A 72,089-nucleotide genomic window follows, 5' to 3' on the forward strand; every position below is an offset into this window, starting at 1 on the left:
ATGCAATACATCTTGAAGATCAAATTAGTGACATCGCATGTGCTACTAAGAAACCATTTCTTAAATCACATCAAGTACTCTGGCCAGAGATTTGTCACAGTAATATCTCCTCAGATCGCATAGGATATCCACACTCGCAAGTATGTGGTGAATCCTTGACAACAATGCATTGACTCCTATATGTGTCGTAACTGTACCCAATCTCGACACCTGATGACCCCCATAGAGTCGGTAAACGAGTCAAAGCACAGCACTAGCATATAGAGTCTCCATGATGTTTCAAGTCGTAAGGACTAATGGTGTACAACCAAAACCGCGGACTTTATCCACTCGATAAGTGATAACCACTTGGAAAGTCCGGATAGGGTAGTTCGATTATTCATCCTATGAATATCCATTTGCATGCTTCGAACATCTCCATGTTCCCTACCAATGAAACGTGGTACTCCGCATCGCAAATGCTAGTCTCAAACTCGAGCGATCCTTATCCTTATTATCGGACGGCTCAATCGACTAGGAACGGTTTTTAGAATATACAGTGACTATAAGATGTATTTCATGATAGACATCTCCATGTTCTACCACATCTTACATACACTATAGTATATTCAAGGTCTTTATCAAAACAACAATAGTATATCACAATATAACAATATGAAGTAATATAAAGTCATTGCCATAAAAGTGTAAATAATATTAAACAAAAGATTGTTTATACAAAGAGTCATCAAAGCCCATAGCCACACAGTTGGCTCACTGGGCACCCACTCTTACAATCTCCCACTTGCCCTATAGCCAACTAGTCATATTACGTAGACCCATTGCTTCGCGATGTTTGTCAAACAATGGTCCTGGCAAGGGCTTAGTAAGCGGATCAGCGATATTGTCTGCAGAGGCCACTCGTTCGACAATGATGTCTCCTCTTTCCACAATCTCCCGGATTATGTGGTATTTCCTCAGTACGTGTTTGGATCTTTGATGAGACCTTGGTTCCTTTGCTTGAGCAACGGCACCCGTGTTGTCACAGTACACCGGGACTGGACCAACAAATTCAGGAATGACGCCCAACTCTTGGACGAACTTCCTCATCCAAACGGCCTCTTTAGCAGCAGCTGATGCTGCAATGTATTCAGCCTCAGTGGTGGAATCCGCTGTGGTGTCCTGCTTGGAACTCTTCCAAGAGACAGCACCGCCATTGAGCATGAACACAAATCCAGAGGTTGACTTCGAGTCATCCACATCACTTTGGAAGCTAGAGTCGGTATAGCCTTCCAATTTGAGTTCTCGTCCTCCATAAACCATGAACATATTCTTAGTCCTTCGCAAGTACTTAAGAATGTCCTTCACGGCTTTCCAATGCATTTGACCAGGATTAGACTGATATCTGCTCGTGACACTCAGAGCAAATGCTACATCCGGTCTGGTAGATATCATCCCATACATGATACTACCTATAGCTGACGCATATGGTACATGTGTCATATTCTCTATCTCTTCATCAGTCTTGGGACACATAGACTTGGATAGAGAAACTCCATGACACATGGGTAGATGTCCTCTTTTGGACCCATCCATTGAAAACCGTTTCAATATGGTATCGATGTAGGTTGATTGAGTGAGTTCTATCATTCTCTTAGACCTATCTCTATAGATCTGTATCCCAAGAATGTAGGATGCCTCTCCCAAATCCTTCATCGAAAATCTACCTGATAACCATATCTTTGTTGACTGCAACATCCCTACATCATTCCCAATGAGTAGGATGTCATCAACATAAAGTACTAAGAATGTCACCGCATCCTTAACTACTTTCTTGTACACGCAAGGTTCCTCCGGGTTCTTGATGAAACCAAAATCTTTTATTGTTTCATCAAATTTCTGGTTCCAACTTCTTGATGTTTGTTTTAGACCATAAATTGATCTCTGAAGCTTGCATACCTTATGCTCGCTTCCCATGGATGTGTACCCCTCAGGCTGCTTCATATAGATTTCCTCCTTAATGTCTCCATTAAGAAAAGCAGTCTTCACATCCATTTGCCATATCTCATAGTCATACCATGCAGCTATGGCAATTAGGATTCTTATGGACTTGAACATTGCAACTGGTGAAAAGGTTTCGTCATAGTCAACTCCTTGCCTTTGAGTATAACCTTTAGCCACCAATCGCGCCTTGTAGGTCAATACCTTACCATCAGGCCCAAGCTTTCTTTTGTAGATCCATTTACACCCTATCGGAACAATTCCATCGGGAGGATCTACTAAAGACCAAACTTGGTTTGTATGCATCGAATCCAATTCTGACTGCATAGCTTCAAGCCATAAATTCGAATCCGCATCAGAAATTGCTTCCTTGAAGTTTCTTGGATCACATCCAATGTCGGGTTCATCTTGATCCCCTTCAAGAAGAAGACCATATCGAATAGGAGGTCTAGAAGTCCTCTCGGATCTTCTAGGTTCAGGCGTGTCCAGTAATGGTTCCTGAGGTGTAGGATCGTTATTTTGTATTTCGGGTTCTTCTCGAACTTCTTCGAGTTCCATCATCTCGCCTTTCTTATCCAATAAGAATTCCTTCTCCAAGAAGGTGGCATTCCTAGAAACAAACACCTTTGTTTCAGCAGGATAATAGAAATAATATCCGATTGAATTCTTCGGATACCCTACAAAATAACATAAGCTGGATCGACTATCCAACTTATCTCCCACTGTCCGCTTCACGTAAGCAGGACATCCCCAAATCCTCAAGTACGAATACTTAGGAGCTTTGCCATTCCATAACTCGTATGGTGTTTTGTCCACTGCTTTAGTGTGGACGTTGTTCAACAACAATACCGCCGTTTCAAGCGCATAGCCCCAAAACGAAGGTGGAAGCTCAGTGAAGCTCATCATAGATCGAACCATGTCCAACAAAGTTCGATTACGACGCTCCGATACACCATTAAGCTGTGGTGTCATAGGAGGAGTCCACTGAGAGAGAATCCCATTCTCTTTCAGATAGTCCAAAAACTCGGTACTCAAGTATTCTCCACCTCGATCCGATCGAAGTGCTTTAATACTTTTACCTAGCTTGTTTTCTACTTCAGCCTTGAATTCTTTGAACTTTTCAAATGCTTCAGACTTATATTTCATTAAATATAAATACCCATACCTTGAATAATCATCAGTAAAGGTAATGAAGTAGGTGTGGCCATGTTGAGTCCCTACTCTAAATGGACCATAAACATCTGTATGGATCAAATCCAACAGATTCTGACTACGCTCAGGTTTCCCCTTAAAAGGAGATTTAGTCATTTTTCCTTTTAGGCAGGATTCACAAGTAGGTAGAGAGTTAATATCAGACATATCAAACATGCCCTCTCCCACTAGCTTGTTCATCCTCCTTGAGGAAATATGACCCAGTCTAGCGTGCCAAAGGTTTGCCGGGTTTTGACTATCGATTTTCCTTTTGTTCGTTGTCGCCGGTTTATCAATATAATTTATTGGAACGTCTTTTAGTTTTAAGTTGTATAGATCGTTTTCAAGTTGTCCATTTCCAATCAAACATTCATTCTTGTAAATATTGCAAATCCCATTCACAAAATTGCAAGAATAACCATCTCTATCAAGCATAGAAATAGAAATAATATTTTTAATTAAATCTGGAACAAATAAAACATCTCTTAAAAGTAACTTAAAACCGTTCTGCAAAATTTAAATAAATATTTCCCATAGCTATGGATTTAACTCTGGAACCATTCCCGAGCCTTGACTGGGTCTCACCCATCCTTAGCCTATTACTTCTTATCATCATTTGCAACTCATTGCAAATATGAGATCTACATCTGGTATCCAATACCCAAGAAGTAGTATTAAAAATATTTATTTCAATGTATAACATACCCTTTGCAGTTCGCAACTGCTCGAGGTATTCCTTGCAGTTACGTTTCCAATAACCGGGTTTCTTGCAGTGATGGCAAACTTGTTTAGACTTGTCCAATTTTGTATGTAACATTTTGCCTTGAGATCATGGTCCAACCATTTCTCTAGTTACATCAGCCGGGGCTGTTTTCGGAGAAGCCTTTTCTAACACTTAGAAAATCTTTTCCGAACTTAGGACAATCTTAACTTATGGAATCATTCTGTATTTGTTTGCGCCAATAAGTTTGTTTTGTTGGAGAACAGAAATATGTGGATTACTGAGATGAAACAGACAAATATCAATGATTGTTTAAGCAATTTACTAAGACATAAAATAGGCGAAATTTAATTTTATGAATCTCACTCCCACTATTTTAACGATTTCACTACCCTCTAGTGAAAACGGGAAACTTTTTCCTTAGTGAGAACATGGAGTCCAATTGACAAACTTATGGTCCCGAATAATATCAGCCAACCATAATTCTCAAAAGGTAGAGCCCAATTGCTTCCAAAGCAACCCCCATGTGTTTACCTCATGTCCAATAAGGGCCCAATAATATGACGCCGTTTAAAGTGACATGTCAAGATGACCCATCAATATTAAGTTGTGATGGACGGTCGCCATGTGGATCCCCCAATAATATGAGCCGATCCCATGGGAGTTCCACCCAACTTACAACATTTGTCGATCCAATGTACAGCTTTCCGACGGACGGGCCCCCCCAATAATATGAGCCGGACCGTATCCGCGGGTAGCGTCACATACATTGACCGTTGATGGAAGGTGGGAACATTTAAACAAATTTAAATTTCCTTTATTTATCTTGATATAAATTTTAAATCATATTTAAAATGAGGGATTTTTAATTATAAAAATATTTGTCTCATCATATTCATTTTATTGCATGCTTGCCGGATTCACGCAATTTATGTCTAAACATGCATACAATCATAATATCAAATATTATATAGGATGATCGATTCCATTTCTAATTGACCCGTGGTTGCCAATCACGGGTCTTAGTCCAATCCTAGGTAATATGCAGTATGCAATGCAATCCTATTACATGTGCTTCCAATTTACATTTCTTCAGTCTTTATTGTCTGCTGGGCCCACCGTCTTCAAATCTTGATCTCCCACTAAATCTAATGTATTTACAATAAATAACAATGACAAGTAGGGATACATTTTTAGGGGTGGGAACGGGCTATAAACCAAGCCCACTTTTATTACATATGACATTCATATCGGGCCATAAACCAGGCCCATTAATAAAACCAACAACAATAAAAACAAAATGTAAATTCCTAACATACACCTACAAAATTGGTCATGGCAATCGATCATCCTTATCCAATAACATTTAATTCAAAATTAATTTATTGGATAACATGCAGTGGCAATTCAAATTTAAACAAGATAAAATCATATTTTATATATAAAATCTCATTTCACATATAAAATCATATTTTATCTCTATATCAAATAAAATCATATTTTATCTATAAAATCCAATTTTACAAATAAAATCATATTTTACTCAATATATCATAAGATCATATCTTATCATCAATTGTACCAAAATAATTGATTTCAAAATTCAATTTACGGATAAAACATTAAAATTTTCCAAAAATTCAAATTTATCCAAAATCAATTTTAAAATTTACGGACTCGAACAATTCGATCCGAAATCTCGTGAACCAATAAAAAACAATTTTTGACCGGACCAAAAATAAAATTTTAACATATTAAAATTAATTTTTAATAAAAATATAATTTTTCCCGCGGGCCGCCCGTGACACTCCCGGGCCGGCCCGCACCCGGGGCGCGGGCCGGGGGCAGCCCGGCTGCCCCCTTAGGGCAGCAACAATTGCTGCCCTGGCGGCGCCTAGCGCCGCCCCTGGGCGGCGCCGTGCGCCGTCCTGGGCGGCGCCGAACGCCGCCCCTGGGCGGCGCTGTGCGCCGCCCTGGGCAACGCCGAGCGCTGCCCTGCGCAGCGCCCAGCGCTGCGCTGGGCAGCGCACGGCGCTGCCCTGGGCGGCGCCGTGCGCCGCCCTGGGCGGCGACGGTCGCCGTCCTGGGCGGCGCCGTGCGCCCCCTTTGGGCGGCGCCGTGCGCCGCCCGGGGCAGCAACAATTGCTGCCCCACCGGGCAGCGATCCAATCGCTGCCCGGGTTTTGCCCCGAAAAAATATTTTTTTTTTTTTTATTTAAAAATATTTATTTTGTTTTCCAAAAACCGAGATTCAAAAATTTTGTACAATCGATTAATTTAATCGTTTGATCTGAGCAACCTGGCTCTGATACCACTGTTGGAAAAACTGGCGGTCAGATCAATCACGATTGATACCCGGTGCAGCGGAAGTTTAAAATTTTTATCATGGAACAATTCCATGGTGTGGGTATCAACCATTCAACGATTAAATTATTGTGTGTGTAAAATTCAAATAACAATTAATTAAATTTTACCTTCAATCTCGAAGCGAGATTAATGGACACCACACAGATTTCTCTGCGCTTCTTGTATCTCCCAGGAACTGATGAACTCCTTCAATCAGGTCCACGAATGAGGTTTTAAATCCCTCTGATAGATTGCACTAGAAAATCTATCAGAAGTTTTCTGCGAAGAGATTAAACGAATCTGATTCGTTATTCCTGACTGCGATTCAAAATCACAGACCGAAATTTCTCGGGCAGAGGTAGGGAGGGGTCGGCCGATTGCTTTTTGAGAGAGAGGAGGGTTCGAAATTTCTGTCTCAAAAATAATGACCTGTTGTGTGTAATTTCTGTACTGAAATAACTTATTTATAATGCAGGCCACTAACACCTTAGGGCCCATTAGTCATAAGCTAGGGCCCGACAAGCAAAGCCCGCACGTTCAGAAATTAATATAAAATTCATCGTGACTCCGATCGATGAACCAATTTCACCAATGTGCACAGAAACCATTTCTGCACATTTTAAAGTCAAAATAAATTTTCCTGAATCCGAATTCAGTGGTTTCCAAAAATGTCCATCCCTATGTCATTTTAGGAAATCCTACTCCCTTACTCTTATTTAAGAAGTCCAACTCCTTAGTTCATTAAATTTAACTCTTTAAATTTAACTATCTCAACGGGGATTAAAACTCCATTACACTGTGTGACCCTCAATGGTTCAGGGATACAGCTAGCCGTGGGCTCACAACTCCTTGTGACTCGGAACAACACTTTCCGACTTGCCCAACGAATCATGGTAAAGCGCCTAGCAACATCGCCCCATGATTCCCTAGGTATCACTGATAGTGCCTACAAGAACCAGTAGATTTTGGTTAGCGTACAGTACGGTCCCTTCATCCATATATCCCGATCGAATCAACAACCATTGGTATATCGAGAGTCGCTCAAGATTCGATAACTATGCAATACATCTTGAAGATCAAATTAGTGACATCGCATGTGCTACTAAGAAACCATTTCTTAAATCACATCAAGTACTCTGGCCAGAGATTTGTCACACTAATATCTCCTCAGATCGCATAGGATATCCACACTCGCAAGTATGTGGTGAATCCTTGACAACAATGCATTGACTCCTATATGTGTCGTAACTGTACCCAATCTCGACACCTGATGACCCCCATAGAGTCGGTAAACGAGTCAAAGCACAGCACTAGCATATAGAGTCTCCATGATGTTTCAAGTCGTAAGGACTAATGGTGTACAACCAAAACCGCGGACTTTATCCACTCGATAAGTGATAACCACTTGGAAAGTCCGGATAGGGTAGTTCGATTATTCATCCTATGAATATCCATTTGCATGCTTCGAACATCTCCATGTTCCCTACCAATGAAACGTGGTACTCCGCATCGCAAATGCTAGTCTCAAACTCGAGCGATCCTTATCCTTATTATCGGACGGCTCAATCGACTAGGAACGGTTTTTAGAATATACAGTGACTATAAGATGTATTTCATGATAGACATCTCCATGTTCTACCACATCTTACATACACTATAGTATATTCAAGGTCTTTATCAAAACAACAATAGTATATCACAATATAACAATATGAAGTAATATAAAGTCATTGCCATAAAAGTGTAAATAATATTAAACAAAAGATTGTTTATACAAAGAGTCATCAAAGCCCATAGCCACACAGTTGGCTCACTGGGCACCCACTCTTACAAGAACCCATCTTTGCACTGTTTGATTTGTAATCCGAGGAAATAGTTAAGTTTCCCCATCATGCTCATCTCAAAGTGTTCCTGCATAAGCTTGGAGAAATCTTGACAAAGAGTTTCGTCAGTAGAACCAAAAATTATATCATCAACATACATTTGCACGATCAAAAGATCATTTTTGACATTTTTGGTAAATAAGGTAATGTCGATCTTTCCTCTTGAAAAACCATTTGAAAGCAAGAAAGTAGACAGTTTATTATACCAAGCTCGAGGAGCTTGTTTCAAACCATACAATGCTTTGTTTAGTCTAAACACATGATCAGGCAAAGAAAGTTCAACAAAGCCATCAGGTTGCTCAATATAAACCTCTTCTTTCAATTCACCATTAAGAAAGGCACTTTTGACATCCATTTGAAATAACTTAAAATTTCTAGAGCAAGCAAAAGCAAGTAGCATGCGAATGGATTCTAGTCTAGCAACAGGCGCATAAGTTTCATCATAATCTATGCCTTCTTCTTGACTATATCCTTTAGCAACAAGCCTAGCTTTATTTCTAGTGATAGTGCCATGCTCATCAAGTTTATTTCTAAACACCCATTTAGTGCCAATGATAGATCTATCATGCGGCCTAGGAACAAGAATCCAAACATTATTGCGTTTAAACTCATTCAACTCATCTTGCATCGCAATTATCCATGCATCATCTAACAAAGCATCATCTATGCATTTAGGTTCAACATGCGAGACAAAGGCAAGATGATTACAAATATTATTAAGAGAAGAACGAGTGGCTACTCCCTTTGAAGGACTTCCGATGATAAGATCCATTGGGTGATCTTTGTGAAGCGTCCAATCCTTCGAAAGTGGTGTTTCCTCAACGGAAACATCTATATCATTTAGGCTTGAGGAAGCCAACTCTTCTTCGAGTAATTCTACATCATCAATGTTAGTGCGAACAATAGTAGACATAGATTCATCAAAAATAACATGCATAGATTCTTCAACAAGTAAAGTGCATTTATTAAAAACTCTAAAGGCCTTACTTGAGGTAGAATATCCGAGAAAGATACCTTTGTCGGATTTGGCATCAAATTTGCCAAGGTTGTCCTTACCATTGTTATGGATGTAGCATTTGGAACCGAAAGCTCGAAAGTAAGAAATGTTAGGCTTTCTCCCTCTCCATAATTCATATGGAGTTTTCTTGAGAATTGGCCTTATTGATACACGATTAATGATGTAACAGGCAGTGTTCATTGCTTTAGCCCAAAAATATTTTGGTAGAGAATGCTCACATATCATGGTCCTCGCAATCTCCACAAGTGTCTTATTTTTCCTCTCAACGACCCCGTTTTGTTGAGGAGTCCTAGGACAAGAAAAATTATGACCGATGCCTTTCTCTTCACAAAAGTTTGAAAAACTCTCATTTTGAAATTCAGTTCCGTGGTCACTACGGATCTGCTTTATTAAAAGATTTTTCTCATTCTCAACTCGTTTGACAAAAGTTTTAAAATAATCAAAGGCATCATTTTTGTGGGCTAAAAACAATGTCCAAGTGTAACGTGAAAAATAATCTACAATGACAAATACATAAAGCTTCCCTCCTAGGCTAGCGTTCCTCGAGGGACCACATAGATCTAGGTGAAGAAGTTCAAGGGGCATAGAAGTAGATATAAAATTTTTGCTTTTAAAAGATTCCCTTATATGTTTGCCAAGTTGACATGCATCACAAATAGAATCTAATTTTAAATTGAGTTTTGGCATACCAACAACTAAATCAAGTTTAAAAAGTTTTTCTATGGTACTAGGACCAACATGACCTAGTCGTCTATGCCAAAGAATGTTGTCATCAACATTCAAGGATACAAGGCTTTTAATATTTGATAAAGATAAATTGTTTAAAGAAATCTTGTAAACATTTTCACTTCTATATCCTTTGAAATTTATGGATTTGTCACTAATAAATGATACAGTGCAGTGTTGGGGAGTGAATTTGACTTCATAACCTCTATCGCACAATTGACTTATGCTTAGTAGATTATGCTTAAGTTCTTTCACTAGGAGTACATCATCAATTAGGCAAGAATTAGATATACCTATTGAGCCGATACCTTCAATGACTCCTTTGTTGTTGTCTCCAAAGGTGACTGTTCCCTTCTCCTTAGGTTTGACTGATTGGAGTAGATCCTTGTTCCCCGTCATATGTCTAGAACATCCACTGTCTAGATACCATATGCTAGGGAGAACAGTTTTCCTAGTTCCCTGAAAAGAATTGTTTTGGTACCCTTTAGTTCTTTTGGGTCCACAATGTTAGAAAAGAGAGATACAAAATAGACTTCTAAGAGTACAGTCTCTCATAGCAACATCATCGCCACTTTCTAAGAGTGCTCCCAGTAGTAGGTAGGGCATATGGCCACTTTAAAAACCTATTTCCTTGGACAGAGCAACGTTCAACAGGGAGACCAGCCGCAAGTCAAGGCATTTTTAAGCCGGTCTATATTGAACTCCCTTAGATTGTGATCTCATAATGCCGACTAATGAGTTGTTAAGTACTCTTAGGCCTCCATTTCATATAGCTCTTTTGAACATATTGATATTTCAATGATCTGCATTTATGTCTAACATGACCAGATTTGCAACAATAAGAACAAGTAGGGGGTGATCTCATCTTAGACTTAGCTATTAGACTAGCAAAGTCTATAGACTTCTTACCATAGCCTATTTCTCCCTTATCAAAGCTACATTTCTGCATGCTAAGTAGGTTGTTCAATTTATTGCTACTCACATTGAATTTATCGAATGATTTTTCTAGGTGATCTAGGTCATCCTTAAGTCTAAGGTTATCATGCTCCTTAGTTTCTAATTCCTTTTTAAGATTTCTATTCTCTTTTCTAAGAACCTTAGCCATATCAAACATATCTTTATAAGCATGTAAGAGTTCATTTTAAGTAGGTACCTCGTCATCGTCGTCAGAGATGATGTCATCACTCTTAGCCATGAAGCAGAGGTTTGCTTCCTCGTCGTCGTCGTCGCTATCACTCCAGGTAGCTAGTAGGTCTTTCTTCTTTCCTTTTTCCACTTTCTTCTTGAGTGGGCATTCATTGGCGTAGTGACCTTGTTGTTGACAGTTGTAGCAGGTCACTTCTCTTTCAGGTTTCTTGTCTTTCTTGAATTTGTTTCCTCGCATGAATTTCTTGAATTTTCTTGCGAGGAGAGCCATGTCATCATCGTCATCTTCTTCGACTTGTGTAGTCAAAGCTATCCCTTTGTGCTTGACATCTTCTTTCTTTGATTCTTTTCTTGTGGACACTTCTAACTCATGGGTTTTTAGGGTCCCATGTAGTTGATCAAGATCATAGGCGGCAGTGTCCCCTTTGTTGGATTCGATGATGGCGGTTCTCTTTGCATCCCATTCTTTTGGTAGGGCACGAAGAGCTCTCCTCCAAACTTGCTTGGTAGGATATTGTTCTCCCAATTGTGCTAACTCATTGATGATTTGAGTAAGCCTTCGGAACATGGTGTCAACATCTTCATTGGATTCCATCTCAAATGTTTCGTATTTGAGTTGGAGTAAGTCGTGTAAGAGTGGGTGCCCAGTGAGCCAACTGTGTGGCTATGGGCTTTGTTGACTCTTTGTATAAACAATCTTTTGTTTAATATTATTTACACTTTTATGGCAATGACTTTATATTACTTCATATTGTTATATTGTGATATACTATTGTTGTTTTGATAAAGACCTTGAATATACTATAGTGTATGTAAGATGTGGTAGAACATGGAGATGTCTATCATGAAATACATCTTATAGTCACTGTATATTCTAAAACCGTTCCTAGTCGATTGAGCCGTCCGATAATAAGGATAAGGATCGCTCGAGTTTGAGACTAGCATTTGCGATGCGGAGTACCACGTTTCATTGGTAGGAAACATGGAGATGTTCGAAGCATGCAAATGGATATTCATAGGATGAATAGTCGAACTACCCTATCCGGACTTTCCAAGTGGTTATCACTTATCGAGTGGATAAAGTCCGCGGTTTTGGTTGTACACCATTAGTCCTTACGACTTGAAACATCATGGAGACTCTATATGCTAGTACTGTGCTTTGACTCGTTTACCGACTCTGAGGGGGTCATCAGGTGTCGAGATTGGGTACAGTTACGACACATATAGGAGTCAATGCATTGTTGTCAAGGATTCACCACATACTTGCGAGTGTGGATATCCTATGCGATCTGAGGAGATATTAGTGTGATAAATCTCTGGCCAGAGTAATTGATGTGATTTAAGAAATGGTTTCTTAGTAGCACATGCGATGTCACTAATTTGATCTTCAAGATGCATTGCATAGTTATCGAATCTTGAGCGACTCTCGATATACCAATGGTTGTTGATTCGATCGGGATATATGGATGAAGGGACCGTACTGTACGCTAACCAAAATCTACTGGTTCTTGTAGGCACTATCAGTGATACCTAGGGAATCATGGGGCGATGTTGCTAGGCGCTTTACCATGATTCGTTGGGCAAGTCGGAAAGTGTTGTTCCGAGTCACAAGGAGTTGTGAGCCCACGGCTAGCTGTATCCCTGAACCATTGAGGGTCACACAGTGTAATGGAGTTTTAATCCCCGTTGAGATAGTTAAATTTAAAGAGTTAAATTTAATGAACTAAGGAGTTGGACTTCTTAAATAAGAGTAAGGGAGTAGGATTTCCTAAAATGACATAGGGATGGACATTTTTGGAAACCACTGAATTCGGATTCAGGAAAATTTATTTTGACTTTAAAACGTGCAGAAATGGTTTCTGTGCGCATTGGTGAAATCGTTTCATCAATCGGAGTCACGATGAATTTTATATTAATTTCTGAACGAGTGGGCTTTGCTTGTCGGGCCCCAGCTTATGACTAATGGGCCCTAAGGTGTTAGTGGCCTGCATTATAAATAAGTTATTTCAGTACAGAAATTACACACAACAGGTCATTATTTTGAGAGACAAAAATTCGAAAAACCCTAGCCCCTATTCTCTCACAATTCGGCCGAACCCTCCCCATACTCTGCCCGAGAAATTCCGGTCTGTGATTTTGAATTGCAGTCAGGAATAACGAATCAAATTCGTGTATTCTCTTCGCAGAAAACTTCTGATAGATTTTCTAGTGCAATCTATCAGAGGGATTAAACCTCTGTTCGTGGACCTGATTGAAGGCGTTCATCGGTTCCAGGGAGAGACAACAAGAGCAGAATTGTTCTGTTGGTGTCCATTAATCTCGTTGCGAGATTTGAGGTAAAATTTATTTAATTGTTATTTAAATTTTACACACACGTAATTCAATCGATGAACGGTTGATACCCATACCATGGAAACGTTCCATGAAAAAAATTTTAAACTTCCGCTGCACCGGGTATCAATCGTAATTGGTCTGGGAACTCGCCAGTTTTCCAACAGTGGTATCAGAGCCAGGTTGCTCAGATCAATCGATTGAATTAATCAATTGTACAAAATTTTTGAGTCTCGGTTTTTGAAACAAAATAAATATTTTTAATAAAAAAAAAAATTTTTTTCCGGGGGGCGAAACCCGGGCAGCGATTGGATCGCTGCCCGGAGGGGGCAGCGATGGTCGCTGCCCCCAGGGGCGGCGCACGGCGCCGCCCAAAGGGGGCGCACGGCGCCGCCCAGGGCGGCGACCGTCGCCGCCCAGGGCGGCGCACGGCGCTGCCTAGCGCAGCGCTGGGCGCTGCGCAGGGCAGCGCTCGGCGCTGCCCAGGGCAACGCACAGCGCTGCCCAGGGCGGCGCACAGCGCCGCCCAGGGGCGGCGCTCGGCGCCGCCCAGGGCGACGCACGGCGCCGCCCAGCGGCGGCGCCAGGCGCCGCCAGGGCAGCAAACGTTGCTGCCCTAAGGGGGCAGCCGGGCTGCCCCCGGCCCGCGCCCCGGGTGCGGGCCGGCCCGGGAGTGTCCCGGGCGGCCCGCGGGAAAAAATTATATTTTAATTTTAATATTTAAAATTTTATTTTTGGTCCGGTCAAAAATTGTTTTTGATTGGTTCACGAGATTTCGGATCGAATTGTTCGAGTCCGTAAATTTTAAAATTGATTTTGGATAAATTTGAATTTTTGGAAAATTTTAATATTTTATCCGTAAATTGAATTTTGAAATCAATTATTTTGGTACAATTGATAATAAGATATGATCTTATGATATATTAGATAAAATATGATTTTATTTGTAAAATTGGATTTTATAGATAAAATATGATTTTATTTGATATGGAGATAAAATATGATTTTATATGTGAAATGTGATTTTATATATAAAATATGATTTTATCTTGTTTAAATTTGAATTGCCACAGCATGTTATCCAATAAATTAATTTTGAATTAAATGTTATTGGATAAGGATGATCGATTGCCATGACCAATTTTGTAGGTGTATGTTAGGAATTTACATTTTGTCTTTATTGTTGTTGGTTTTATTAATGGGCCTGGTTTATGGCCCGATATGAATGTCATATGTAATAAAAGTGGGCTTGGTTTATAGCCCGTTCCCACCCCCTAAAAATGTATCCCCTACTTGTCATTGTTATTTAATTGTAAATACATTAGATATAGTGGGAGATCAAGATTTGAAGATGGTGGGCCCAGCAGACAATGAAGACTGAAGAAATGTAAATTGGAAGCATATGTAATAGGATTGCATTTGCATACTGCATATTACCTAGGATTGGACTAAGACCCGTGATTGGCAACCACGGGTCAATTAGAAATGGAATCGATCATCCTATATAATATGTGATATTATGATTGTATGCATGTTTAGACATAAATTGCGTGAATCCGGCAATGCATGCAATAAATTAAATATGATGAGACAAATATTTTTATAAATAAAATCCCTCATTTTAAATATGATTTAAAATTTATATCAAGATAAATAAAGGAAATTTAAATATTGTTTAAATGTTCCTACCTTCCATCAACGGTCAATGTATGTGATGCTACCCGCGGATACGGTCCGGCTCATATTATTGGGGGGGCCCGTCCGTCGGAAAGCTGTACATTGGATCGACAAATGTTGTAAGTTGGGTGGAACTCCCATGGGATCGGCTCATATTATTGGGGGATCCACATGGCGACCGTCCATCACAACTTAATATTGATGGGTCATCTTGACATGTCACTTTAAACGGCGTCATATTATTGGGCCCTTATTGGACATGAGGTAAATACATGGGGGTTGCTTTGGAAGCAATTGGGCTCTACCTTTTGAGAATTATGGTTGGCTGATATTATTCGGGACCATAAGTTTGTCAATTGGACTCCATGTTCTCACTAAGGAAAAAGTTTCCCGTTTTCACTAGAGGGTGGTGAAATCGTTAAAATAGTGGGAGTGAGATTCATAAAATTAAATTCGCCTATTTTATGTCTTAGTAAATTATTTAAACAATCATCGATAATTGTCTGTTTTATCTCAGTAATCCACATGTTTCTGTTCTCCAACAAAACAAACTTATTGACGCAAACAATACAGAATGATTCCATAAGTTAAGATTGTCCTAAGTTCGGAAAAAGATTTTCTAAGTGTTAGAAAAGGCTTCTCCGAAAACAGCCCCGGCTGATGTAACTGCCGAAAGGTTGGCCGAACTAGAGAAATGGTTGGACCATGATCTCAAGGCCAAATGTTACATGCAAAATTGGACAAGTCTAAACAAGTTTGCCATCATTGCAAGAAACCCGGTCATTGGAAACGTAACTGCAAGGAATACCTCAAGCAGTTGCGAACTGCAAAGGGTATGTTTTACATTAAAAATGTTTTTCTTAATACTACTTCTTGGGTATTGGATACCAGATGTAGATCTCATATTTGCAATGAGTTGCAAATGATGACAAGAAGTAATAGGCTAAGGATGGGTGAGACCCAGTCAAGGCTCGGGAATGGTTCCAGAGATAAATCCAAAGCTATAGGAGACATTTTTGCAGAACGGTTTTAAGAGATGTTTTATTTGTTCCAGATTTAATTAAAAACATTATTTCTATTTCTATGCTTGATAGAGATGGTTATTCTTGCAATTTTGTGAATGGGATTTGCAATATTTACAAGAATGAATGTTTGATTGGAAATGGACAACTTGAAAACGATCTATACAACTTAAAACTAAAAGACGTTCCAGTAAATTGTATTGACAAACCGGCGACAACAAACAAAAGGAAAATCGATAGTCAAAACCCGGCAAACCTTTGGCACGCTAGACTAGGTCATATTTCCTCAAGGAGGATGAACAAGCTAGTGGGAGAAGGCATGTTTGATATGTCTGATGTTAACTCTCTACCTACTTGTGAATCCTGCCTAAAAGGAAAAATGACTAAATCTCCTTTTAAGGGGAAACCTGAGCGTAGTCAGAATCTGTTGGATTTGATCCATACAGATGTTTGTGGTCCATTTAGAGTAGGGACTCAACATGGCCACACCTACTTCATTACCTTTACTGATGATTATTCAAGGTATGGGTATTTATATTTAATGAAATATAAGTCTGAAGCATTTGAAAAGTTCAAAGAATTCAAGGCTGAAGTAGAAAACAAGCTAGGTAAAAGTATTAAAGCACTTCGATCGGATCGAGGTGGAGAATACTTGAGTACCGAGTTTTTGGACTATCTAAAAGAGAATGGGATTCTCTCTCAGTGGACTCCTCCTATGACGCCACAGCTTAATGGTGTATCGGAGCGTCGTAATCGAACTTTGTTGGACATGGTTCGATCCATGATGAGCTTCACTGAGCTTCCACCTTCGTTTTGGGGCTATGCGCTTGAAACGGCGGTATTGTTGTTGAACAACGTCCACACTAAAGCAGTGGACAAAACACCATACGAGTTATGGAATGGCAAAGCTCCTAAGTATTCGTACTTGAGGATTTGGGGATGTCCTGCTTACGTGAAGCGGACAGTGGGAGATAAGTTGGATAGTCGATCCAGCTTGTGTTATTTTGTGGGGTATCCGAAGAATTCAATCGGATATTATTTCTATTATCCTGCTGAAACAAAGGTGTTTGTTTCACGGAATGCCACCTTCTTGGAGAAGGAGTTCTTATTGGATAAGAAAGGCGAGATGATGGAACTCGAAGAAGTTCGAGAAGAACCCGAAATACAAAATAACGATCCCACACCTCAGGAACCATTGCTGGACACGCCTGCACCTAGAAGATCCGAGAGGACTTCTAGACCTCCAGTTCGATATGGTCTTCTTCTTGAAGAGGGTCAAGATGAACCCGACATTGGATGTGATCCAAGAAGCTTCAAGGAAGCAATTTCTGATGCGGATTCGAATTTATGGCTTGAAGCTATGCAATCAGAATTGGATTCGATGCATACTAACCAAGTCTGGACTTTAGTGGATCCTCCCGATGAAATTGTTCCAATAGGGTGTAAATGGATCTACAAAAGAAAGCTTGGGCCTGATGGTAAGGTATTGACCTACAAGGCGCGATTGGTGGCGAAAGGTTATACTCAAAGGCAAGGAGTTGACTATGATGAAACCTTTTCACCAGTCGCAATGTTCAAGTCCATAAGAATCCTAATTGCCATAGCTGCATGGTATGACTATGAGATATGGCAGATGGATGTGAAGACTGCTTTTCTTAATGGAGACATTAAGGAAGAAATCTATATGAAGCAGCCTGAGGGGTACACATCCATGGGAAGCGAGCATAAGGTATGCAAGCTTCAGAGATCAATTTATGGTCTAAAACAAGCATCAAGAAGTTGGAACCAGAAATTTGATGAAACAATTAAAGACTTTGGTTTCATCAAGAACCCGGAGGAACCTTGCGTGTACAAGAAAGTAGTTAAGGATGCGGTGACATTCTTAGTACTTTATGTTGATGACATCCTACTCATTGGGAATGATGTAGGGATGTTGCAGTCAACAAAGATATGGTTATCAGGTAGATTTTCGATGAAGGATTTGGGTGAGGCATCCTACATTCTTGGGATACAGATCTATAGGGATAGATCTAAGAGAATGATAGGACTCACTCAAGCAACCTACATCGATACCATATTGAAACGGTTTTCAATGGATGGGTCCAAGAGAGGACATCTACCCATGTGTCATGGAGTTTCTCTATCCAAGTCTATGTGTCCCAAGACTGATGCAGAGATAGAGAATATGACACATGTACCATATGCGTCAGCTATAGGTAGTATCATGTATGGGATGATATCTACCAGACCGGATGTAGCATTTGCTCTGAGTGTCACGAGCAGATATCAGTCTAATCCTGGTCAGATGCATTGGAAAGCCGTGAAGGACATTCTTAAGTACTTGCGAAGGACTAAGAATATGTTCATGGTTTATGGAGGACGAGAACTCAAACTGGAAGGCTATACCGACTCTAGCTTCCAAAGTGATGTGGATGACTCGAAGTCAACCTCTGGATTTGTGTTCATGCTCAATGGCGGTGCTGTCTCTTGGAAGAGTTCCAAGCAGGACACCACAGCGGATTCCACCACTGAGGCTGAATACATTGCAGCATCAGCTGCTGCTAAAGAGGCCGTTTGGATGAGGAATTTCGTCCAAGAGTTGGGCGTCATTCCTGAATTTGTTGGTCCAGTCCCGGTGTACTGCGACAACACGGGTGCCGTTGCTCAAGCAAAGGAACCAAGGTCTCATCAAAGATCCAAACACGTACTGAGGAAATACCACATAATCCGGGAGATTGTGGAAAGAGGAGACATCAGTGTCGAACGAGTGGCCTCTGCAGACAATATCGCTGATCCACTTACTAAGCCTTTGCCAGGACCATTGTTTGACAAACATCGCGAAGCAATGGGTCTACGTAGTATGACTAGTTGGCTATAGGGCAAGTGGGAGATTGTAAGAGTGGGTGCCCAGTGAGCCAACTGTGTGGCTATGGGCTTTGTTGACTCTTTGTATAAACAATCTTTTGTTTAATATTATTTACACTTTTATGGCAATGACTTTATATTACTTCATATTGTTATATTGTGATATACTATTGTTGTTTTGATAAAGACCTTGAATATACTATAGTGTATGTAAGATGTGGTAGAACATGGAGATGTCTATCATGAAATACATCTTATAGTCACTGTATATTCTAAAACCGTTCCTAGTCGATTGAGCCGTCCGATAATAAGGATAAGGATCGCTCGAGTTTGAGACTAGCATTTGCGATGCGGAGTACCACGTTTCATTGGTAGGGAACATGGAGATGTTCGAAGCATGCAAATGGATATTCATAGGATGAATAGTCGAACTACCCTATCCGGACTTTCCAAGTGGTTATCACTTATCGAGTGGATAAAGTCCGCGGTTTTGGTTGTACACCATTAGTCCTTACGACTTGAAACATCATGGAGACTCTATATGCTAGTACTGTGCTTTGACTCGTTTACCGACTCTGAGGGGGTCATCAGGTGTCGAGATTGGGTACAGTTACGACACATATAGGAGTCAATGCATTGTTGTCAAGGATTCACCACATACTTGCGAGTGTGGATATCCTATGCGATCTGAGGAGATATTAGTGTGATAAATCTCTGGCCAGAGTAATTGATGTGATTTAAGAAATGGTTTCTTAGTAGCACATGCGATGTCACTAATTTGATCTTCAAGATGCATTGCATAGTTATCGAATCTTGAGCGACTCTCGATATACCAATGGTTGTTGATTCGATCGGAATATATGGATGAAGGGACCGTACTGTACGCTAACCAAAATCTACTGGTTCTTGTAGGCACTATCAGTGATACCTAGGGAATCATGGGGCGATGTTGCTAGGCGCTTTACCATGATTCGTTGGGCAAGTCGGAAAGTGTTGTTCCGAGTCACAAGGAGTTGTGAGCCCACGGCTAGCTGTATCCCTGAACCATTGAGGGTCACACAGTGTAATGGAGTTTTAATCCCCGTTGAGATAGTTAAATTTAAAGAGTTAAATTTAATGAACTAAGGAGTTGGACTTCTTAAATAAGAGTAAGGGAGTAGGATTTCCTAAAATGACATAGGGATGGACATTTTTGGAAACCACTGAATTCGGATTCAGGAAAATTTATTTTGACTTTAAAACGTGCAGAAATGGTTTCTGTGCGCATTGGTGAAATCGTTTCATCAATCGGAGTCACGATGAATTTTATATTAATTTCTGAACGAGTGGGCTTTGCTTGTCGGGCCCCAGCTTATGACTAATGGGCCCTAAGGTGTTAGTGGCCTGCATTATAAATAAGTTATTTCAGTACAGAAATTACACACAACAGGTCATTATTTTGAGAGACAAAAATTCGAAAAACCCTAGCCCCTATTCTCTCACAATTCGGCCGAACCCTCCCCATACTCTGCCCGAGAAATTCCGGTCTGTGATTTTGAATTGCAGTCAGGAATAACGAATCAAATTCGTGTATTCTCTTCGCAGAAAACTTCTGATAGATTTTCTAGTGCAATCTATCAGAGGGATTAAACCTCTGTTCGTGGACCTGATTGAAGGCGTTCATCGGTTCCAGGGAGAGACAACAAGAGCAGAATTGTTCTGTTGGTGTCCATTAATCTCGTTGCGAGATTTGAGGTAAAATTTATTTAATTGTTATTTAAATTTTACACACACGTAATTCAATCGATGAACGGTTGATACCCATACCATGGAAACGTTCCATGAAAAAAATTTTAAACTTCCGCTGCACCGGGTATCAATCGTAATTGGTCTGGGAACTCGCCAGTTTTCCAACAAGTCGATCTTTGTCTCTTTCACTTGGTTGGTGCCTTCGTGACATATCTCTAGCTTGTCCCATATCTCTTTAGCGGATGAGCACATCGATATCCGGTTGTACTCGTTCATATCTAAAGAATAATGCAAGATATTCATAGCTTTAGCATTTTGCGAAATTAATTTCATGTCCTCTTTTGAAAAGTCATCCATTCCCTTAGGAATTTCAACCCCATCAACTATTTTCATAGGTGTATAGGGACCTTTCACCGTCACTTTCCATAGGTCATAGTCTACGTATTGGATATATAGGGACATACGATTTTTCCAATACCCGTAGTTTATGCCATTAAAAAGAGGAGGACGATTAGTAGATTGCCCTTGAGCATAATCACTCGCTAGGTTTGCCATAAAAAGGATTTGAAAAGTATTTTCAAATGGCTCTGATACCACTTGTTAGAACCTAATGGGGGGGGGGGGATTTAGGTTCTATTGACAACTTTAGCAATTTAAAGCGATTATGCAAGTACGCAAGCAGAAGACTTAAGCAATCAAATAATAAGTGCGGTAAATAAATGCGTAATGTAAATAAAGCAGTAAAAGGGATAAGAGATGTTTATGGAAGTTCGACGATAAATCGTCTACGTCTCCCCTTCTTGGTTAAGTCGATTAACCAAGGATCCACTAGCACTTCGAACGTCTTGGCCTTGATGGCTCCAAGGATAGCCTTACAACTTGACACGATCACCGCGCCGATACAACTCAACACTCTTGGCCTTAAGGGCTCCAAGGATAGCCTCAACACTCGTAAAATACACTTGGCTTCACACACAAGTGTTTACAAAACCGAGCAACCAACTCACAAACTAACAACCCTCGATATTACAACCCCGAATACAACTCGATATGTGAATATATTTTGAACACTCAAAAGGGGCTACAAATTGCTCAACAAATGGATTGAATGATGCTTGAGAGGATTGAGAGACTTGAAGATGTTGGGATGGATTGAATGGCCTCGGAATGCCTCCTTTTATAGCTGAAATTTTGGCATCGATCGGAACTTCCGATCCCTGCATCGGAGCTTCCGAAATTTGAATTCTGAGACACGCGGGTGTACAGGATCGGAACGTCCGATCCACTTCGGAGCTTCCGATCGGCGCAATAAATATGGTGTCGGGCAAAAGTCTTTCGGACAAGATTATCAGGCGACCGTTCAGGATCGGAACGTCCGATCACGTTCGGTGCTTTCGATCGGCTTCACTTCGTTGCCTCCGATCTGCTTCCGAACAATATAATATTACATAGAAAATGATCGGACCTTCCGAACTAAGATCGGAGCTTCCGAACCTGTTCTTCGTAGCTTCCGTTCTGCATTCCGAACAATATAAAAAATCCCTGAAATAGATCGGAACTTCCAAACCATGATCGGAGCTTCCGATCCACCCTTAGCTTCCGAAGATGCTTCTGATCATGATCGGAGGTTCCGATCTCCAATCGGAGCTTCCGATCCCGTAGCACTAAACTTCTTCGAATTTTGTTTCTGATCTTGAGTATGAATTTAGTATTAATTCATCTTGAAAATTTTAACTCTGTAATAAGCTCAATGTAAATATTAGTAACATTTTAACCTAGATTTGTTAATCATCAAAACATAGAGAAATAAGACTTGTTAATGCATTAAAAACATTAATCTCATAATTTGAGATTTATATGCGTTTAAGGCGTAACAAAAATATTATTGTCAAGCTTCGAAATACCATATAAAATAACATCAACATAAAATCTATTATCCAAAATCTCACTAATCGCAATAGTCCAATACTTTGATGCTAATTTGACTCTCGAACTCGATCAATCCTTATACTCCAACTTCTTCACAAGTACATAGACAAATACAAATTAGAAAAACCATTAAAAAAGTGCAACAAAATATCCAATAAAAATTAAAAACCATCCTGCAACCACCATTATTTGCAACATCATCTCCAATAAAAATTAAAAACCATCCTGCAATATAAAAATTGAAGTCACTATCACAAAGTAATATAAGCAAACAGAAAATTAAATGCAGCCACCATTCTTTGCGTCATCATGATTTCATAATTTGTGTTCCTTACTGTTGAGAGGGAATATGTCGTAGTCAGTGCTGCCAAGTAGATACTTAAAATTAACCAAACAAAAGAATCAAAGAAACTATGCATCGCCTTAGAAAACTGTACCATGCCTAAGAAAATGTGATGTAGGACCAGCCTTAGTATATGACATTCGACGTTTTCAATAAATACATTCAGCCTTCAGCAACCCATCTGAATGAATAATCTCTTTAAAATCAGTCCATACCTTAGATGTGCATTTCCTTTTCTTTGGTCCATATGAATCGTCGTCCTGATCTTCATTATTATCAAGTTCAATCACATCCTTGCTTTTAGAAGTTTCATTGGTATCATTTGTACTTGGTTGATCTCCTCCCACCACTGGAGTTGTGCTAGATTCTTGAGCAAATAATGTGTTTGGATTTGACATGTTTGGAGCTGATCAACAAAAACAAAAACGACATTAATTAGTAACCAAAAAATAACGACATCCCGTAGGAAAGAAATACGATGCTCAGTCTATGGATTCATCATGAATGAAGGCCAGCATCGAAGAAAAACACAAAAACCAGTCTGCAATTCGAGACTAATCTGGAGATACAATCAATACAAGGCAGTGATCCAAATTGAATTAATGATTGATAAAAACTTATCTCAGAACATAATCACCAGTAATTAAATTAAAATCAGTCACAAATCAACTGCAATTCAAGACGAAAATATAGGCCTGATACATCCAAACTCGAGAAGACCAAATAATTGTTCCTATTCGAATAATCTATTTTCAATTGAATAAAATAATCGTCCAGAGCAGAGTAATCCATCGATTATCAAACATCAAGATTCAAGCAACGATAAAATAAGAATCTAAAAACCAAGAATCGACCAGAAATAGCACGGTGGTAGCACGACCAGAAAAAACAAGTCTAAAAGTCTGCTCGAATTAAAGGAAGAGGAAATCAGTCACACTTACACCCGTAAGATATGGAAAAACGATAAAAGAATATAAGATGGAAACGAATAAAAGACCAAAAATAGCTCAAACATCTCAAAGAACAAGAATCAGGCAGCTCTAGGCACGAACATGGCGCGACGATTTGAGCTTTGGGCCTAGATTCCTTAATATTTTTGTATTACATTGAAACCAAGGACAAGCTCTGACCTTTTCTAGCTTCAATCGGTAGCTTTTCGGCGGCTAGGGGCGGCGAATCGTGACATTGAGAGGCTGCTAGGGTTTGAGGAGAATTTGAGAAAAGGGATCGCGTGAATTGGCTTTGGGAAGGGGAGAGAAGAAGACTAGTTACATATGTGTTATGTGTACACGTATCAATGTATATATCTATGTGTAGAATATAGATATATTGATATGTATATATGTCGATAAATCATATCTTTTGTATTATTGTAGCTCTAATATCTATTTTATATAATTCAAATCTTGATATTCTAAAATATGTTTTTTTAAAATACTTTTGTAATTTATTTGACACGGCTAAATATTTTAATCTAACATATCAGTAATTATTCTAATTATTTCACAAAAAAAAAAAGAAATGTCAGAAAATAAGGTGTTGTTTCTAATATCGATCTCCGTAATTTTCGCTGTGACAAACATTATTCGTTGTCGGCAACTAAAATTTTGAAAATATTATATGAAGTTCTGAAAATATTTTAACAAAAACTTCGGCCTATCACAAATTTATCAACACCTACATGGTCACATAGTTTTAAAATATCATTCGACATTATAGTTCTAATGATCGCATAATAAACATCATATTATTAAACAAGAGTGAATTCATAGATTTAAGTTTTAATCATAATAAAATTTGATTTTAGAATTTATTTGATCATTGATAAGCTGATTTTTATTACTTAAACCAATTAAATTAGATTATTATTCCACAAATTCTCTTAATTATATATAATGATTTAATTAGTTTTTAGAATAAACCAACGTGTTATAAGATTTATATCATAATCTTTCATCTTAATTATTTATACCTAATTTTTTTTCCACACAGATAAAGAAAAATCATTAAAAGATAATGTATAAAATGAATGAAAAAATTTGTTTCTATGTTCTTCAGGGCTATATATATGCGTGTATTTGTGTAAAAAAATTAACTAAATACAATATAAATTATAAACCTATATATCTTACATTTGATATGAGATAAACAAAGAGAAAATGAAGTAGAGTTGTTGTTTTTCATTTTCATTAGGTCATATTTGCAAATCAAAATTTTATTTCATTAAGGTTGTTTTTCTAAACAACATATATAATAGAACTCATGTATTTAAGAAATTATTATATTTTGTTAATATAACCAGAAGTATATTAAATTTTAAGATATTTTGTGTTTTACTCAAACTTTTACGTGGAAATCATGGATACCTACATGATCAACAACTAATATGACAATAACTGATTGGATGTACAAAGTGTCACATCAGTTGCTGTCCATGTAAGTGCTTATGATTGTTGTCCATGATACCAAATTTCTATATATATAGTGATTTCTTATCAAAACGTAATTACCAATAATAGAAACAAAGTTAATCAAATATATGATTTTAAGTTCAAAATTTTATATGATATTATCATTATTTTTTATTTTAACTAGTTTTTATGTGCAAAAATATCCACAAACGATATATATAATAATGTATCTATTTTTTTATCAAAATTTAAATTTTGATTAATTAAATGTAATCATTATTTTTTAATAACATTTAATTTTTTTTGTATCCATATATATGTGAAAATATCCATCAATTCTATCTGTAATGATATTCTGAATTTTGATTCATAATTTGAACCAAATGTTTTTATAAATTACATATATTCTTTGTATACACATATGCGTGAAATTTTTTATTTTATAAATTACATATATATATATATGTGTACTAATTTTCATATAAAATTTTGAAATTCGATAATATATTATCACTTTTTTAAAAAAAAAATAGTTATTTTTAACCTCACAAAATTATCATATACATTTAAGCGTTATCTAAAATAATATTAATATTTTTTACAATAATATTTTAAAATCAAATAAAATTATTATATCATATCAATAGATTTAGATAAAATTATTATATCATATCTATATTTTAGATAAAATTTCAAATAAAAATTTTTCATTAATATTAGTTGACATAAAAAGAAAGGTTTTGTACGTATAACGTATTTGAGTTTTTAAGTAAAATCAAAATTTTATTATTTAAAAAAAATCTTTCTTTTGTACGTATAACGTATTTGAGTTTTTAAGTAAAATCAAAATTTTATTATTTAAAAAAAACAAGATTTTTTTTCAATAAATATTTAATTTAAATTTTAATATTATAAATTTAAATTTATTCAATGAGCATATAAATTACTAAATCGACCGAGTTCGAGAAACTATATAAATCAGTATACTTTCATTGGCTAACAAAATGAGCCGAGCCCGATCGAGAACCCGAGCTCAATCTGGCGAGCCACAAAACGAGCCGAGCTCAAGCCCGAGCTGACAAGCCACTAAAAGAGCCAAGCCCGAGCCCGAGCCAAATAGCCACTAAACGAGCCAAGCCCGAGCCCGAGCTACGAGCCATTAAACGAGCTGAGCTAACGAGCCATTAAACGAGCCGAGCCCGAGCCCGAGCCCGAGCCCGAGCTAACGAGCCACCTAAGCGAGCCGAGCTCGAGCTCGAGCTTCCGAGCCTATTAAAGAACATGTTCGCGAGCTAACGATTCGAACATCCTTAAGCTCAAGCTCGGCTATTTAAATTGTCCGAGCTCAAAATAAAGCTCGGGTTTGGCTCGATAAGCTTAACGAACGAGCCCGAACGAGCTTTTTTACGAGCCGAGCTTCGAATAGCTCGCGAACAGTTCGGTTCATTTACATCTCTAGCCGAACCCAAATGTTGGGAAAGGTAATATTGCGAAAGGGGGTTCCGCATCACAGTCTCAGGAAGAGAGAACCTCTGGGGCCCTGCTGGGTCCTGAGCCTTTTGGCACGGGGCCAGGCACTTGGGTCATTGATATGTCTGATCCGGATGAAAGTCTGGATCCGAGCCAGGTCCTCTCAGTGGAGAGAGATAGTGCCCCTGCTCCCCAGTCAGTCCAAATTCCCCTATCAGTTCATATTAACCAGTCTGTACATATTCCAAAGGATGGGTTTGACATTTGTCCAGGATTCCCTTGGCCTCCTCAAGGGGAGGAAGATGAGGGTACATCTTTTGTGGATTGTGCGGAGGATCTGGGATCTCCGCATGGCGTTCTGGTTTCTGCTTCTGCGGAACCTGTTGCCTGTGTTCTGAATCATAGCAGTCAATCAATTCCTTCGAATCCCAGGACTCCTGGTAAGACTTCCTCCTTGTTCATCTAAGGACTCATTTCTCAGCAGGGCCGCCTCTGCCAGGAGTTTGGCCCGGTGAGGGTTGACACTAGTTGTGAGGATGACTCGGGATCTTGTTATGGTTCTGATTCGTGTGATGTGATGGAACTTGGTAGGGATGAGCGGGAAATTGATATGTCTGATCCGCTCAAAAGAAAGACTTCTCAGAGGTAGAAAGTCCTGCAGGCCCTTACGGGGCCGAGGAAGAAGAAGGGGTCTCAACCTAATTTTTCCTCATGAATTGTCTCATCTGGAACATTAGGGGACTCAGGAGCTCTGAGTCCCAAGAGAGGCTTCATGCCTTGGTGAAGGAGAAGCGTATCAAGATTTTGGCCATCTTGGAGCCGATGATTGCTCTTGATCAGCGTTATATGACGCGTCGTCTTGGTTTTCAGAGAGTTCTGTCGAATCTCTATGATAATATCTGGGTTTTTTTGGCTGAGGATGTGAAGGCCGAGTGTTTTTTTTATCACACTCAATTCCTCCATCTCAGTGTGTCGGCTCCCTTTCTGCCGGTTGATGTCTTTTGTTCTTTTGTCTATGCCAAGTGTGACTACATTGGACGGCGCGACTTGTAGTATTATTTGCTGCAGGTTAAGCCCGATAGTGGTCTTTGGCTTGTTGGGGGGGATTTTAATGTCGTGAGGGATGCCTCTGAATGTCTTGGCTCATCTGGTGGGAGGCAGCTCCCTATTGATGAGTTCAATAGTTTTGTTCTGGAGTCTGCCCTGGTTGACGCTGGTTTTGAGGGCTCTTCGTTCACTTGGACGAATAAGACCATTTGGAAGCGTTTAGACAGAGTTTTTGTATCTGTGGATTGGGGTGATCATTTCAACTCTATTAGGGTTGAACACCTTGTCCGCACTGTCTCGGACCATTGTCCAATTTTGGTTTCTGCTCCTGTCTTTGCTTGGGGACCGAGTTCTTTTCAGATCCAGAGTATGTGGATTCGTCATCCCGGGTTCCTTCAGACCGTAAGGCTGAATTGGAACACGCCCTGTCATCTGCACGGAATGCCGAAGCTTTTTGCGAAGCTGAAGCGTCTGAAGGGCCACCTTAAGTGGTGGAACCGGGATGTTTTTGGGAACATTTTTGATAAGATTACTGAGGCGGAGAAGTCTGTTAGACTTTCTGAGGCTGCCTGTGAAGCGGACCCCTCGGAGCACTACTGGAATCTTTTGTCCAAATGCAATGAGGATCTGGCTCGAATCACTGCCATGGAGGCGGACTTTTGGAAGCAGAAAGCTGCTTGTAATTGGCTTGAGGATGGGGAGAGGAATACGAAGCTCTTCCACAATATGGTGAAGAAGAAGCGTGTGACTAACAAGATCTTCCGCATTTGGGAGGATGGGACCTGCTTTACCTCCCTGGCACTTATCCAGCAGTCCGGGGCTGCCTACTTCCAGCGCCTCCTCACCGGGGATCCTTTTGTCCTGGATATCCCAGATTTTTCTGGTTTTTCCCCAGTGATCTCGGATAAGGAGAACATCTGCATTGCGGCCACCCTCACTTTGGAGGAGTTTTGCTCCATTGTTTTCTCCATCCCAAGGGATAGTGTGGTTGGCCCTGATGGGTACTCTTCCGTATTTTTTCAGCACTGCTGGGATTTTGTGCAGCAGGACGTTATGGACGCTGTCCTTGAATTTTTTCAGGGTTCCCCTTTGCCCCAGGGCATCACTGCCACCACGATCACTTTGGTTCCCAAAGTTGAGGGTTCTCATGCTTGGACGGATTTCCATCCCATCATCTTGTGTAATGTCACGAATAAGATCATCTTGAAGCTGTTGTAATCTCGGCTGAGGTCAGTGGTTGGGGGTCTTATTTCTCAGAGTCAGAGTGGCTTTGTGCCGGGTCGGATGATCTCTAAAAATATCCTTCTCGCTCAGGAGCTCACTCACAGTCTCAATCTCCTGCCCGTGGTGGCAATGTCATCCTGATGTTGGACATAGCTAAGGCCTATGACAGAGTCCAATGGTCTTTTCTCTTGGATGCCCTTAGGCAGTTCGGCTTCTCCGAGCAGGTTGTGAGGATGGTGAGGGCTTTCATCTCTTTTAGCAAGTTCTCGGTCAATGTCAATGGTACTCCCGCTGGTTTTTTTGGTTCTACGAGGGGTTTGAGACAGGGGGATCCTTTGTCCCCCCTTCTCTTCATTATTGCAGTGGAGTACCTGTCTCACGGTCTGGATCGGTTGTTCCTTCAGAACGCTTCTCTGAGGTACCACTCTGGGTGTGATATGATGATCTCCCATCTGGCTTATGCTGATGATGTCATTATTTTTGCCAATAGGGGGTCTCGGGGTATGCAGCGCCTCAAAGATTTCTTGGCTCATTATGAGAACTGCTCGGGCCAGTTGGTGAATGTTGCCAAGAGTGCCATGATTTTTCCCCCGCGTTGTACTGATCGTCGCCGTTCTCATTGCTGCGCATCACAGGGTTTGCGGAGGGCCAGCTACCTTTGAGATACCTTGGAGTTCTGCTTTTTCGTGGGAACCGAAAGTGCTCGTTGTTTGAGCCCCTTTTGCAGTCGGTTCGGAAAAAGCTGGAGGGTTGGGAGAATCGATCCCTCGCACCTTGGAGCATGATGACCCTGATCAGTAGCGTGCTCCTTTCGATCCCGATCTATCTCTGCCAGGTGATTCAGCCTCCTTTGGATGTCATGGAGAGATTGGAGCTCATCTTTAATGCTATTCTCTGGGGTTCTAGACCCTTGGAGAAGAAGCGGCACTGGGCTCGTTGGTCTCGTGCTTGCCTCCCGGTGAAAGAAGGGGGCCTTTGTTTTCGTAGGTTGAAAGACATAGTGGATAGCTTCTCCATGAAGCTATGGTTCAGATTCCGATAGGGCTCCACTCTCTGGGCGAGATTCCTCATGAGGAAGTATTTTTGGACTGAGAGCCCCATTTGTGTCACTTCCCGTGGTGCTATTTCTCCGACTTGGCGTCGTATGTTCCAGGTTCGGCCTCGTGCGGAGCCTGGCAACCGATGGAGAATCGGCTATGGGGATATTTCTTTTTTGGATGATACCTGGTTGGGTGATACCCCTCTGTCGAGCAGATGTGATGCCAGAGGGGATAGGAGAGTGTGTGTTTCTAGCTTTCTTTTGGAGGGAGCATGGGATTTTGATCTTCTCTGTGCTGTTGCTGCTCCCTCGGTGGAGGAGGAGATCGCACAGATTATTGTTTTGGTGGATGATCCGGATGTGGCTATTTGGATCCACAGCATTGATGGTGCTTTTTCCGTGAGATCTGCGTGGGAGCAGGTCCGTCCGAGAGGCCTGGTATCAGACATTTTGACCCCTTGCTGGGGGCGTTGGATGAGGCCCACCATGTCCTTTTTTCTGTGGAGATTTTGGCATCGGTGGCTGCCTTTGGATGAGGTGCTTCAGCAGTGCGGTTTTTTACTAGCGTCCAGATGTCAGTGTTGTGAGATGTCGAAGACGCTCACACACATTTTCATTGACGGTCCCATCGCCCGTTATGTGTGGCATTTCTTTGGGGCTGTCTTTCGTGTTCGCATCCCCATCACTGAGGACTTCCGTTTGTTTCTCAGTTCCTGGAAGAGGGGTCGCGAGTGGTCTCCTGGGGGTAATGTGAAGGAGTTCATTCCTTTCGTCGTGCTTTGGTTCCTTTGGACCGCACGCAATGATTCTAAGCAACGTCACTTACCCTCTTCTGTGGAGACGGTCAAATTCAAGATCTTGTCGTATTTGAGACTTGCCCATTCTGCAGCCACCATCAAGCCCCGCCTCTGGCTGGGGGCTATACAGGCTATGCGTATGATGGGCATCTCGGTTGGCCTCCAACGGACACACAAGACTGCCATTGTCCATTGGTTGCGGCCGCCGCCTGGGTTCTTTAAGCTTAATGTTGATGTGTTACGCCTTAAACGCATATAAATCTCGAATTATGAGATTAATGTTTTTAATGCATTAACAAGTCTTATTTCTCTATGTTTTGATGATTAACAAAACTAGGTTAAAATGTTACTAATATTTACATTGAACTTATTACAGAGTTAAAATTTTCAAGATGAATTAAGACTAAATTCATACTCAAGATCAGAAACAAAATTCGAAGAAGTATAATGCTACGAGATCGGAAGCTCCGATTGGAGATCGGAACCTCCGATCATGATCAAAAGCGTCTTCGAAAGCTAAGGGTAGATCGGAAGCTCTGATCAGGATTCGGAAGCTCCGATCTATTTCAGGGAGTTTTATATTGTTCGGAATGAAGAATGGAAGCTACAAAGAACAAGTTCCGAAGCTCCGATCTATGATCGGAAGGTCCGATCATTTTCTAAGAATATTATATTGTTCGGAAGCAGATCGGAGGCAACGAAGTGAAGCAGATCGGAAGCACCGAACGTGATCGGACGTTCCGATCTTGAACGGCCGCCTGATAATCTTGTCCGGAAGACTTTTGCTAGACAACACATTTATTGCGCCGATCGGAAGCTCCGAAGTGGATCGGACGTTCTGATCAAGTACACCCACGTGTCTCAGAATTCAAATTTCGGAAGCTCCGATGCAGGGATCGGAAGTTCCGATCGATGCCGAATTTTCAGTTATAAAAGGAGGCATTCCAAGGTCATTCAACACATCCCAACATCTTCAAGTCTCTCAATCCTCTCAAGCATTATTCAAGCCATTTGTTGAGAAATTTGTAGCCCCTTTTGAGTGTTCAAAATATATTCACATATCGAGTTGTATACGGGGTTGTAAAATCGAGGGTTGTTTGTTTATGAGTTGGTTGCTCGGTTGTTTGTGAAGCCAAGTGTATTTTACGAGTGTTGAGGCTATCCTTGGAGCTCTTAAGGCCAAGAGTGTTGAGTTGTATCGGCGCGGTGATCGTGTCAAGTTGTAAGGCTATCCTTGGAGCCATCAAGGCCAAGACGTTCGAAGTGCTAGTGGATCCTTGGTTAATCGACTTAACCAAGAAGGGGAGGCGTAGACGATTTATCGTCGAACTTCCATAAACATCTCTTATCCCTTTTACTGCTTTATTTACATTACGCATTTATTTACCGCACTTATTATTTGATTGCTTAAGTCTTCCACTTGCGTACTTGCATAATCGCTTTAAATTGCTAAATTTGCCAATAGAACCTAAATCCCCCCCCATTAGGTTCTAACAAGTGGTATCAGAGACACCTTTTTTACAAAATATTTTCAAAAAGGCTCTATGGCAAATCTAGCGAGCGACTATGCTCAAGGGCAATCAACAAATCGTCCTCCTCTTTTCAGTGGCATAAACTACGGATATTGGCGCTCTTCACAAGAAAGTTCAAACGATTCATGCGAGGAAAAAAATTCCAAAAGAAGCCAGATAAGGAAGTTACTTGCTACAACTGTCAACAACAAGGCCACTGTGCAAATGAGTGTCTTCTTAAGAAGAAAGTTGACAAGGAAAAGAAGAAAGCATTTCTAGCCACTTGGAGCGATAGCGATGATGACGAGGAGGAAGCCAACATCTGCCTCATGGCTAAAAGTGATGAAATCGTCTCCGACGACGATGATGAGGTATCTTCCTATGAAGAACTACTACATGCATATAAAAACATGTTTGATATGGCTAAATCTCTTAGAAAAGAAAATAGAAAGCTCAAACATGAATTAGAAACTAAGGAGCATGAAAACCTAAGATTAAAGGATGACATAGCTCACTTAGAGAAATCTTTTGATAAATTCAATGTAAGTAGTAATAACTTGAATAATTTACTAAGCATGCAAAAATGTAGTTTTGATAAAGGTGGAATAGGGTATGGTAAAAAATCTATAGATTTCACTAGTCTAATTGCTAAAGCAAAAATTATATCACCCCCTGCATGTTCTTACTGTTGTAAAATAGGACATGCTAGACATAAGTGTAGATCTTTAAAATATCAATATGATAAAAAGAGCTATATGAAATGGAGGCCTAAGAGTACTTAACAACTCATCAGTTGGCATTATGAGATCATGATCTAAGGGAGTTCATCATAGACCAGTTTAAATTGCCTTGATGCGACTGGTCTTCCTGATGAACGCTGCTCTGTCCAAGAAAATAGGTTTTTAAAGAGGCAAAGCCCTACCTACTACTGGGAGCACTCTTAGAAAGTGGCGATGATGTCGCTATGAGAGACTGAACTCTTGGAAATCTGTTTTGTATTTTTCTTTTCTAACACTGTGGACCCAAAAGAACTAAAGGGTACCAAAATCTCTTCTGGTAGGGAAATAGGAAAATTGTTCTCCCTAGCATATGGTATCTAGACAGTGGATGTTCTAGACATATGACGGGGAACAAGGAGCTACTTCAATCAGTCAAACCAAAGGAGAAGGGAACTGTAACCTTTAGAGACAACAGAAAAGGAATCGTTGAAGGAATCAGCTCAATAGGTATATCTGAATCTTGCTTGATTGATGATGTACTCCTAGTGAAAGGGCTTAAGCATAATCTACTAAGCATAAGTCAATTGTGCGATAGAGGTTATGAAGTCAAATTCACTCCCCAACACTGCACTATATCACTCACGACTGACAAATCCATATATTACTTTTATCAAATATTAAAAGCCTTGTATCCTTGAATGTTGATGACAACATTCTTTGGCATAGACGACTAGGTCATGTTGGTCCTAGTACCATAGAAAAACTTTTTAAACTTGATTTAGTTGTTGGTATGCCAAAACTCAATTTAAAATTAGATTCTATTTGTGATGCATGTCAACTTGGCAAACATACAAGGAAATTTTTTAAAAGCAAAAATTTTATATCAACTTCTATGCCCCTTGAACTTCTTCACCTAGATCTATGTGGTCCCTCGAGGAATGCTAGCCTAGGAGGGAAGCTTTATGCATTTGTCATTGTGGATGATTTCTCACGATTCATGTGGATATTGTTTTTAGCCCACAAAAATGATGCCTTTGATTATTTTAAAACTTTTGTGAAACGTGTTGAGAATGAGAAAAATCTTTCAATAAAGCAGATCCGTAGTGACCACGGAACTGAATTTCAAAATGAGAGCTTTTCAAACTTTTGTGAAGAGAAAGGCATCGGTCATAATTTTTCTTGTCCTAGGACTCCTCAACAAAACGGGGTCGTTGAGAGGAAAAATAGGACACTTGTGGAGATTGCGAGGACCATGATATGTGAGCATTCTCTACCAAAATATTTTTGGGCTGAAGCAATGAACACTGCCTGTTACATTATCAATCGCGTATCAATAAGGCCAATTCTCAAGAAAAATCCATATGAATTATGGAGAGGGAGAAAGCCTAACATTTTTTACTTTCGAGCTTTCGGTTCCAAATGCTACATACATAACAATGGTAAGGACAACCTTGGCAAATTTGATGTCAAATCCGACAAAGGTATCTTTCTCGGATATTCTACCTCAAGTAAGGCCTTTAGAGTTTTTAATAAACGCACTTTACTTGTTGAAGAATCTATGCATGTTATTTTTGATGAATCTATGTCTACTATTGTTCGCACTAACATTGATGATGTAGAATTACTTGAAGAAGAGTTGGCTTCCTCAAGCCTAAATGATATAGATGTTTCCGTTGAGGAAACACCATTTCCAAAGGATTGGATGCTTCACAAAGATCACCCAATGGATCTTATCATCGGAAGTCCTTCGAAGGGAGTAGCCACTCGTTCTTCTCTTAATAATATTTGTAATCATCTTGCCTTTGTTTCGCATGTTGAACCTAAATGCATAGATGATGCTTTGTTAGATGATGCATGGATAATTGCGATGCAAGATGAGTTGAATGAGTTTAAACGCAATGATGTTTGGTTTCTTGTTCCTAGGCCGCATGATAGATCTATCATTGGTACTAAATGGGTGTTTAGGAATAAACTTGACGAGCATGGCACTATCACTAGAAATAAAGATAGGCTTGTTGCTAAAGGATATAGTCAAGAAGAAAGCATAGATTATGATGAAACTTATGCGCCTGTTGCTAGACTAGAATCTATTCGCATGCTACTTGCTTTTGCTTGCTCTAGAAATTTTAAGTTATTTCAAATGGATGTCAAAAGTGCCTTTCTTAATGGTGAATTGAAAGAAGAGGTTTATATTGAGCAACCTGATGGCTTTGTTGATCTTTCTTTGCCTGATCATGTGTTTAGAGTAAACAAAGCATTGTATGGTTTGAAACAAGCTCCTCGAGCTTGGTATGATAAACTATCTACTTTCTTGCTTTCAAATGGTTTTTCAAGAGGAAAGATCGACATTACCTTATTTACCAAGAATGTCAAAAATGATCTTTTGATTGTGAAAATTTATGTTGATGATATAATTTTTGGTTCTACTGACGAAACTCTTTGTCAAGATTTCTCTAAGTTGATGCAGGAACACTTCGAGATCAGTATGATGGGGGAACTTAACTATTTCCTCGGATTACAAATCAAACAGTGCAAGGATGGGTTCTTTGTGAACCAAAGCAAATACATCAAGGAGATCTAAAGAAGTTTGGAATAAAGAACACCAAATCATCATCTACAACGATGAGCACAGCAATCAGACTCGACAAGGATGAAAATGGTAAAACTGTAGATCAATCTTCCTTTCGTAGTATGATTGGCTCCTTACTTTATGCTACTGCTAGTAGACCGGACATTATGTTTAGTGTTTGCTTGTGTGCACGATTTCAATCATGTCCAAAGGAATCACATTTGTTCGCCTTAAAACGCATTTTCAAATATCTTTCAAATACTCCAAATCTTGGCTTGTGGTATTCGAAAAATTCATTCTTTGATTTAAAAGCATATTGTGATGCCGACTTTGGTGGATATAAGGTGGACCGTAAAAGCACTAGTGGAACTTGTTTATTTTTAGGAAACTGTTTAGTTTCTTGGTTTTCAAAGAAACAAAATTGTGTTGCGTTGTCAACGAACGAGCCGAATATATGGCTGCCGGTAGTTGTTGTGCGCAAATTCTTTGGATGAAACATCAATTGCTCGACTATGGCGTCTCTTTTTAAAAAATCCCTATTTTCTGTGACAACACTAGCGCCATATGTCTAACAAAGAATCCGATTCAACATTCGCGCACCAAACATATTGGCATTCGTCATCATTTTATTCATGACCACATCGAACGAAATGAAGTTGAACTTCAATATGTTGACACGTCAAATCAAATTGCCGATATTTTTACAAAACCACTAGATGAAAATACTTTTATTCATTTCCGTGGTGAACTTGGCATGATTGAGTTGTAATCACTTGTAGGCATAAAATAAATTTAATGTCATATTAAGGGGGAGCTTAATATTAAATTCGAGAAAATTAATTTTGGATAATACAAATCAATTATATTTATTCAAAATTAAGAAGCTCACATTTTTATGTGAATTATTTGCTTAAATGTCAAATAAAATAAATTTTAAAGAGTCGAAATCATGCTTTCTTCCTAAGGCAGATTGGAACCACTGATCCAGATCGGAACCACCGATACAGATCGGAACTTCCGATCTGTATCCCGGCACTTTTCAACTTGCGCGGTAAATTTTCCCTCTAAGATGAGGATCGGAACCACCGATCACGATCGGAAAGTCCGATCCCCATCTGATCCGTCTTTTCAAATTACTTTTCACCGCCTTATCTTTAATTACCGCCTCAGGATCGGAACGTCCGAAGCTTGTTCGGAGCTTTCGATCGACACGTGGCCTTACCTCAGTGGACCGCATGATCGGAACGACCGATTAGGATCGGAGCTTCCGATCGTTCCAACCCCTATAAATATCAGATCGCTCAGTCCGATTTCTTACACCTAAATTTCTTCTCTTTTCTCTATTTCATCCGATTCCAACCTATAAAAATTCCTGTCAAACGCCGTCGTGATCAAGCGAGTTCTAGTCGCCCTATTATTATCCGTGATCCAAACTTTGATCGTAATCTCTTTCTTACTACTATTCTCGGTCGACAAGCCACTGCTGCTGACGATCGAATCCATCTCAAGAGTCTTTGTCCTGATTTCCAAATCATTAAAAAACTCATTACCACATCCATAGTTCCCCGCAGTGGAGACCTCTCCACTTGCAAATATCTGGATTTGTATATCCTTTTTCATATCATCTCCTCTCGACCTTTTAACCTTCCGCGCCTTGTTATGCAGACTATGCATCACACGGCAACGACGGCTAAAAAGGTTTCCTTTCCTTTTGCCCGGTTTATTAACCGGATTTTGAGTCGTTTTGATATTGATTTTGAGGGGATCCCTTCTCTTTAAATCCAGTCGAGTCATATCATCAACCATCAGTCTATTATCAGGATGGATTTATCTTTAATTCCTGTGTATTCTCGATGGGTTGATGATCCTAGTCGAGCTTTTTCTAGATTTTCTCCTATTTCTGATTTTCATCGAGACTTTTCCTCTCTTCCTCGCTCTATCCAAACCAAAGGTTTTCCGATTGGTCCGCCCAACACTGATATTCCATCCTCTTCCAGTTTTGAGGCCTTTGCATCTACCATTGGTGATCTTCCTTTCCAGGCTCCTGAGGTTCCTCCTACACCAATAAACCAATTTCCTAGTGACCGACTCTTCGAGACTCTTCATCGCATTGAGACGAGTATGCACACTCATTTTACCGAGTTGACTGCTAGAGTTGCCTCTCTGGAGACTCGATTTGATGACTTCGCCGCTCGCTATCCTCCTCCGCAGCATGATGATGACTCTTAGATTTTTATTTTATTTTTATTTGTATTTTTTCTCTTGTTTTGTACTAAAAATTATTATTGTAATGAAATTGTTGCGTATTTTTTTTAATTCTATGTTTCATTACTTTTTGCTTATCAAAAAGGGGGAGAATTAATGGTTAAAATATTAATTGGGATAAAATTTGTTATATTAATTGGGATAAAATTTGTTTATCTGATAAAATTTGTTTATCCGTTGCTTATAAAAATTGTTTATGATTATCGTATATTTTATCTCCTGTTTTTTTAACAAAGTTTTGTGATCATCAAAAAGGGGGAGATTGTTACGCCTTAAACGCATATAAATCTCGAATTATGAGATTAATATTTTTATTGCATTAAAAAGTCTTATTTCTCTATGTTTTGATGATTAACAAAACTAGGTTAAAATGTTACTAATATTTACATTGAGCTTATTACAGAGTAAAAATTTTCAAGATGAATTAAGACTAAATTCATACTCAAGATCAGAAACAAAATTCGAAGAAGTATAATGCTACGAGATCGGAAGCTCCGATTGGAGATCGGAACCTCAGATCATGATCAGAAGCGTCTTCGGAAGCTAAGGGTAGATCGGAAGCTCCGATCAGGATTCGGAAGCTCCGATCTATTTCAGGGAGTTTTATATTGTTCAGAATGAAGAAAGGAAGCTACGAAGAACAAGTTCGGAAGCTCCGATCTATGATCGGAAGGCCCGATCATTTTCAAAGAATATTATATTGTTCGGAAGCAGATCGGAGGCAACGAAGTGAAGCAGATCGAAAGCACCAAACGTGATCGGATGTTCCGATCTTGAACGGCTGCCTGATAATCTTGTCTGGAAGACTTTTGCTCGACAACACATTTATTGCGCCGATCGGAAGCTCCGAAGTGGATCGGACGTTCCGATCCAGTACACCCGCGTGTCTCAGAATTCAAATTTCGGAAGCTCCGATGCAGGGATCGGAAGTTCCGATCGATGCCGAATTTTCAGCTATAAAAGGAGGCATTTCGAGGCCATTCAACACATCCCAACATCTTCAAGTCTCTCAATCCTCTCAAGCATTATTCAAGCCATTTGTTGAGCAATTTGTAGCCCCTTTTGAGTGTTCAAAATATATTCACATATCGAGTTGTATACGGGGTTGTAAAATCGAGGGTTGTTTGTTTGTGAGTTGGTTGCTCGGTTTTGTAAACACTTGTGTGTGAAGCCAAGTGTATTTTACGAGTGTTGAGGCTATCCTTGGAGCCCTTAAGGCCAAGAGTGTTGAGTTGTATCGGCGCGGTGATCGTGTCAAGTTGTAAGGCTATCCTTGGAGCCATCAAGGCCAAGACATTCGAAGTGCTAGTGGATCCTTGGTTAATCGACTTAACCAAGAAGGGGAGACGTAGACGATTTATCGTCGAACTTTCATAAACATCTCTTATCCCTTTTACTGCTTTTTTTACATTACGCATTTATTTACCGCACTTATTATTTGATTGCTTAAGTCTTTTGCTTGCGTACTTGCATAATCGCTTTAAATTGCTAAAGTTGCCAATAGAACCAAAATCCCCCCCCCCCATTAGGTTCTAACATGATGGATGTTCGAGAAAGAACCCGGGTGAGTCTTCTGTGGGAGGTGTTGTCAGGGATTCTTCTGGGCGGATATTGGCATTTTTTAGTGAGTTCATAGGATTGGGGTCCAATGTCCGTGCAGAGCTTTGGGCGGTTTGGAGGGGTATCCTTTTCTGTTCTGACCTTAGCCTTTTTCCCCTTTGGATTGAGACAGATTCCCAGATGGCCATTCAAATTTTACGATCTCGGAGGTGTCGTTGGGATTTGGACCACATTGTGTCGAGGATGCGTGTTTTGGTGAGGAATAGGCCGGTTCATTTATCTCATATCTATAGGGAAGGGAATTCGGTTGCGGATGTGCTGGCGCGGCATGCCCATGATCATAGGCAGTGTTTGTTGGAGTCTGGTACTCACTTACCCACTCACATTTTTGCCTTGGCCCGTTCCGATTATTCCGGGCTTCCCTACCTTAGATCTAGGTTTTCATAGATCCTCACACTCACTTATAGCCGTTTCTCTTGGGGTTTCTTTTTCTTTGTTTGTTCCCCATTTTTGTCTAGGTCATTCTAGATTTAGATATATGTAGATATTTATTTTTATTTGCAGGTACAGCTCTCCGGTATCTTTCCGGAATCTCTGGAGTTCATGTTCTTACCATTCCTGGCTTGCCTTGATTTTCAATGGGTTCGATCTTGTGGGGCGTTTACTGTGGTTTTCCCCTTGCCCGATTCTAGATTCTTGTTGATTATCTTCGTTGGCGGGTTCAGACACTGGTTCTTCTATGGTCTCACAGTATAGTTGGTGCAGATGAGTCTAGACAGATAGAGGTGGTGACTTTTGCTACACCACAATCTGCTGTTCTTGCTGATGGTCAGGGTCAGGACTTGGTTATCCCAGCCCCTGTACAATCACCAGTGATTGATGTTGCTACTGATAAGGGAAAGAATGTAATGATTTCGGCAGCACCCCGTGTCCCTGCGACTCATTCTCCTTTCCTATCTGTTCGCACGCGCTCTCAGATGCGCCATGGATCTTTGACACAGCAGCGCAGACGGAGTTCTTCTTATTCTGGGCGGCACCCCATGTCCCTGCGACTCATTCTCCCTCTTCAAGTTCCACCATTTTCATTTTAATCATCTGCTCTGAATCCATCGGGCTTTTCAATTGAAGACGCGCAGGTACTGTTCATAGCGCCAGCTCCTGGTTTTTCCGATTTGCCGGCCAGCTCCGATCGTACTTTTCTGATCCAAGACCCGATCTATAACCCCCTTGTCCAGATGAAGAAAACGCACAAATCAATTTCACAGATCCATGCGCCAACTGGCCTGAATTTCAGATCGAAAATCTCCAAGCCATCTCGCCGGATTTCTTCATCTTCTTAGGCCGATTACTCTGCCATGGCTGCAGCATTTCCTAATTCCTCCCAGGGTTTTACTCCCTTGTCCATGGCCGTCATTTCCCCCCTACCCCTTGCCGGTAATTCGCCGCCATTGGAAAACCACCAAATCTCAATTTCTAACCCTATCACACCACCGAGTCAGGCTATAGTAACCCGCATTTCTAAATTAGTTATTAATGAGTAATTAATCATGTGATCATGTTTAGATTAAGTAAAACATGATTAAGTAAGTTCCTGTTGGGATAACGGACTTCAGGAATGGATTCAGAACACTCAAATTAATTGAATTGTTCCGAAGAGGAGTTCGGACGATCCGAAATGGATCGGAAGCTCCGTGCCAGGATCGGAGGCTACGATCGAGATCGAACGCTCCGTCGGAAAGATCGGAAGATCCGATCTGGACCAGGGCACACGTCATTGCTTACGTCAGCAAGGTGACATCATGGTTGACGTAATATTGAGCGATCTGACGCTCCAAAGGTGCGATTGGAGGTTCCGATCGAGTTCGGACGATCAGAACCAGGTTCGAAGGATCCGAACGTTGCCTATAAATAGAGGGTCTGAGAATTCATTTTCTCACACCAATTTCCTCTCTTCTCTCTCAATTCCTAAGCCTTCTAACTCAAATCTAAGGAGATCTAGGCATCTTACGGGAAATCCGGAAGTGGCTTAGTGATCTAGATGTCGTCGCGGAGCTACGGCCTAGTTTTGAGGCTATCGTCAGCAAAGGGCTAACGACGGACGCAGGTATAGCTTTGGAGTCCTAAAAATAATTAGGAGTATGAAATATCTTAGTTAAGGTTTTTAGATCTTAATTGTTGATGCATGGATATTTGCATTGTAGTAGCTAGTAAGCTTGGAGTCTAGACCAGTAGAGCTAGGTTTGACCAGCAGTGTTAGAGGTACGTAAGTACTGACCGAGATAGCCGACATGATATATTTTTTTATATGTTGCATGAGTATGTGCTATATGTTTTATCATGTTTTAGCATGTTTTACCGTCTTAGCACATACATGATTTTACGTGTGACTACATCCGGAGAGATGTGAGTCATTGACAGTCTCCATAGGGAACAATGATCTTATTTTGGACTCGAGTCAGGTATGACAGTTTCCGTATGAGACTTGTATCCTGTTTTGGATTTGGGTCAGGATGGGGTTGGCTCAGCCCTGATATGGAGTATACGAGTACCCCGCGGAGTAGCTCTCTAGCCGGTACTTTATATTCCCGGCGCCATGAGCAAGTGTTTTCACTTGGGTTTTAAACCAACTGTGTGTGCATATTTGTATTTATATCATTGCTTCGTATTGAGCATTCTAGCTCACGCCCCTGTGTTTGGGTATTGTGTACCTTGTGGCGGGGCAGGTTTGAGGCTGAACGGTCCAGGCGGCTCTCAGCAGGATTGAGCTTTGCAGAGTGCGAGGTTTTAGAGGGTAGGGATTTATTTACCCTGAACCTTCGATTTGGTTGTATAATAGTATTTATACACTTGTGATAGCGTCGGTTGTATTCTACCGATTGGATTTGTTGTATTTTAATTATCCGCATTTTACGCTTTAAGCTTTGATTGCGTGCGCTTTTACTATAACTCTGATTAGGTAGTAGATCCGGGTTGGGTCACTACATTTTTGGTATCAGAGCGACGCATTGCACTGGGAATATCGTAAAGCGGATTAAGTAATTATCTGTTCTTATGTAACAGATGGCAGATTACGACGAGAGTCACGGTAGCGTAGACGGTGGTCGTTGGGGCGATCCGAACGATCGTAGACGTCGGGGACAACCCAAGGAGCGCAGGCGAGTAAGAATGCGTAGATTTAAGGAAGTTAGCCCGAAGCCTTTGACGGGTGGTGAGACAGCTGAAGAGGCGGAGGATTGGATGGAGAGGATGGAGCAGTGCTTCCAAGAGTTCCGTTGCACGGCTGAGGATAGGATGGAGATTCTTGCCTTTATGCTTGAGGGCAGAGCGAGGAAGTAGTGGAGATCTACTTCCGCACCGTTCATAGCAGCTAGAGGTGCAGCTACTTGGGTGGAGTTTCATACTGCTTATCAGAGATTTTATTTTCCTCCAGCTCTTCGTCAGGCGAAAGCCAGTGAGTTGTTGAGTTTGCGACAGGGGACGATGACGATCGAGGAGTACCAGCAGAAGTTCTTTGATCTGCTACCCTTTTGTCCTCATATTGCTGATAGTTCTATGGCGAAGTTTGATCATTTCCTTCAGGGTTTGAACCCTAACATTCATCGTATGGTTGCTGTGGGCGGAGATGGGACCTATGAGGATTTGGTGGACCATTGTCGCCAGGCCGAGGACAGTATTCGGAGGAACAGGGGACTTTTCTCTTCTTCTTTCAGGCCAGCGAGCTCTAGTCCTTTGGGTCCGAGATGACAGTCCTTCAAGAAGCCAGGAGGTACTTCTTCTTCTTCCTCTGGATATGGTGGAGTGCATCGTTTTGGTGGACAGAGACCGAACCAGTGTATTCAGTGCCGACGCAGACATCCGCCAGGGCAGTGTGGTCGATCGGCCACTGCATGTTTCCAGTGTGGCCAGGAGGGTCACATGAAGAGAGATTGTCCTATGCTGGTTGGGGTAGCTAGTGGTTCCGGAGGTTCTCAGGCATCTGTTCAGCCACCTCAGTACCAGCAGCCACCTTTCCAGCAGCAGTATTCGCAGCAGCGCCAGCATCCGCAGCAGTCTCAGAGACAGCCTACTCAGACTCCTTCTCAGGGTCACTCTTCTTTGAGGCCACGTGCCCAGGGATAGGTCTTTGCGCTTAACCAGGAGCAGGTAGAGGCTGACAACGATCGGATGATTGCAGGTATCTGTAGTTTATGTGGATTTCCTGCATATGTTTTAATTGATACCGGTGCATCGCATTCTTTTGTCTCAGCACGTTTTTCTAAGAAGTATAGATTGCCGTTTATTCCTTTAGACGTGTTGCTAGTGGTTTCTACTCCTATGGGGAGCGAGGTTTTAGCCAAGCGTCTAGTTGTGGGTTGTGTTTTGGATTTCGAGGGAGATCAGCTTAGTGCTAACCTGATGATTCTAGCAATGGAGGATTTTGATTGCATTATTGGGATAGATCTATTGACTACCTACCGAGCGATAGTGGATTGCTATCAGAGGTTTGTCCAGTTTCGTCCAGAGGATGACGAGTCATGGTATTTCTATGGTGAGGGAGCGCGACCCGCGATGCCAGTGGTTTCAGCTCTGAAGGCCCGGCGTGCTTTAGAGTCTGGCAGGGAAGGCTACCTTATCTACGCCATTGATGCATCCTTAGGGGAGCCAGATATCCAAGAGATACCAGTGGTTCGTGACTCTAGATGTGTTTCCGGAGGAGATTCCAGGTTTGCCACCAGGAAGGGAAATTGAGTTTGGCATTGAGTTAGTGCCAGTGACTGCACCGATTTCCAGAACTCCTTACCGATTGGCATCGTCAGAAATGAAAGAGCTGCAGAAGCAATTGCAAGATCTTCTTGATAAGGTTTATATTCGACCTAGTGTTTCGCCATGGGGAGCTCCAGTACTGTTTGTCAAGAAGAAGGATGGGTCGATGCGGTTGTGTATTGACTACCGTCAGTTGAATCAAGTGACAGTGAAGAATAAGTATCCTCTTCCGCGGATAGATGATCTCTTTGATCAGTTGCAGGGTACTTCTGTCTATTCGAAGATTGATCTTCGGTCTGGGTATCATCAATTGAAAGAGTGGGTGCCCGGTGAGCCAACTTGTGGCTAAGGGCTTTGATGACTCTTTGTATAAACAATCTTTTGTTTAATATAATTTACACTTTGATTAATGGCAATGACTTTATCTTTCTTCATATTGTTATATTGTGATATACTATTGTTGCTTTGATAAAGACCTTGAATATACTATAGTGTATGTAAGATATGGTAGTACATTGGGATGTCTATCATGAAACACATCTTATAGTCATTGTATATTCTAAACCGTTCCTAGTCGATTGAGCCGTCCGAGAATAAGGATAAGGATCGCTCGAGATTGAGACTAGCATTTGCGATGCCGAGTACCACGTTTCATTGGTATGGAACATATAGATGTTCAAAGCATGCAAATGGATATTCATATGATGAATGATCGAACTACCCTATTCGGACTTTCCAAGTGGTTATCACTTATCGAGTGGATAAAGTCCGCGGTTTTGGTTGTACACCATTAGTCCTTATTACTTGAAACATCATTGAGACTCTATATGCTAGTACTGTGCTTTGACTCGTTTACCGACTCTATTGGGGTCATCAGGTGTCGGGATTGGGTACAATTATGACACATATAGGAGTCGATGCTTTGTTGTCAAGGATTCACCACATACTTGCGAGTGTGGATATCCTATGCGATCTGAGGAGATATTAGTGTGACGAATCTCTGGCCAGAGTACATGATGTGTTTTAAGAAATGGTTTCTTAGTAGCACATGCGATGTCACTATTTGATCTTCAAGATGCATTGCATAGTTATCGAATCTCGAACGACTCTCGATTTACCAATGGTTGTTGATTCGATCGGGATATATGGATGAAGGGACCGTACTGTACGCTAACCAAAATCTATTGGTTCTTGCAGGCACTATCAGTGATACCTAGGGAATCATGGGGCGATGTTGCTAGGCGCTCTTACCATGATTCAATGGGCAAGTCGGAAATCGTTGTTCCGAGTCACAAGGAGTTGTGAGCCCACGGCTAGCTGTATCCCTGAACCATTGAGGGTCACACAGAGTAATGGATTTTTAATCCCCGTTGAGATAGTTAAATTTAAAGAGTTAAATTTAATGAACAAAGAAGTGGACTTCTTATTTAAGAGTAGAGGAGTAAGATTTCCTAAAATGACATAGGGATGGGCATTTTTGGAAATCACTGAATTCGGATTCAGAAAAATTTATCTTGACTTTAAAAGGTGCAGAAATGGTTTCTGTGCACATTGGTGAAATCGGTTTATCAATCGGAGTCATGATGAATTTTATATTAATTTCTGAACATGCGGGCTTTGCTTGTCGGGCTTGAACTTATGACTAATGGGCCCTAAGCGGTTAGCGGCCTACATTATAAATAAGTTATTGCAGTACAGAAATTACACACAACAGGTCACAAAATAATTTTTGAAAACCCTATTTTTCTTAAGTGTGGCCGCCGCCCCCCTCCCCTCTGCTCGGGAAAAATCCAGCCTGTGAATTTTGAATTACAGTCTGGTTTAACGGATCCAATTCGTTAATTCTCTTCGTAGAAACTTCTGATAGATTTTCTAGTGCAATCTATCAGAGGGATTAAATCTCTGTTCGTGGACCTGATTGAAGAACAGTTCGTCCATCAGTTCCTGGGAGATACAACAAGAGCAGAGCAATCTGTTGGTGTCAATAATCTCGATTCGAGATTGGAGGTAAAAATTTATAATTGTTATTTAATTTTTACACACTCAATTTAATCGTAAAGTTTTGATACCCATTATGGAATCGTTACATATAAAATTTTTAAACTTCCGCTGCACCGGGTATCAATTCTGATTGATCTGATCGACGTTCTCCAACAGTGGTATCAAAGCCAGGTTGCTCAGATCAAGCGATTAAATTAATTGATTGTACAAAAATTTTTAAGCCTCGGTTTTTGAAACAAAATAAATTTTTTAAATTAAAAATTTTTCGGGCACGGGCAGCGATTGGATCGCTGCCCGGGGGGGCAGCGAGAGTCGCTGCCCCGGGCAGCGCACGGTCTGCCCAGCGCAGCGCTGGGCGCTGTGCAGGGCAGCGCACGGCGCTGCCCAGGGCAGTGATCGTCGCTGCCCTAGGGGCAGCCGGGCTGCCCGGCCCGAGCCCCTTTGGGGCGCGGGCAGCCGGGAGTGTCCCGGGCGGTCCGCGAAAAATTAATTTTTAATTTTTAAAATTAAAATTTTAATATGTTAAAATTCTATTTTTGGTCCGATCGAAAATTGTTTTTGATTGGTCCACGAGGCGTCGGATCGAATTGTTCGAGTCCGAAAATTTTAAAATTGATTTTTGGATAAATTTGAATTTTTGGAAAATTTATATATTTTATCCGTTAAATCAGATTTTATGAAATTAATTATTTTTGGTACAATTGATGATAAGATATGATCTTATGGATATATTGAGTAAAATATGATTTTATGTATAAAATTGGATTTTATATGTAAAATATGATTTTATTTGATAAAAAGATGAAATATGATTTTGTATGTAAAATAAGATTTTATATATGGAATATGATTTTATCCTTTTAATTTAAATTGCCATTGCATGTTATCCAATAAATTAATTTTGAATTAAATGTTATTGGATAAGGATGATCGATTGCCATGACCAATTTTGTAGGTGTATGTTAGGAATTTACATTTGTTTTTATTGTTGTTGGATTTATTAATGGGCCTGGTTTATGGCCCAATATGAATTGTCATATGTAATAAAAGTGGGCCTGGTTTATGGCCCGTTCCCACCCCTTGAAATGTATTCCCTACTTGTCATGGTTATTTATTGTAAATACATTAGACTTAGTGGGAGATGAAGATTTGAATATGGAGGTGGGCTCAGCAGACAATAAAGACAGAAGAAATGTAAATTGGAAGCTCAATGTAATAGGATTGCATTGCATACTGCGTATTACCTAGGATTGAACTAAGACTCGTGATTGGCAACCACGGGTCGATTAGAAATGGAATCGATCATCCTATATAATATATGATATTATTGTTGTATGCATGTTTTAGACAAAATTGTGTGAATCCGGCAAGCATACAAAATTTATAAAATGATGAGACAAATTTTCAAAATTAAAATCCCTCATTTTAAATATGATTTAAAATTGATATCAAGATAAATAAAGGAAATTTAAAATTGTTTAAATGTTCCTACCTTCCATCAACGATCAATGTATGAGATGCTACCCGCGGATACGGTCCGGCTCATATTATTGGGGGGGGGGCCAGTTCGTCGGAAATTTGTACATTGGATCGACACATGTTGTAAGTTGGGTGGAACTCCCATGGGATCGGCTCATATTATTGGGGGATCCACATGGCGACCGTTCATCACAACTTAATATTGATGGGTCATCTTGACATGTCACAATAAACGGCGTCATATTATTGGGCCCTTATTGGACATGAGGTAAAAACGTGGAGGTTGCTTTGGAAGCAATTGGGCTCTACCTTTTGAAAATTATGATTGGCTGATATTATTCGGGACCATAGTTTGTCAATTGGACTCCATGTTCTTACTAAGAAAAACAGTTTCCCGTTTTCACTAGAGGGTAGTGAAATCATTAAAATAGTGGGAGTGAGATTCATAAAATAAATTTCGCCTATTTTATGTCTTAGTAAATTAATTAAACAATCACTGATAATTGTCTGTTTTTTTTTCAGTATTTCATAAAAATGAATTCGCGTAATCCACTTTTCTCGATCCTCGAACAAATAAAATTGACTGGCGCAAACTATACGGAATGGTTCCGTAAGTTGAAGATTGTCTTGACTTCGGAGAAGATGCTCTACGTGTTAGAAAAATCTCCTCCGAAGGAAGCACCAGCTGATGTAAGTCCAGAAGAGTTGGCCAAACTTGATACATGGTGGGACCATGATATCAAGGCCAAATGCTATATGCAAGCCTCGATGTCTGATGAACTCCAGAGGCGATTTGAGGACACCGTGAATGCTGCTGACATTCACGTACAACTCAAGGAACTTTTTGGGGCTCAATCGAGGGCTGAAAGGTTCGCTACTGTAAAGGAGCTAATGACGTGTCGCATGCGTGAAGGGACTTCAGTCCGTGATCATGGGGTACGAGTGATTTGGCTCATACAGAAGTTGGTAACCCTTGATTTGGTTTTGGAGCATGAACTCAACGTGGACTTACTACTTCTATCTCTTCCTTCTTCGTTTGACGGATTTGTGGTGAATTTCAATATGAACAAGATAGAGGCCTCCCTTGAAGAGATGGTCAATATGCTTGTAACATATGAATCCACTTTAAAGAAGGATAAACCGGCTTTCTTGGTGGGCTTCTCTTCTTCTGCTAAGAAGGGGCCAAGTACAAAGGGTAAGAAACGTTCTGCCCCACCCAAGAAAATTAAACCCGAGAAGAAGTACAAGACAAAGGCTTCAAACATGGAAAAGTCCAAGGATGTTTGCCATTACTGCAAGAAGCCCGGTCATTGGAAGCGTAACTGCAAGGAATATCTAGAGCAGTTGCGATTTGCGAAGGGTATGTTCTATATTGAAATAAATGTTTCTCTTAATACTACTTCTTGGGTATTGGATACCGGATGTGGATCTCACATTTGCAATGATTTGCAGGTGATGACAAGAAGTCGCAAGCTTAAAATGGATGAGACCCAGCTGAGGCTCGGAAATGGTTTCAGAGTTGAAGCTAAAGCTGTGGGAGATGTTTATTTAATTTTGAAGAATGATTTTAAGTTACTTTTGAGAGATGTTTTATTTGTTCCAGATTTGATTAAAAACATTATTTCTATTTCTATGCTTGATAGAGATGGTTTTTCTTGCATTTTTGTGAATGAGATTTGCAATATTTACAAGAATGAATGTTTGATTGGAAATGGACAACTTGAAAACGATCTATATAACATAAAATTGAAAGACGTTCCAATAAATTATGTTGATAAACCGGCAACAACAAACAAAAGGAAAATCGATAGTCAAAACCCGGCAAACCTTTGGCATGCTAGGCTAGGTCATATTTCCTCAAGGAGGATGAACAAGCTAGTGGGAGAGGGCATGTTTGATATGTCTGATATTAACTCTCTACCTACTTGTGAATCCTGCCTGAAAGGAAAAATGACTAAATCTCCTTTTAAGGGGAAACCTGAGCGTAGTCAAAATCTGTTAGATTTGATCCATACAGACGTTTGTGGTCCATTTAGAATTGGTACTCAATATGGCCACACCTACTTCATTACCTTTACTGATGATTATTCTAGGTATGGGTATTTATATTTAATGAAATATAAGTCTGAAGCATTTGAAAAGTTCAAAGAATTCAAGGCTGAAGTAGAAAACAAGCTGGGTAAAAGTATTAAAGCACTTTGATCGGATCGAGGTGGAGAATACTTGAGTACCGAGTTTTTGGACTATCTGAAAGAGAATGGGATTCTCTCTCAGTGGACTCCTCCTATGACACCTCAGCTGAATGGTGTATCGGAGCGTCGTAATCGAACTTTGTTGGACATGGTTCGATCCATGATGAGCTTCACTGAGCTTCCACCTTCGTTTTGGGGCTACGCGCTTGAAACGGCGGTATTGTTGTTGAACAACGTCCACAGTAAAGCAGTGGACAAAACACCATACGAGTTATGGAATGGAAAAGCTCCTAAGTATTCGTACTTGAGGATTTGGGGATGTCATGCTTACGTGAAGCAGACAGTGGGAGATAAGTTGGATATTCGATCCACCTTATGTTATTTTGTAGGGTATCCGAAGAATTCAATCGGATATTATTTCTATCATCCTGCTGAAACAAAGGTGTTTGTTTCAAGGAATGCCACCTTCTTGGAGAAGGAGTTCTTATTGGATAAGAAAGGCGAGATGATGGAACTCGAAGAAATTCGAGAAGAACCCGAAATACAAAATAATGATCCTACACCTCAGGAACCATTGATGGACACGCCTATACCTAGAAGATCCGAGAGGACTTCTAGACCTCCTATTCGATATGGTCTTCTTCTTGAAGGGGATCAAGATGAACCCGATGTTGGATGTGATCCAAGAAACTTCAAGGAAGCAATTTCTGATGCGGATTCAAATTTATGGCTTGAAGCTATGCAGTCGGAAATAGATTCGATGCATACAAACCAAGTTTGGTCTTTAGTAGATCCTCCCGATGGAATTGTTCCAATAGTGTGTAAATGGATCTACAAGAGAAAGTTTGGGCCTGATGGTAAGGTATTGACCTACAAGGCACGATTGGTGGCGAAAGGTTATACTTAAAGACAAGGAGTTGACTATGATGAAACCTTTTCACCAGTTGCAATGTTCAAATCCATAAGAATCCTTATTGCCATAGCTGCTTGGTATGACTATGAGATATGGCAAATGGATGTGAAGACTGCATTTCTTAATGGAAACATTAAGGAAGAGATCTATATGACGCAGCCTGAGGGATACACATCCATGGGAAGCGAGCATAAGGTATGCAAGCTTCAGAGATCAATCTATGGTCTAAAACAAGCATCAAGAAGTTGGAACCAGAAATTTGATGAAATAATAAAGGATTTTGGTTTCATCAAGAACCCGGAGGAACCATGCGTGTACAAGAAAGTAGTTAAGGATGCTGTGACATTCTTAGTACTTTATGTTGATGACATCCTACTCATTGGGAATGATGTAGGGATTATGCAGTCAACAAAGATATGGTTATCAGGTAGATTCTCGATGAAGGATTTGGGTGAGGCATCCTATATTCTAGGGATACAGATCTATAGAGATAGATCTAAGAGAATGATAGGACTCACTCAAGCAACCTACATCGACACCATATTGAAACGGTTTTCAATGGATGGGTCCAAGAGAGGACATCTACCCATGTGTCATGGAGTTTCTCTATCCAAGTCTATGTGTCCCAAGACTGAAGAAGAGATAGAGAAAATGACACATGTACCATATGCGTCAGCCATTGGTAGTATCATGTATGGGATGATATCTACCAGACCGGATGTAGCATTTGCTCTGAGTGTCACGAGCAGATATCAAGCTAATCCCGGTCAAATGCATTGGAAAGCCGTGAAGGACATTCTTAAGTACTTACGAAGGACTAAGAATATGTTCATGGTATATGGAGGAAGAGAACTAAAATTGGAAGGCTATACCGACTCTAGCTTCCAAAGTGACGTGGATGACTCAAAGTCAACCTCTGGATTTGTGTTCATGCTCAATGGCGGTGCTGTCTCTTGGAAGAGTTCCAAGCAGGACACCACAGCGGATTCCACCACTGAGGCAGAATACATTGCAGCATCAGCTGCTGCTAAAGAGGCCGTTTGGATGAGGAATTTCGTCCAAGAGTTGGGCGTTATTCCGGAAGTTGTTGGTCCAGTCCCGGTGTACTGTGACAACACCGGTGCCATTGCTCAGGCAAAGAAACCAAGGTCTCATCAAAGATCCAAACACGTACTGAGGAAATACCACATCATCCGGGAGATTGTGGAAAGAGGAGACATCACTGTCGAAAGAGTGGCCTCTGCAGACAATATCGCTGATCCACTTACTAAGCCCTTGCCAGGACCATTATTTGACAAACATCGCGAAGCAATGGGTCTACGTAGTATGACTAGTTGGCTTTAGGGCAAGTGGGAGATTGAAAGAGTGGGTGCCCGGTGAGCCAACTTTTGGCTAAGGGCTTTGATGACTCTTTGTATAAACAATCTTTTGTTTAATATAATTTACACTTTGATTAATGGCAATGACTTTATCTTTCTTCATATTGTTATATTGTGATATACTATTTTTTCTTTGATAAAGACCTTGAATATACTATAGTGTATGTAAGATGTGGTGGTACATGGGGATGTCTATCATGAAACACATCTTATAGTCACTGTATATTCTAAACTGTTCCTAGTCGATTGAGCCGTCCGAGAATAAGGATAAGGATCGCTCGAGATTGAGACTAGCATTTGCGATGCCGAGTACCACGTTTCATTGGTATGGAACATAGAGATGTTCAAAGCATGCAAATGGATATTCATATGATGAATGATCGAACTACCCTATTCGGACTTTCCAAGTGGTTATCACTTATCGAGTGGATAAAGTCCGCAGTTTTGGTTGTACACCATTAGTCCTTACTACTTGAAACATCATTGAGACTCTATATGCTAGTACTGTGCTTTGACTCGTTTACCAACTCTATTGGGGTCATCAGGTGTCGGGATTGGGTACAGTTACGACACATATAGGAGTCGATGCTTTGTTGTCAAGGATTCACCACATACTTGCGAGTGTGGATATCCTATGCGATCTGAGGAGATATTAGTGTGACGAATCTCTGGCCAGAGTACATGATGTGTTTTAAGAAATGGTTTCTTAGTAGCACATGCGATGTCACTATTTGATCTTCAAGATGCATTGCATAGTTATCGAATCTCGAACGACTCTCGATTTACCAATGGTTGTTGATTCGATCGGGATATATGTATGAAGGGACCGTACTGTACGCTAACCAAAATCTATTGGTTCTTGCAGGCACTATCAGTGATACCTAAGGAATCATGGGGCGATGTTGCTAGGAGCTCTTACCATGATTCGATGGGAAAGTCGGAAATCGTTGTTCCGAGTCACAAGGAGTTGTGAGCCCACGGCTAGCTGTATCCCTGAACCATTGAGGGTCACACAGAGTAATGGATTTTTAATCCCCGTTGAGATAGTTAAATTTAATGAGTTAAATTTAAGGAACAAAGAAGTTGGACTTCTTATTTAAGAGTAGAGGAGTAAGATTTCCTAAAATGATATAGGGATGGGCATTTTTGGAAATCACTGAATTTGGATTCAGAAAAATTTATCTTGACTTTAAAAGGTGCAGAAATGGTTTCTGTGCACATTGGTGAAATCGGTTTATCAATCGGAGTCATGATGAATTTTATATTAATTTCTGAACATGCGGGCTTTGCTTGTCGGACTTGAACTTATGACTAATGGGCCCTAAGCGGTTAGCGGCCTACATTATAAATAAGTTATTGCAGTACAGAAATTACACATAACAGGTCACAAAATAATTTTCGAAAACCCTATTTTTCTTAAGTGTGGCCGCCGCCCCCCTCCCCTCTGCTCGGGAAAAATCCAGTCTGTGAATTTTGAATTACAGTCTGGTTTAACGGATCAAATTCGTTAATTCTCTTCGTAGAAACTTCTGATTGATTTTCTAGTGCAATCTATCAGAGGGATTAAATCTCTGTTCGTGGACCTGATTGAAGAACAGTTCGTCCATCAGTTCCTGGGAGATACAACAAGAGCAGAGCAATCTGTTGGTGTCAATAATCTCGATTCGAGATTGGAGGTAAAAATTTATAATTGTTATTTAATTTTTACACACTCAATTTAATCGTAAAGTTTTGATACCCATTATGGAATCGTTCCATATAAATTTTTTAAACATCCGCTGCACCGGGTATCAATTTTGATTGATCTGATCGACGTTCTCCAACATCAGTTGCGAGTTCGACAAGAGGATGTTCCTAAGACAGCATTTCGTACGCGGTATGGGCACTATGAGTTTCTAGTGATGCCGTTTGGTTTGACGAATGCTACAGCTATTTTTATGAATCTGATGAACAGAGTTTTCCGCGACTTTCTGGATAAGTTCATGGTAGTGTTCATCGATGACATTCTGGTGTATTCTCGCAGCATGGATGAGCATGTCTACCATCTCTATACTGTACTGCATTTCTTTAGGGAGAGACAGTTGTACGCAAAGCTAAGTAAGTGTGACTTCTGGATTGACCGAGTTGTGTTCCTTGGTCATGTCATTTCTCAGGAGGGCGTATCTGTTGATCCTAGCAAGACAGAAGCTATTTTGAATTGGTCACGACCGACTACAGCTTCTGAGATTCGTAGTTTCCTTGGTTTAGCAGGATAATATCGTCGTTTTGTGGAGAATTTCTCTCAGATAGCTAAGCCTTTGACTCAGTTGACGAAGAAAGACATTTCTTTCGTTTGGTCTGATGCTTGTGAAGACAGTTTTTGTGAGTTGAGACGTCATCTGACGACAGCTCCAGTTCTTGCTTTACCGTCTGGATCAGGTGGTTTTGTAGTCTTCACTGATGCTTCTCTCCAGGGTTTGGGGTGTGTGTTGACTCAGAATGTCCACGTGATTGCCTATGCTTCCAGACAGCTGAAGACTCACGAGTAGAACTATCCCGTACATGATTTAGAGCTTGCAGCCGTTGTCTTTGCTCTTAAGATATGGCGTCACTATTTGTACGAAGAACAATTCGAGATCTTCACCGATCATAAGAGTTTGAAGTATCTGTTCACTCAGGCTGAGTTGAACATGCGGCAGCATCGTTGGATGGATCTGTTGAAGGATTACGATTGTGAGATCAAGTACCATCCAGGTTCTTTAAGTCCTGTTTCTGATGCGCTTAGTCGCAAAGTTTATTTGAGTTCCATTCATACCAGTTCGGTTTCAAGGGCAGTGGAGGAGTGTTGTTCTTTGGGATTCATGTTCCGTCATAAAAAAGAACAACAAGGGATTCGTGTCTCTTCTATGCTTGCAGAGCCAGCTCTATACAGACGAATCCGGGAAGCTCAGAATTCTAATCTGAAGACTCAGAAGTTGGCCCGGCTGGCTGAGGGTGATAACACTTCTGGTTTCCATCTGCAAGGAGATGGTCTGTTGTGTCTTTTTGGTCGAGTTGTGGTACCCGAGGATTCTACGTTGAGGGATGAGATCTTATCGCAAGCTCACCGCAGTCAATTCTCTGTACATCTAGGCAGCATGAAGATGTATAAGGATCTTCGCACTCAATTTTGGTGGAAAGGGATGAAGCGCAGCGTTTATCAGTTCGTATCCCGATGCCTTGTGTGTCAACAAGTCAAGGCAGAGTTTAGACGACCCGGAGGGTTACTCCACAGCTTAGAGATTCCTGAATGGAAGTGGGAGCATGTGACGATGGACTTTGTCACCCACTTGCCTATGTCTTTCAGGAATTGTGATGCTATTTGGGTTGTCATGGATCGGTTGTCAAAGTCAGCGCATTTTCTTCCCTACAACCGCGATTACACCTTTGATAGGATGGCACAATTGTATATACAGGAGATTGTGAGATTGCATGGGATTCCGTTGAGCATTGTCAGCGATAGAGATCCGAGGTTCACCTCGAGATTTTGGGGTAGCTTCCAGCGAGCCCTTGGTACTACTTTGAGCTTGAGTACGGCTTATCATCCAGAGACAGACGGACAGTCGGAGCATACTATTTGCACTTTAGAGGATATGCTTCGCGCGGAGGTGATGGATTTTGGTCCCGCATGGCATGATCATTTACCATTGGTGGAGTTCGCCTACAAAAATAGTTTCCATCGCAGCATTGGCATGACACCATTTGAGGCTCTTTATGGACGCGGTTGTCGTACACCTTTGTTTTGGGACGAGGTTGGCGAGCGTCAGGTTGAGGGTCCTCAGATGATTCAACATATGATTGATGCAGTAGAGTTGATCCGACGCAGGGTTAAGGCAGCCCAGGATCGACAGGCTAGCTACGCGAACACTCACCGCAGGCCACTTAATTTTGAGGTAGGGGAATACATTTTCTTGCGTGTGTCACCTTTCCGGAAGGTGATGAGGTTTGGTCGCAAGGGTAAGCTGACACCTAGATTTATTGGTCCTTTCGAGATTCTCGAGAAGGTTGGGGATGTTGCTTATCGTCTGGCCTTGCCACCCGATCTTTCAGAGATCCACGATGTGTTCCACGTGTCCTTGTTGAGGCAGTATGTGGCGGACGAGTCGCATATTTTGCACCCGACCGAGGTAAAGGTAGATCGGGATATATCTTATGTGGAGAAACCCCTACGGATTCTTGACAGGAAGGACAAGGTACTTCGTAACAAGCGAATACCATTGGTTATGGTACAATGGCAGCGCAAAGGTACAGAGGAAGCTACTTGGGAGTTGGAGAGTCGGATGTTAGCCGAGCACCCCAAGTTATTTTGATATTTTGTACTTCTTTGTATCGAGTTATACTTGTTTAGTTGTAATAAAGAACATTTGGTTGGCTATTTATGTTTTCCTCTAAGACTTAAATTTCGAGGACGAAATTTCTTAAGTTGGGGAGAATGTAGTAACCCGCATTTCTAAATTAGTGATTAATGAGTAAGTAATCACGTGATCATGTTTAGATTAAGTAAAACATGATTAAGTAAGTTCCTGTTGGGATAACGGACTTCAAAAATGGATTCAGAACACTCAAATTAATTGAATTGGTCCAAAGAGGAGTTCGGACGATCCGAAATGGATCGGAAGCTCCGTGCCAGGATCGGAGGCTCCGATCGAGATCGGACGCTCCGATCGAGATCGGACGCTCCGTCGGCAAGATTGGAAGCTCCGATCTGGACCAGGGCACATGTCATTTCTTACATCAGCAAGGTGACATCATGGCTGACGTAATATTGAGAAATCGGATGCTCCGAAGGTGTGATCGGAGGTTCCGATCGAGTTCGGACGATCCGAACCAGGTTCGGAGGCTCCGAACGTTGCCTATAAATAGAGGGTCCGAGAATTCATTTTCTCACACCAATTTCCTCTATTCTCTCTCGATTCTTAAGCCTTCTAACTCAGATCTAGGGAGATCTAGGAATCCTACGGGAAATCCGGAAGTGGCTAAGTGATCTAGACGTCGTCGCGGAGCTACGACCTAGTTTTGAGGCTATCGTCAGCAAAGGGCTAACGAAGGACGCAGGTATAGCTTTGGCGTTCTAAAAATATTTAGGAGTATGCAATAGCATAGTTAAGGCTTTTAGATCTTAATTGTTGATGCATGGATATTTGCATTGTAGTAGCTAGTAGGCTTGGAGTCTAGACCAGCAGAGCTAGGTTTGACCAGCAGTGTTAGAGGTACGTAAGTACTGACCGAGATAGCCGGCATGATATATTTGCTTATATGTTGCATGAGTATGTGCTATATGTTTTATCATGCTTTAGCATGTTTTACCATCTTAGCACATACATGATTTTACGTGTGACTGCATTCGGAAAGATGTGAGTCATTGACACTCTCCATAGGGAACAATGATCTTATTTTGGACTCGAGTCAGGTATGACAGTTTCCGTATGAGACTTGTATTCTGTTTTGGATTCGGGTCAGGATGGGGTTGGCTCAGCCCTGATATGGAGTATACGAGTACCCCGCGGAGTAGCTCTCTAGCCGGTACTGTATATTCCCGGCGCCATGAGCAAGTGTTTTCACTTGGGTTTTAAACCATCTGTGTGTGCATATTTGTATTTATATCATTCCTTCGTATTGAGCATTCTAGCTCGCGCCCCTGTGTTTGGGTATTATGTACCTTGTGGCGGGGCAGGTTTGAGGCTGGACGGTCCAGGCGGCTCTCAGCAGGATTGAGCTTTGGAGAGTGCGAGGTTTTAGAGGGTAGGGATTTATTTACCCTGAACCTTCGATTTGGTTGTATAATAGTATTTATACACTTGTGATAGCGTCGGTTGTATTCTGCCGATTGGATTTGTTGTATTTTAATTATCCGCATTACACGGTTTAAGCTTTGATTGCGTGCGCTTTTACTATAACTCTGATTAGGTAGTGGATTCGGGTTGGGTCACTACACAGGCCAAGTCAACCCCTCCGCCAACCGAGTTTGCCGGAATGGACCCCGGTTCCTGTGCCACGACACCTTCGCCGGCCGCCGGTGATGCTCCGAGGAGTGTAACCCGAGTCAACCCGGTTCCAATCGGCCGAGCTAAGCGAGTCAACTCAAAAGTCAACATTGTTGACCCCTGGTCAAAATCGTTGACCCAGCAGTCAAAATTGGAGTCAACCCTGTTGACTTTTTGGTCAACCCTGCTTCAAAAATTGCAGTTTCGCTCCCGGTTTCGTTTCGAGACACTTTGGCACCACCATCTCCTCGTACGGTGAAGAAAAGCTTTGCAGATGTGATAAATTCGATGGATGATTTGTCAGATCCAACTTTTCTGAATGGGAAACCGGACGAGGTAATTTCTTCCCTTGTTGAGCCTTTTAGATTTTCTTTGGTGGGCAAGATTACTGGGAATAGATCTTCTGTCCCTAATTCTGCGATATATGCTGCTTTTTCTAAGCTGGGTTTTATGGCTCCTTTTAACTTGAAATTCCTCCCCCGTGGTTACTTAGTATGTACTTTTTCTTGTGAGGAGGATTATGCACGCATCTGGATGCGCGGAATGCTCTATGTGGGGCCGATTGGGATCCGATTTTATTAGTGGACCCCAGAGTTTAAGTTCGATATGGAATCACCCATTGCCCCTGTATGGGTTCGATTTCCTGATTTGCCCTTGAACTTGTACAATAAGAAAAGTTTGTATTCTCTTGCCAAAATCTTGGGCAATCCTTTGGATGAGCATACGGCTGATGTGTCTAGAGGGGCTTTTTCCCATGTCTGTGTGGAGCTGGATGTTTTAAGGGAGAGAATTCAGCAGATCTGGGTTGGGTGGGGTGAGTACACGCATGAGATTGAGGTTGTGTATGAGAGGATCCCATCTTATTGCACTAATTGCAAGATGTTGGGGCACTCCACTTCGGTGTGTTATTCTCATGGGAAAAATCCGAGGCCCCAAGCAATCCATATTCCCAAGTCTATCCACATTAACAAGGTTGGGTTTGACATTTGTCCAGGATTCTCTTGGGCTCAGCAAGTGGAGGAAGAGGAGGGTACCTCTTTTGTGGATTGTGCGGAGGATCTGGGATCTCCGCATGACTTTCTAGTTTCTGCTCCTATGGAAACTATTGCCTGTGTTCTGAATCATAGCTGTCAATCAATTCCTTCGAATCCCGGGACTCTTAGTGAGAATTCCTCCTTGTTCATTGAGTGGCTCATTTCTCAGCAGGGCCGCCTCTGCCAGGAGTTTGGCCCGGTGATGGTTGACTCTAGTTGTGAAGATGACTTGGGATCTTGTTATGGTTCCGAATCGTGTGATGGGAAGGAACTTGGTAGGGCCGAGCGGGACACTGATATGTCTGATCCTCTCAAGAGAAAGACTTCTCTGAGGGAGAAGGACCTGCAGGCCCTTAAGGGGACGAGGAAGAAGAAGGGGCCTCACCCAGAATTTTCCTCATGAATTGTCTCATTTGGAACATTAGGGGACTCAGGAGCTCTTGTTTGTCCGTTGGAGGCCAACCGAGATTCCCATCATACGCGTAGCCTGTATAGCCCCCAGCTAGAGGCGGGGCTTGATGGTGGCTGCAGAATGTGCAAGTCTCAAATACGACAAGATCTGGAATTTGACCGTCTCCGCAGAAGAGGGTAAGTGATGGTGCTTAGAATCATTGTGTGCGGTCCAAAGGAACCAAAGCACGACGAAAGGAATGAACTCCTTCACATTACCCCCAGGAGAATACTCGCGACCCCTCTTCCAGGCACTGAGAAACAAACGGAAGTCCTCAGTGATGGGGATGCGAACACGAAATACAGCCCCAAAGAAATGCCACACCGAACGGGCGATGGGACAGTCAATGAAAATGTGTACGAGGGTCTCCGACATTTCACAAAACTGACATCTGGACGCTAGCACAAAACCGCGCTGCTGAAGCACCTCATCCACAGGCAGCCACCGATGCCAAAATCTCCACAGAAAAAAGGACATGGTGGGCTTCATCCAATGCCCCCAGCAAGGGGTCAAAATGTCTGATACCAGGCCTCTCGGACGGACCTGCTCCCACACAGATCTCATGGAAAAAGCACCATAAGTGCTGTGGATCCAAATAGCTACATCCGGCTCGTCCACCAAAACAGGAATCTGTGCAATCTCCTCCGCCACCGAGGGAGCAACAACAGCACAGAGAAGATCAAAATCCCATGCTCCCTCCAAAAGGAAGCTAGAAACACACTCTCCTATCCCCTCTGACAGAGGGGTATCACCCAACCAGGTATCATCCAACCAGGTATCATCCCAAAAAGAAATCTCCCCATAGCCGATTCTCCATCGGATGCCAGGCTCCGCACGAGGCCGAACCTGGAGCATACGACGCCAAGTCGGAGAAATAGCACCACGGGAAGTGACACAAATGGGGATCTCAGTTCGGAAATACTTCCTCCAGAGTAATCTTGCCCAGAGAGAGGAGCCTTGTCGGAATCTGTACCATAGCTTCATGGAGAATCTATCCACTATGTCTTTCAGCCTACAAAAACCAAGGTCCCCTTCTTTCACCAGGAGGCAAGCACGAGACCAACGAGCCCAGTGCCACTTCTTCTCCAAGGGTCTAGAACCCAAGAGGAAAGCATTAAAGATGAGCTCCAATCTCTCCGTGACAACAAAAGGAGGCTGAATCACCTGGCAGAGATAGATCGGAATCAAAATGAGCACGCTACTGACTGCAAAAGGGGCTCAAACAACGAGCACTTTCGGTTCACACGGAAAAGCGGAGCTCCAAGGTATCTCAAAGTCAGCTGGCCCTCCGCAAACATTGTAATGCGCAGCAAACGAGAGCGGCGACGATCAGTACAATGCAGGGGAAATATCATGGCACTCTTGGCCACATTCACCAACTGGCCCGAGCAGTTCTCATAATGATCCAAGAAATCTTTGAGGCGCTGCATACCCCGAGACCCCCCATTTGGCAAAAATAATGACATCATCAGCATAAGCCAGATGGGAGATCATCATATCACACCCAGAGCAGTACCTCAGATCAGCGTTCTGAAGGAACAACCGATCCAGACTGCGAGACAGGTACTTCGCCGCAATAATGAAGAGAAGGGGGGACAAAGGATCCCCCTGTCTCAAACCCCTCGTAGAACCAAACAAACCAGTGGGAGTACCATTAACATTGACCGAGAACTTGCAAAAAGAGATTCAAGCCCTCAACATCCTCACAACTTGCTCGGAGAAGCCGAACTGCCTAAGGGCATCCAGGAGAAAATACCATTTGACTCTGTCATAGACCTTAGCCATGTCCAACTTCAGGATGACGTTTCCACCATGGGCAAGGAGATTGAGACTATGAGTGAGCTCCTGAGCGAGAAGGATATTATCAGAAATCATCCGACCCGGCACAAATCCACTCTGACTCTGAGAAATAAGACCCCCAACCACTGAACTTAGCCGAGAGTACAACAGCTTCGAGATGATCTTATTCGTGACATTACACAAGCTGATGGGATGGAAATCCGTCCAAGCATAAGCACCCTCAACTTTGGGAACCAAAGTGATCGTGGTGGCAGTGAAGCCCTTGGGAAAAGGGGAACCCTAAAAAAAGTCAAAGGACAGCTTCCATGACGTCCTGCTGCACAAAATCCCAGTAATGCAGAAAAAATACAGAAGAGCACCCATCAGGGCCAGCCACACTATCACTAGGGATGGAGAAAACAATGAGGCGAACCTCCTCCAAAGTGGGGGTGGCCGCAATGCAGATGTTCTCCGCCTCTGAGATCACAGGGGAAAAACCAAAAAAATCTGGGATATTGGTAGCGCTTATCGTGTACGCCCAAATTACCCGACTCAATCAGATAAACAAATAATGCAGTAGCGTGAGTAGGGATCGTTCCCACAAGGAAAGGTAAATTTAAAAGTGTTCTTTAAAATAAAAGGGGGTTTTGGAGTTTGGATTAACTACTAAAAACTTTAAGCAATCAAAATTCACTAGCATACAAAATTTAAATAAAAGACTGGAGAAATTCAATAAGAGACGAGACTTGGTATCGGTCGACTACACCCTTGATATTATTCATTCAATCATTGATCATCTAAAAATAATTAATCTTATCAAATATTCACCATTGGAAATTTAATTCCTGTTTCACCTTAATTTTAGTTAACTAGACAACAGCAGTCCAAGTTAACCCTTACCCCATAAACTAACCCAATACCAGCGATCAGATTTAAATTCACGGTAGCATTCAAACTAGTAAAACTGATAAAGCTAGACAACCCATACACAAGCGGATGAATTTAGTCTAGTCAATTATTATTTCTACGATTTAACAAATTCAACAGCAAAAAATATTAATCATAGTTTCTTCGCAAATCAGAGGTTTCAAACAATTACGGATTTGAATTCTAATTTAGCATTCGATTGTATAATGAAATCCTAAGATGGCCAATCTAAAAATCTCATACACAAGCATATCAATCAATTCAGAATAATTCTTGATACTCGATAAAAATCAAACATTGAAAATCAAAATCTCATGAATAAGTAAAATCAAGGATTTTGTCTTCCTCAACCAAGTACTAAATTTTAGCCAACAATACTCATGAATTTTCTAAAAAAAATCATGAGCGAAAATAAAAATAAGAAAAGATAGATGAAAACCTAGCCGTCCACAGAGAGTTCTTCCAGTTCTAAGCGTGTAGAATAGTATGGAAAAATCCCTAAAACCGACTTAAAAATCAAATAAAAGTCTAGAGCCTTAATTAAAATGTTGGAAAACCGTGTTCAGATCAATTGAATTGATACCCGGTGCAGCGAAAGTTTAAAAATTTTATTTTTCTTGATATGAAACAATTTCATATCATGGGTATCAAAACGTTTAACGATTAAATCACACAAGTAAAATAAATAATAATCAATTAAATATTTTACCTCCAATCTCGAAGCGAGATTATTGACACCAACAGATTTAGATCTGCTCTTCTTGTATATCCCGGGAACCGATGGCGTCACGATCAATCACCGGAATAAGGTCCACGAACAGAAAACTGAACCCTCTGATTGACTGCACTAGAAATCAATCAGAAGTTTGCGTAGAGAATAAACAGATATGATCTGTTAATTCAGAATTGTAATTTTCACAAAAATCACAAGTCTGAATTTTCTCCGGGAGGGACAAGGATTTCAAAAAATCCTTAGAATATTTAGAGTGTAATTTCAAAAATTATAAGACACAAAGTGTGTGATTTTTGAACCCAACACCTCTATTTATAGATAATTTCTAGTTATAATTGTATCAGGACTCTAACTCCTTAAAGCCCACAATCCATAACTTAAGCCCAACAAGCCAAGCCCGTTGTTATAGAAATTAATATAAAATTCATCGTGACTCCGATTGATAAACTGATTTCACCAATGTGCACAGAAACCATTTCTGCATCTTTTAGAGTCAAGATAATTTTTCTGAATCCGAATTTAGTGATTTCCAAAAATGCCCATCACTATGTCATTTTAGGAAATCCACTCCCTTTAGTTGAGAAATCCAATTTCTCTTTCATTAAATTTAACTCTTTAAATTTAACTATCTCTACGGGGTTTTAGTAATCCATTACTTGTGTAACCCTCAATGGTTCAGGAATACAGCTAGCCGTGGGCTCACAACTCCTTGTAACTCGGAACAACAATTTCCGACTTACACAACGAATCATGGTAAGAGCGTCTAGCAACATCGCCCCATGATTCCCTAGGTATTACTGATAGTGCCTGCAAGAACCAGTAGATTTTGGTTAGCGTACAGTACGGTCCCTTCAACCAAATATCCCGATCGAATCAACAACCATTGGTACATCGAGAGTCGTTCGAGATTCGATAACTATGCATTACGTCTTGGAGATCAATTAGTGACATCGCATGTGTTACTAGGATAACCATTAACCTAAAACACATCATGCACTCTGGCCAGAGATTCGTCACACTAATATCTCCTCAGATCGCATAGGATATCCACACTCGCAAGTATGTGGTGAATCCTTGACAACAAAGCATCGACTCCTATATGCCTCGTAACTGTACCCAATCCCGACACATGATGACCCCCATAGAGTCGGTAAACGAGTCAAAGCACAGTACTAGCATATAGAGTCTCAATGATGTTTCAAGTAATAAGGACTAATGGTGTACAACCAAAACCGCGGACTTTATCCACTCAATAAGTGATAACCACTTGGAAAGTCCGAATAGGGTAGTTCGATCATTCATCATATGAATATCCATTTGCATGCTTCGAACATCTCTATGTTCCCTACCAATGAAACGAGGTAGTATGCATCGCAAATGCTAGTCTCAAACTCGAGCGATCCTTATCCTTATTATCGGACGGCTCAATCGACTAGGAACTGTTTAGAATATACAGTGACTATAAGATGTGTTTCATGATAGTCATCCCCATGTACTACCACATCTTACATACACTATAGTATATTCAAGGTCTTTATCAAAACAACAATAGTATATCACAATATAACAATATGAAGAAAGATAAAGTCATTGCCATTAATAAAATGTAAATTATATTAAACAAAAATTGTTTACACAAAGAGTCATAAAAGCCCTTAGCCACAAGTTGGCTATCCGGGCACCCACTCTTTCAATCTCCCACTTGCCCTAAAGCCAACTAGTCATATTACGTAATCCCATTGCTTCGCGATGTTTGTCAAACAATGGTCCTGGCAAGGGCTTCGTAAGCGGATCAGCGATATTGTCTGCAGAGGCCACTCTCTCGACTGTAATGTCTTCTCTTTCCACGATCTCCCGGATGATGTGGTATTTCCTCAGTATGAGTTTGGATCTTTGATGAGACCTTAGTTCCTTTGCCTAAGCAATGGCACCAGTGTTGTCACAGTACACCGGGATTGGACCAACAGATTCTGGAATCACACCCAACTCTTGGATGAATTTCCTCATCCAAACCGCCTCTTTAGCAGCAGCTGATGCTGCAATGTATTCTGCCTCAGTGGTGGAATCCGTTGTGGTGTCTTGCTTGGAACTCTTCCAAGAGACAGCACCGCCATTGAGCATGAATACAAATCCAGAGGTTGATTTCGAGTCATCCACGTCACTTTGGAAGCTAGAGTCGGTGTAGCCTTCCAACTTCAATTCTCTTCCACCATAAACCATGAATATATTTTTAGTTCTTCTCAAGTACTTAAGAATATCCTTCACGGCTTTCCAATGCATTTGACCTGGATTGGCTTGATATCTGCTCGTGACGCTCAGAGCATAGGCCACATCCGGTCTAGTAGATATCATCTCATACATGATACTACCTATGGCTGATGCATATGGTATATGTGTCATTTTCTCTATCTCTTCGTCAGTCTTGGGACACATAGACTTGGATAGAGAAACTCCATGACACATAGGTAGATGTCCTCTCTTGGACTCATCCATTGAAAACCTTTTCAATATAGTGTCGATGTAGGTTGCTTGAGTGAGTCCTATCATTCTCTTAGATCTATCTCTATAGATCTGTATCCCTAGAATATAGGATGCCTCACCCAAATCCTTCATCGAGAATCTACCTGATAACCATATCTTTGTTGACTGCAACATCCCTACGTCATTCCCAATGAGTAGGATGTTATCAACATAAAGTACTAAGAATGTTACCGCATCCTTAACTACTTTCTTGTACACGCATGGTTCCTCCAGGTTCTTGATGAAACCAAAATCCTTTATTGTTTCATCAAATTTCTGGTTCCAACTTCTTGATGCTTGTTTGAGACCATAAATTGATCTCTGAAGCTTGCATACCTTATGCTCGCTTCCCATGGAGGTGAATCCTTCAGGCTGCATCTTATAGATTTCTTCCTTAATGTTTCCATTAAGAAATGCAGTCTTCACATCCATTTGCCATATCTCATAGTCATACCATGCTGCTATGGCAATTAGGATTCTTATGGACTTGAACATTGCGACTGGTGAAAAGGTTTCATCATAGTCAACTCCTTGTCCTTGAGTATAACCTTTTGCAACCAATCGTGCCTTATAGGTCAACACCTTGCCATCAGGCCCAAGTTTTCTTTTGTAAATCCATTTATATCCTATTGGAACAATTTCATCAGGAGGATCTACTAAAGGCCAAACTTGGTTTGAATGCATCGAGTCTATTTCCGACTGCATCGCTTCAAGCCATAAATTAGAATCCGCATCAGAAATTGCTTCCTTGAAGTTTCTTGGATCACATCCAATATCGGGTTCACTTTGATCCCCTTCAAGAAGAAGACCATATCTAACAGGAGGCCTAGAAGTCCTCTAGGATCTTCTAGCAATAGGCGTGTCTTGTGATGATTCTTGAGGTGTAGGATCGTTAATTTGTATTTCGGGTTCTTCTCGAATTTTTTCGAGTTCCATGATCTTGCCTTTCTTATCCAATAAGAATTCCTTCTCCAAGAAGGTGGCATTCCTTGAAACAAACACCTTTGTTTCAGCAGGATGATAGAAATAATATCCGATTGAATTCTTCGGATACCCCACAAAATAACATAAGATGGATCGACTATCCAACTTATCTCCCACTGTCTACTTCACGTAAGCATGACATCCCCAAATCCTCAAGTACGAATACTTAGGAGCTTTGCCATTCCATAACTCATATGGTGTTTTATCTACTGCTATAGTGTGAACGTTGTTCAACAACAAAACCGCCATTTCAACCGCGTAGCCCCAAAATGATGGTGGGAGCTCAGTGAAGCTCATCATGGATCGAACCATGTCCAACTTGGTTCTATTACGACGCTCCGAAACACCATTCAGCTGTGGTGTCATAGGAGGAGTCCACTGAGAGAGAATCTCATTCTCTTTTAGATAGTCCAAAAACTCGGCACTTAAGTATTCTCCACTACGATCCGATCGAAGTGCCTTAATACTTTTGCCTAGTTTGTTTTCTACTTCAGCCTTGAATTCTTTGAACTTTTCAAATGCTTCAGACTTATATTTCATTAAATATAAATACCCATACCTTGAATAATCATAAGTAAAGGTAATGAAGTAGGTGTGGCCAAATTGAGTACCAATTCTAAATGGACCACAAACATCTGTATGGATCAAATCCAATAGATTTTGACTACGCTCAGGTTTCCCCTTGAATGGAGATTTAGTCATTTTTCCTTTCAGGCAGGATTCACAAGTAGGTAGAGAGTTAATATCAGACATATCAAACATGCCCTCTCCCACTAGCTTGTTCATCCTCCTTGAGGAAATATGACCTAGCCTAGCATGCCAAAGATTTTTCGGGTTTTGACTATCGTTTTTCCTTTTTTTTGTTGTTACCGGTTTATCGACATAATTCATTGAAACTTCTTTTAATTTTAAGTTATATAGATCGTTTTCAAGTTGTCCATTTCCAATCAAACATTCATTCTTGTAAATATTGCAAATCCCATTCACAAAATTGCAAGAATAACCATCTCTATCAAGCATAGAAATAGAAATAATGTTTTTGACCAAATCTGGAACATATAAAACATCTCTCAAAAATAACTTAAAATTGTTCTGCAAAACTAAATAAATGTCTCATATAGCTTTGGCTTCGACTCTAGAACCATTCCCGAGCCTTAGCTGGGTCTCACCCATCCTTAGCTTATTACTTCTTGTCATCATTTGCAACTCATTGTAAATGTGAGATCTGGTATCCAATACCCAAGAAGTAGTATTAAGTAAAACATTTATTTCAATGTAAAACATACCCTTTGCAGTTCTCAACTGCTCGAGGTATTCCTTGCAGTTATGTTTCCAATGACCGGGTTTCTTGCAGTAATGGCAAACTTGTTTAGACTTGTCGAATTTTGCATGTAACATTTGGCCTTGAGATCATGGTCCAACCATTTCTCTAGTTCGGCCAATCCTTTCGGCAGTTACATCAGCCGAGGCTGTTTTCGGAGAAGCCTTTTCTAACACTTAGAAAATCTTTTCCGAACTCAGGACAATCTTAACTTATGGAACCATCCTATATAGATTGCGCCAGAAAGTTTGTTATGTTCGAGAATTGAAACATGTGGATTACGAATTCATTGTAATGAAATACTGAGATGAAACAGACAATAATCGATGATTTGTTTAATAATTACTAAGACATAAAATATGGTGAATTTTATTTTATGAATCACACTCCCACTATTTTGACGATTTCACCACCCTCTAGTGAAAACGAGAAACATTTTCTTTAGTGGGAACATGGAGTCCAATTGACAAACTATAGTCCCGAATAATATCAGTCAACCATAATTTTCAAAAGGTAGAGCCCAATTGCTTCCAAAGCAAAATCCACGTTTTTACCTCATGTCCAATAAGGGCCCAATAATATGAAGTCGTTTATTGTGACATGTCAAGATGACCCATCAATATTAAGTTGTGATGGACGGTCGCCATGTGGATCCCCCAATAATATGAGCCGATCCCATGGGAGTTCCACCCAACTTACAACATTTGTCGATCCAATGTACTGCTTTTCGACGAACGGGCCCCCCTAATAATATGAGCCGGACCATATCCGCGGGTAGCATCTCATACATTGATCGTTGATGGAAGGTAGGAAAATTTAAACAATATTTAAATTCCCTTTTATTAATCTTGATATAAATTTTAAATCATATTTAAAATGAGGGATTTTTAATTTTGAAAATTTGTCTCATCATTCATTTTTATGTATGCTTGTGGGATTCATACAATTTGTTCTAAGCATGCATACATCAATAATATCATATATTATTTAAGGATGATCGATCCAATTATCTATTCAACCCGTGGTTGCCAATCACGAGTCTAAGTCCAATCCTAGGTAATATGCAGGTATGCAATGCAATCCTATTACATTGAGCTTCCAATTTACATTTCTTTAGTCTTCATTGTCTGCTGGGCCCACCATTTCTTCAAATCTTTGTCTCCCACTAAGTCTAATAAATTTACAATAAATTTCGATGACAAATATGGGATACATTTGTAGGGGTGGGAACGGGCCATAAACCAGGCCCACTTTTATTACATATGACAATCATATTGGGTTATTAACCAAGCCCATTAATAAACACCAACAACAATAAGACAAATGTAAATTCCTAGCATACACCTACAAAATTGGTTATGGCAATCGATCATCCCATTATCCAATTTTAAATTCAAAATTTAAATAATTGGATAAACATGCTGTGGCATCATAATTTAAAAGATAAAATCATATTTTATCTTATCCATCCATAAGATCACATCTTATCATCAATTGTACCAAAATAATCAATTTTCAAAATTCAATTTAACGGATAAAATATTTAAATTTTCCAGAAATTCAAATTTATCCAAAAATCAATTTTAAAAATTTCGGACTCGAACAATTCGATCCGATGCCTCGTGATCTTATCAAAAACAATTTTCGATCGGATCAAACACTAGAATTTTAAAAATTCAAAATTTTCAAAAATCAATTTTTAATTTTTCCGGGCTGCCCGGGACAATCCCGGGCAGCCCGTGCCCTGACCGGGCGAGGGCTGGGCAGCGACGATCGCTGCCCTGGGCAGCGATCACATCGCTGCCTATGGGCAGCACCGATCGCTGCCCTTGGGCAGCGATCCAATTGCTGCCCGTTTTTCTTGCCCGTCAGAAAAATTAAATTTTTGATTTTAAAAAATATGTTTTGTTTCAAAAACCCGAGGCCAAAAATTTTGTACAATAGATTAATTTAATCGTTTGATCTGAGCAACCTGGCTCTGATACCACTGTTGGAAAATCGTGTTCAGATCAATTGAATTGATACCCGATGCAGCGGAAGTTTAAAAATTTTATTTTTCTTGATATGAAACAATTTCATATCATGGGTATCAAAACGTTTAACGATTAAATCACAAAAGTAAAATAAATAATAATCAATTAAATATTTTACCTCCAATCTCGAAGCAAGATTATTGACACCAACAGATTTAGATCTGCTCTTCTTGTATATCCCGGGAACCGATGGCGTCACGATCAATCACCGGAATAAGGTCCACGAACAGAAAACTGAACCCTCTGATTGACTGCACTAGAAATCAATCAGAAGTTTGCGTAGAGAATAAACAGATATGATCTGTTAATTCAGAATTGTAATTTTCACAAAAATCACACGTCTGAATTTTCTCCGGGAGGGACAAGGATTTGGAAAAATCCTTAGAATATTTAGAGTGTAATTTCATAAATTATAAGACACAAAGTGTGTGATTTTCGAACCCAACACCTCTATTTATAGATAATTTCTAGTTATAATTGTATCAGGACTCTAACTCCTTAAAGCCCACAATCCATAACTTAAGCCCAACAAGCCAAGCCCGTTGTTATAGAAATTAATATAAAATTCATCGTGACTCCGATTGATAATCTGATTTCACCAATGTGCACAGAAACCATTTCTGCATCTTTTAGAGTCAAGATAATTTTTCTGAATCCGAATTCAGTGATTTCCAAAAATGCCCATCACTATGTCATTTTAGGAAATTCCACTCCCTTTAGTTCAGAAATCCAATTTCTCTTTCATTAAATTTAACTCTTTAAATTTAACTATCTCTACGGGGTTTTAGTAATCCATTACTTGTGTAACCCTCAATGGTTCAGGAATACAGCTAGCCGTGGGCTCACAACTCCTTGTAACTCGGAACAACAATTTCCGACTTACCCAACGAATCATGGTAAGAGCGTCTAGCAACATCGCCCCATGATTCCCTAGGTATTACTGATAGTGCCTGCAAGAACCAGTAGATTTTGGTTAGCGTACAGTACGGTCCCTTCAACCAAATATCCCGATCGAATCAACAACCATTGGTACATCGAGAGTCGTTCGAGATTCGATAACTATGCATTACGTCTTGGAGATCAATTAGTGACATTGCATGTGTTACTAGGATAACCATTAACCTAAAACACATCATGCACTCTGGCCAGAGATTCGTCACACTAATATCTCCTCAGATCGCATAGGATATCCACACTCGCAAGTATGTGGTGAATCCTTGACAACAAAGCATCGACTCCTATATGCGTCGTAACTATACCCAATCCCGACACCTGATGACCCCTATAGAGTCGGTAAATGAGTCAAAGCACAGTACTAGCATATAGAGTCTCAATGATGTTTCTGAAAGAGTGGGTGCCCGGTGAGCCAACTTGTGGCTAAGGGCTTTGATGACTCCTTGTATAAACAATCTTTTGTTTAATATTATTTACACTTTTATTAATGGCAATGACTTTATCTTTCTTCATATTGTTATACTGTGATATACTATTGTTGTTTTGATACCTTGAATATACTATAGTGTATGTAAGATGTGGTAGAACATGGAGATGTCTATCATGAAACATATCTTATAGTCACTGTATATTCTAAACTGTTCCTAGTCGATTGAGCCGTCCGATAATAAGGATAAGGATCACTCGAGTTTGAGACTAGCATTTGCGATGCGGAGTACCACGTTTCATTGGTAAGGAACATAGAGATGTTCGAAGCATGCAAATGGATATTCATATGATGAATGATCGAACTACCCTATCCGGACTTTTCAAGTGGTTATCACTTATCGAGTGGATATAGTCCGCGGTTTTGGTTGTACACCATTAGTCCTTACTACTTGAAACATCATTGAGACTCTATATGCTAGTACTGTGCTTTGACTCGTTTACCGACTCTATTGGGGTCATCAGGTGTCGGGATTGGGTACAGTTACAACACATATAGGAGTCGATGCTTTGTTGTCAAGGATTCACCACATACTTGCGAGTGTGGATATCCTATGCGATCTGAGGAGATATTAGTGTGACGAATCTCTGGCCAGAGTACATGATGTGGTTTAAGAAATGGTTTCTTAGTAGCACATGC

Source organism: Henckelia pumila, chromosome 3 (genome assembly GCF_033568475.1).
Source record: "Henckelia pumila isolate YLH828 chromosome 3, ASM3356847v2, whole genome shotgun sequence".
In the NCBI taxonomy this organism is placed as follows: Eukaryota; Viridiplantae; Streptophyta; class Magnoliopsida; order Lamiales; family Gesneriaceae; genus Henckelia; species Henckelia pumila.